Genomic DNA, 72089 nt, shown 5'->3' with positions numbered 1-72089 from the left:
GATTTTAAAAAAAAAGGAGGGAGGTGTAAACTGAGAGTCAGTATTATCCAGTCTGAGCTTCGCAGTCTGGGAGATGGAAGAAGCTGTAGGCACCTGTCCCTTCCCTCCCTAACACAGTAGAGCTGCCTTCCAAACTCACTAACCGGTTGGCGGCATCAGCTTGTAGGAGAGGGAGGGGCTCTGAACCCTGCAGAAGATTTCCTCACTAAGTTGAATCTAAATTTCCTTTCAGAAAGTACCCTCCTCTAGAAATTTCTTCAAGCTGAAATTGCTTTCTTTCCTACTTTTCAGTCCTCCTGTTCTGAGAGAAGAGATGGTGCTTTCTCTTGACGATAAGGCGGTGGTCAGTCACTCTCCTTAGAAAGCTCGCTCGCGCCTTACCCAGCATCCACTTCCTGGGTGTGACTTTGCTCCACAACAAGAACGCACCGTCGTTTGTGAGGAGAGATTTTTCAGATTAGCAAAATACTTCACCCCTTTTGGCCAGAATAAAAAGAAAATGGGTTTATTTAGTACAGTTGAAAGAGAGCAGCAGGCATGGTGACAACTGAAGAACCATTCTGTGCGGTAATGGACCGTGGAGGTCTGCACTTGGAAGGATTTCTCTGCTCGGTTAGGGCCAGCCATTTTCATGGGCAGTTTTCCCTGGCATGAAATTCCTGCCACGGGTATGAATGCGGTCCTCATGGGGCTGGTGGGGCAGTTAGTGGGAGCCACTGTGTGTGGGATTTCCTGTCAGAAGATTCCCTCTGTGGCGTCAGGGATGTGGGTAGTTTTGATTGGTCTGCATTCTGCTCTCTGGCTATTCAGGGATGCTTTCTGGACCAGGCTTATGTGTGGGAACTGTTTCTTTTAGTCTTCAGCCATGGCCTTCCATTCAGACTCTTGACCATTTTGAGGTTTGTTTGTTTGTTTGTTTGTTTGTTTGTTTTCCTAAACCAAAACATAGAGATAGGTATAACCAGTTAATAGCCACCTAAGAAATTTTATATCATCCTAAATCTTTTGCTTAGAATTAGGTTCCAAGAAGCCAGTGCCTCCTAACTTAGAGAACTGACCAAAGGCCCTCTCACATTGTCAAGGTAGCATAGAGGAAAGTCATGGCGTTGTTACATTCCGTTACATTCAGGGTTCTCATTCCGTGTGGTTGAGTCCTTGCTTCCACGCCTCCTGACAACCAGTCAGTGCAGCTTTTTACATTCTGTGTCCTCTAAACTGTATTGAAAGTAGGCTAGCACATTAGGGTTTTCTTTGTATCTGTATGAGCCAGTTGTACGTTGAGGCTTAGGACCCGGAGGCAGGTCCCGTCACAGCTGCTTGGGTCGAGACACCCACACAGCACACTCCCTTTCAGCAGGAATTTCCTTCACAGTATTGAATGACTATCAGACGACAACTTGAGGACGCCACCAGTCATCTGGCTCTCGGGGAGCAATTTAGCCCAGGAAAGATCGGTTCAGACCATGACAGGCTCAGCCTGCCACATCTGGCTGTGGGATTGTGGGTAAATCCATTAAGAAATGGATGCTGAAACCTAGATGAAGGGGATGCTACAAAACTCCTTCCGGCGTCAAACTGGCAAGCTCGGAAATACTTGTACAGTCAGAATTGAGCCGGCAGCAGGAACTGACGGGTTGGATGGAGAAACATTTTAATGATTTAAGATGTTATTCACTTGTAATAAAAAAGTAATTTTGTTTCTCCCAAACCTCCTGATTACTATGGAGATTTTTTTTCTGCTGAGTTTTATTTTAAAAAGGCATCATGAGCATCAAGACTGACATAGCCATAAGGAGCCGTGGAAAGCTTAATATCTGTTGATGGGGATGAGAAACAAAATTTTCCATTTTTAAAATTGTCAGATGACTTTTAAATGGATAGCATTAAATTACTGTCAGAAATGCTCAATATTTTCTCATCTGCATACAATTGTTTCCCAGTGGATGAAAGCTGCAATCTGGTTTATTAGGCTGTCATGGCCATTTTTCTACTTTGTCCTCAGCTTGCTACCAAGCTTTTGCCAAGATAGGAGATGGTATTAAATGATGCTCGGAAAGTAGAATAAACCAGATCAGACAATATCTCTGAGTGTAATATTTTTAAAATAAAATTATTGGCTTGAGAAGTTGGCTCAATCAATAAAGTACCTGGTGGGTTGGCAAAAGGGCCTGAGTTTATATTTCCAGCGCCCACACAGAAAGCCTGGCATGGTGGCTTTTTTGCCTGGGAGCACCTGAGCTCTAGGAGGAGGTGGGGAGGGAGGCAGAGCCCTGAAGCTCATTGACCGGCAGGCAGGCCAGCTAAATCTATGAGCTTCAGTGTCGGGAACAGACACTGTCACAGAGTAAAGACATCACTCTAGTCTTCAAAGCCACATGTGTATACACACCCCACAAGCACTTGTGCACACCCCCACACTAACAAATGCACCTGCTGCACATGTGCAATGTACCACACACACAATTTAAAAAAATAAGAATAAAATTAAATAATAAAAATGACAAAATGACAATTTTTACAAAGAGCCCTTTCCCTCTCTCTCTCTCTCTCTCTCTCTCTCTCTCTCTCTCTCTCTCTCTCTGTGTGTGTGTGTGTGTGTGTGTGTGTGTGTGTGTGTGTCATAAAAAGATGTTTGAAATGAGAAGTGCAAAGGAGCCTTTTTCAGACATAAGGGTTACGCTCGTGTGTTTGCCTATTTTCTTTTTCATCCAAGGGCATCAGAAAGGTGAGAAACACAACATACTGCTTCTTTAGCTCTCTTGGGGCAAATGCGATCTTTGCTCTCTGCATTCAAAAGAAAGAAGACAATTAAGCATGACACAACCTAATGAAAACGTTCTGATGTCTGCTGGGAAGGCAACATTCTGTGTGAAGCCGCAGGGCTTGGGAGGGCTATCACTTCTGAAAGCGCCTCAGAGATCATTTGCCAACAATCCCGCAGCTGTGGTCACTTAGTCCAATGGTTCCTGTGGCCGTCCCTGTCTCTAACAGACTGAGTACCATTCCCAACACTGGTTAGGCTTAAATATTTCTCAATTGAGGGCTTGTTAAAAATAATAGATATCTAATTATAATTAAGGGGAATTAATTTGTCTAAGCAAATAAGTTTTAGTTTTTAATTAATCAAAGTAGTAGAATGGTAATGTTGCAGGAGAGGCAGGAAGCAGGGAGGGAAGGGGGCAAAAGATCTCTCCCTAGTTTGAGAAAACAATAAAGTAGCTTTTGTGTTCCTGGGTTCAGAAGGAAGAACAAAACTTAGAGAAAATAGCATGCAAAGAGTGTCTACCATGCTCCCTACACTTGTGAGGTTCTTCAATATTTTTAGATGACTTTCAGCCCTTTTTAACTCTTCCTGGTGAAGGAATGCTTTAGAAGAAGGTTTAAAAGAGGAAATAAGAAGAACTTGACTCTTCAACGCCAGCACAGGAGGAAGTCATACAGTCAGCCAGCCGAGCCGCATCCTCAACATTTTCATAATTTTCTAAAGAATTTACCACCAATGTTAACTTTAAACAAGAGCCAAATATTCTGCTCTCTGACTGCATCAGGCACACATGTGGTGCACATGCATCATGGAGCCAGTCACACATGTGGTGCACATGTATATGTACAGGCAAACACTCATGCACATGAAGTAAATTTTGTAGAAATTATTTAATCAACCAATGATATAATGTAGTTTTGAAGTTAAAAAACATATTAAGTACACGGTATCATATGCATTTAATATCAGCACTTAGGAGGCAGAAGCAGGCAGATATCTGTGAGTTCAAGACTGGCCTGGTCTACATAGTGAGTTCCAGGACAGTCAGAACTATGTAGAGAGACTATGTGTGTGTGTGTGTGGTGTGTGTGTGTGTTTGGATGTGGGTGTGTATGTATGTGTGTATATGTATGCACATATATATCCATATACTCAGAGAAAATATATAGACTAAAGTATATATTACTATAATATATTACATATCTAATATATACATTATGGTCTATATATTTCCTACGACACATAATCCTTTTCATTTTGACAATTAATCCTTTAAAAGTGAATCTGTACTGGTAATGTTAAAACCAAATTCTTTTAGTAAATTTTGAAAACTATAAAAAGTGAGGAAGAACTAACGACTTCCTCAATCAATCCACCTACAGTTATGGTGTTCTCTCTTTGCCTGGTGGCAAATCAGATAACATATGAGGAGCAAAAGAAGAAGAAAGAAGACAGGGAGCACAGAAGAGTGGGTGTATATTAACATGATGATGATGCTTATTCCTGCTGGTGGGCTACTTGGAATTTAATCATGTGTATTTCATTTACCTATATTTTACAATAATTATATATTGCTTGGGTGAATGAGAAAGAGAAATATAACAAATAAATAGAGAGCTGATGTTGAAAGAAAAATGGCACATTCTTCTCGCATGGACTAATGTCTGGGGGAAAAAAACTGCAATGTTTTCCCAAGACAGAACACACACACACACACACACACACACACACACACACACACACACACACACCAATGCAGAACCAGGAAGAAGAAAAACACAGAAAGATAAGTCTAAGTGCTTATCCTGCCATACCAGCAAATGACACCAGGAGACACACCATGCTTTAGTGTAAGAGGAGAAAACAGAGCCACCGTGTCCCTCACCCCACGCTGCCTCATTAAATGCCCACAGTTGCCTGAAACAAAGACCTCAACAAAGGCCATGCACTCTCTCTGAACTCTCTTAGTGACTCTCTCTTTCCTCACTTTTATGTTCGGTTATGCCTTCTCTCAGTTTGTACAAATGTAGCTCTTTTTCTTTCTGCCATGTGGTATTCACCCATGGCATCCTCTGTGAGACTGTCTTGTCCCCCATAGTCCCCAGTGTTTCTCTATGGAGACCCTTAAGTCAATCTCCAGGACCCAATCAAGATGTTGCCTCCTCAGCTTTGGCCGATAAGACCTTTCCTCGTGTAAAGTAACAGCAGTCATGCCTCTGTGTACCCTCCTTGTCCTTAGCCTCGTTTCCCTGACTCAGACCAACATGGCTGCCTTCACAGTCCTTAGTGCAATTTGTCCTGAGTTTATTTCTTTGCATCATTTTTTTCTTCCTTTCTCATCAGAACATGAGACCTGTGAAGAAAAGAACATATCCGTCCTCACGGTGGTGTCTCCAACTGACCCAAGGATGACACTCAGTACATATTCAAATGAATGTCCCCACGGCTACCTAGTGCAGGACACAGAGAAGGAATTGTGCCCATTTCATGAGTGGGGCAATTCCAGAAGTGACCTTCCCATGATTACACAACCAGAGTGGAACTTGAGTCTTCCCATTTAACCCTGAGATTTGAGTTGGGCTCACTTCCAGTTCCGCCATATTGGCACTCTGGCTGACCTCTTTGCTTGTATTTCTCCATCTGTAAAGCGAAGAATAGAAAAATAATTGCCAAGAGGATCCTGCGTGCTACCGTGTTAAAGTACTTAGCACAGGTCTGCTTCAGCTTGAACATTAGATGCTCCCAAGAACATATGTGCTAAAGGTTGGGTCCTCAGAGCAGAAAAACTGGGAAATGGTGGAAGTTGTAAGAGAGAAAAGGCCTGGCTGGAGGTCTTAGGTAATTAATTGGGAGTGTGTTCTCCAAGGGGATTATGGCATGCTGGTCTCTCTGTGGCTCTCAGTCATAGCATAAATAGTTAGGGTTCACCAAAGAACTGCTACCCAGTGCTGGACCTCACCCACACAGCACAGCAGAGGCTCACCTGGAGACTAACCCCAAGATGGACGGGTCCAAATCAACTTCTCTAAGTTGACTGCCTCAGGCATTTCTTTCCACTGAGTAGCATCGTGCTCACACAGTAAAGGACCATGCAGGTGACGTCTGGCCAGTTTTGTTGCACTCTGCGCATCAACTGAAGGCCACCTCTGTGATTTGGGGTTTGTTGTTTGTTGCTGTTGTTGTTTTGTTTTGTTTTTGGTTTGTTAGATTGGTTCCTTTTCAAAACCATTGGTGTCTCCTACATCCTATATGGCATAGAACTCTAAAATATTTTGAAATGGACTTTTTTTTTAAGTCACCTTAAAGCAATTTGAATTTTAAATTTGTGGTTTCTCTGACTATGTCTACTTCTCAACCTGCAGGCTGAGGAAGCTCCACTATCCCTTACCTTCTCCTCCATGCTCTACTGGACAAAGAAATGTCTTTACCCCAATGGAGAGAATTGCAGAACGTCAAAGCCATAGTCCCCTGAAAAGTAGGGTAATCTGCATATGTTTTCCTCATAGGAGAACTAGCAAAAAACAACCTAAAGAGAAGTACAAATGCTTTGGGTGAGGAAAACATTGTGAAATGGGACTCTGAGGGCTGCTGGGCAAAGTGTTACTGGCTCCTCCTTACCACAGAACAATCCAGAAATGAGTGAGTAGCCGAATTCTGCTAAGCAAACTTCCCTAAACAGTTTTCACTTCTCCTCAAAGTTTGAACTGTAATGGCTTGGATGCCATGTTTGGAGTTCCGGGGATTAGAACGCGATTTTAGTGAGAAATATCTCACACGGACAAGATGTGAGTCTGCTAGTAGATCGCACATCTTGCTGGAAGCTGGAGGCTGTTCTTAATGAGTTTGTGATGAGGAAAGCTCAGAAGAACCAAAAAACTGTATCAAGAATAACCAAAGTAAAGCTGTACCATGAGACATCTGAATGGCTTTTTACCCAGGTTCCTTCTAGGAGCCATGGAAGTTGACCTGTTCCTTCAGTTCTGAAAACACCTTATGAACATTTATGAATGCTATTGCCAAGTTACAGCTGCTACTAAGAAAGGGCTGTTTCTTTTTAACTTTTCTTCATGCGGCAAGGCAAGCTCTGGCCACTAGAGGGAGCTGTTCCATAGGTTTGTGATGAAATGGCTCCAGACCTCCACATTTGTTTATGACTGACTTACAGAGTGTGATTTTGCACCATTTCTTTTAGAAGCATACATCGATCGTTAACCCAATAATCTTGCCGTCGTAGCCTACTATGTATTTGTCTTTGGAGCTGTGAAGTTGGAAACAGTTCTGTGAGCCAAAGTGTGCATTCAGAGACCTGATTTTGCAACAATTGTAGCTACCTGGCTACACAGATTGCCTCTAGCAGTGGAAAACTGAATCCTCACAGGTAGTTCCCTCAGCAAGCAGGTCAAAAACAGGACTCTGTTCTTTCCTCCAAAGGCAGGGATGGGGGTACATTTCCAAAAATTTCATTGGGTGCTAGTTTACGTAAAACAGGAGTCCAGTAATTTAAAACTTTGTGCCAGCTAAGATTCAGATCTCAGTTATGTCTCAAGCTAGACAAAACGTGTCAAACCAGCACCCACAATAAGTTAGGAAGAGAAAAAACATGAAGAAAAAAATTTTTAATAAACGAAATATTTCCAACTGCTTCTGGAAGCACTTGATGTTTCAAGAAAGCATGCTTTCTTCAGTCATTTAAAGTGCCCTGAACACATGTACAAAAACAAAGCAGGGGAAAGGGGAGATGTCTAAAAGTCTATAGATCATGAGAGAGGTAGAATACTTCTCTCCACTGCGACTGTTAAGATAACGAATCCTTAATAAATATCAAATAAATATTTCCATGTTTAGAATTCTTGTTCACCCAGAAAAATTAAATGTCTTGAGTAGAGCTCTGTACCTTCCCCCTGGAGGAGGCACGCCAGCCCTAGGAAGAGCCAGTTAGAGCCTGCCAAGCCTTTCTCCTGACTCCCTGGGGACACAGCCAACAGAGCTGGATAACATCCCCTCTGGAGGAAGCCTGCTGGCCCCAGGATCACCCAGGCCTGCAGGTCCCCAGGAACAGCCAGATTAGAGACCATCTACCCTCTCTTCTGCCCATCTGGGACACAGTCAGCAGAGGAACACCCAAGCCTTCAGGTCCCCAGGAACACTCACACAGCAGAAGTGAGCAGTCTGCTGTTCCCTGAGCTCCACTATCAGGCCCGATGCTCTGCCTGCCTACCCAAGTAGTTCTGTCAGCATCAGGAACATCCAGCCAACACCAGGGACAACCAGATGGCTAAAGGCCAGCACAAGAACACAATCAACAAGAGCCGGGGCAATATGGCATCACCGGAGTCCACCTATCCTACTACAGCAAGCCCTGGACACACTGACACAGCTGAAACAAAAGAAGGCAAGCTTAAATACAACCTTATAAAGATAACAGAGGCCTTAAGAGAGGATATGAATAAATTCCTTAAGTAAGTACAAGAAAGTTCAATCAAACGGGTGAAGGAATTGAATAAATCCTGTAATGAAATATAGGAAAATACAGTTAAACAAATCAAGGAAATGAACAAAACTGTCCAAGACCTGAAAATAGAAATAGAAGCAATAAAGAAGACACAAACTGAGGTAATCCTGGAGAAGGAAAAACTACAGACACAAGCATCCCCAACAGAATGGAAGAGAGAATGTCAAGTGTAGAAATACAATTATAGAAATTGATACATCAAAGACACATGTTAAATCTAGAATGTTTCTGACACAAAACATCCAAGGAATCTGGGACACTATGAAAAGACCAAACCTAAAAATAATAGGAATAGAAGAAGAAGACTCCAAGGTCCAAGGCTCAGAAAATACTTTCAACAAATCAAAGAAGAAAATTTCCCAAACCTAATAAAAAAAATGCCTATAAATATACAAGAAGCTTATAGAATGCCAAATAGATTGGACCAGAAAAGAAAATCCTCCTGCCACATAACAATCAAAACACTAAATGTACAGAACAAAGAAAAAATATTAAAATGTGCAAGAGTAAAAGGCAAGTCACATATAAAAGAATTATACATGACTTCTCAACAGAGACTCTAAAAGCCAGAAGGGCCTGCATAGATATCTTACAGAAACTAAGAGACCACAAATTTCACCCCTGACTACTATGCCCAGCAAAACTTTTAATCACTATAGATGGAGAAAACAAGATATTCTATGACAAAAACAAATTTAAACAACATCTATACACAAATTCAGTCACACAGAAGATGCTAGAAGGAAAACTCCAACCCAAGGATGTTAGCTACAACTAGGAAAACACAGGAAATAAATAACCCCACATGAGCAAAACCAAGAGAAGGGAAGCAATAACACACCACACACATTTACTATACCACCAGCAACATCACTGTAACAGGAATTAACAATTACTGGTCTCTCAACATCGATGGACTCAGTTCCACAATAAAAAGACACAGGCTAACACAATGGATGTGAAACCAGAATCTATCATTCTGCTGCATATAAGAAACACACCTCAACAAACAGAAAAACATTATCTCAGAGTAAAGCTCTGGAAAAAGTATTTCCATGCAAACAGACCCAAGAAGCAAGCTAAAGTAGCCATTCTAGTATCTAATAAAATAGACTTTCAACAAAAATTAACCAAAAGAGATGAAGAAGGACACTCCATACTCATCAAAGAAAAACTCAATCATGATGGCATCACAATTCTGAAGATCTATGGCACAAATAAAAGGGCATACACATTAGTCAAAGAAACATTACTAAAGCTTAAATCACATATCTAACCCCACACATTAATAGTCAGAGACTTCAACAGCCCATTCTTACCAGTGAACAGATAATTGAGACAGAAACTAAATGGAAAAATAATGAAACTAACATAATACATTATTAATCAAATGAACCTTACAGCTATCTGTAGAACATTTCACCCAAACACAAAAGAATAATCATTCTTCTCAGCACCTCATGGGACCTTCTCCAAAATAGTCCATATAGTCAGCTAAAAAGGAAGCCTCAACAGATACAAGATAAGCAAACTAATATTGTGTGTCTTATCAGACTACCACAGATTAAAGCTGGACTTCCACAGCAACAGAAACAACAGAAACTACAAACTCATGGAAACTGAACAACTCTCTACACATTGATAACTGGGTCATGGAAGAAAAAGTAAAGATTTTCTAGAATTCAATGAAAATGAAGGCACACAACATATCCAAACTTATGGGACACAATAAACGCAATGCTAAGGGGAATGATCATAGAACTAAATGGCTTCATAAAGAAATTAAAGAGTTCTCATACTAGTAACTTAAAAGCACACCTAAAAGCTCTAGAACAAAAAGAAGCAAACACACCCAAGAGGAATAGATGGGAGGAAATAATTAAACTCAGGGCTGAAATCAATAATGTAGAAACAAGGAGAACAATACAAAGAACCAATGAAAACAAGATCTGGTTCTTTGAGAGAATCAACAAGATAGACAAACTTTTACCCAAACTAACTAACCTAAAAAGCAGAGAGACAGCATCCAAATTAGCAAAATCAGAAATGAAAATGAGGACATAACAAGATGCACTGAGTAAATAAGAAAGAAAGAAAGAAAGAAAGAAAGAAAGAAAGAAAGAAAGAAAGAAAAGGAACAAAGACAGACAGAAAGAAAGAAAGAAAAAAGGAAAGAAAAATCAGTAGGTCTTACTTCAAAATCCTGTATTCCACAAAATTGGGAAATCCAAAGGAAATGGATGATTTTCTTGGTAGATTTCACTTACCAGAGTTAAATCAAGATTAGGTAAACAATTTAAACAGTCTTATAACCCCTAAGGAAATAGAAGCCATCATCCAAAGTCTCCCAAAAAAAATTTTAGAGCCAGAACCAGAAGGTTTTAGCAAGGATTTTACCAAACTTTCAAAGAAGAGCTGATACCAATATTCCTCAAACTATTCCACAAAATAAAAACAGAAGAAACATTGCCAAACTTATTCTATGAACCCACAGTCACCCGGATACCTAAATCACACAAAGACTCAACAAAGAAAGAGAGCTATAGACTAATTTCCCTTATGAACATTGACTCAAAAAAATGCTCAATAAAATATTCACAAACTGAATCCAAGAACACCTCAAAAACATCATCCACCATGGTCAAGTAGGCTTCATCCCAGAGATGCAGGAGTGGTTCAATAAAGGAAAATCCGTCAATATAATCCACCATATAAACAAACTGAAGGAAAAAAAACACATGATCATCTCATTAGACGATGAAAAAGCCTTTAGAAATCCAATACCCCATCATATTAAAAGTCTTGGAGAGATCAGAGATACAAGGGACATACCCAAACACACTAAAGGCAAAGCCTCTAGCCAACATAAAATTAGATGGAGAGAAACTTAAAGTAATTTCTCTAAAATGAGGGACAAGACAAGGTTGCCCACTTTCTCCACATCTCTTCAATATTGTACTTGAAATTCTAGCTAAAGCAGTACGACAACTAAAGGAGATCAAGGGAGATACAAATTAGAAAGGAAGAAGTTAAAGTCTCCCTATTCACAGATGATATGATAGTATACATAAGTGACTGCCAAAAGTCTTCCAGAGAACTCTTACAGCTGATAAACACCTTCAGCAAAGTGGCTAGATACAAAATTAACTCAAAAAAATCAGTATCCCTCGGTATACAAACAACAAACAAGCCAAGAAAAAAAATCAAGGAAACCACATCCTTCACAATAGCCACAAATAATATAAAGTATTTTGGTGTGATTCTAACTAAGCAAGTCAAAGACCTATATGACAAGAACAAGTCTCTGAAAAAAGAAGTTGAAGAAGATATCAAAAGATGGAAAGATCTCCCATGCTCACGAATCAGAAAGAATAACATAGTAAAAATGGCCATCTTACCAAATTCAAAGCAGTTCCCATCAAAATATCAACACAATTATTTACTGGCCTTCAAAGAACAATTCTCAACCTCATATGGAAACAGACAAGCAAACAAACAAAAAAAGAATAGCTAAACCAATCCCATACAATGAAAGAACTTCTGGAGGTATCTCCATCCCTGACTTCAAGCTGTACTACAGAGCAATAGTAATAAAAGAAACGGCATGATATTAACATAGAAACAGACTGGTTTGTCAATGGAATTGAATCAAAGACCCAGAAATGAACCCACACACCAACAGACATTTGATTTTTTACAAAGAAGGCAAAACCATACAATGGAAAACAGAAAGTATCTTCAACAAATGGTGCTGGTCTAACTGGATGTCTGCATATAGAAAAACGCAAATAGATCCATATTTATCACCCTGCACAAAACTCAAGTCCAAGTGGATCAAAGACCTCAACATAAAACAAGAAACAATAAATCTATTAAAAGAGAAAGTGGGAATCAGCCTTGAACTCACTGGCATAGGCAACAACCACCTGAACAAAATGCCAACAGCTCAGGCTCTAAAATCAACAATTAATAAATGAGACCTCTTGGAACTGAAAAGCTTCTGTAAGGCCAAGGACACTGTCAATAGGACAAAAATGGCAGCCTACAGATTGGGAAAAGATTTTCGCCAACCTTACATCTGACAAAGGCCTAATATCCAAAATATATAAAGAACTCAAGAAACTAAACACCAACAAAACCAAGTAATCCAATTTAAAAAAAAAAAAACAAAAAAACAGGGTACAGAGACTTCTCAATTTTGAGTGGAAGATTTTATGGGTGGGCTGATGTTCCCTTCCCTCCATTAGGAGTCCTGTCTGGTTAGAGTGTGGCCTCTTCGGTCTCCATGACCTCTGCTACTAGGGATCTCAGCTAGAGTCACTCTCATATCCTCTCGGAAGTCTCCAGCCTGTCTCAGAGATGCCTCCTCCCCGTTTCACTTCTCTCTGCAAGCCCTCTCCCTCCCTCCTCCCACCTCCCATCCCTTACCATCCTCAAACCCACCCCTGATGTCTCCACCTCTGATCCCCATCCTCATTTCCCTCTCTTCAGTCACTTCCATTATCTATTACTCTATTTGCCCTTCTGAGATTCAACATCCTTCCTTGGGCCTTCCTTGTTACTTAGCTTTATTTTGGGTCTGTGACTTACAGTAGGTTTATCCTGTATTATATGGCTAATGTCCACTTATAACTGAGTACATACCATGTGTGTCTTTCTGATTGTGGGTTACATCACACAGGATGACCTTTTCTAGTTCCATCTATTTGTCTGAATTTTTTCATGATTTCCTTGTTTTTAATAGCTGAATAGTATCCCATTGTGTAAGTGTACCACAGTTTCTTTATCCATTCTTCAGTTGAGGGGCATCTAGGCTGTTTCCAGTTTCTCATTATTAGAATAAAGTTGATAAGAACATAGTTGAGCAAATGTCCTTTGTCTGGTGGATCGTCTTTTGGGTATATGCTCAGGCCTGGGTGTTTCCCAGTTTTCTGAGAAAGCACCAGATTTATTTCCAAAGTGGTTGTACAGGTTTGCGCTCCCCCAGCAATGGAGAAGTGTTCCCCTTTCTCCACATCCTCACTAGCATGTGCTGTCACTTGAGTTTTTTTATCTTAGCTATTTGGACAAGGGTAAGATGGAACCTCAGAGTTGTTTTGATTTTCATTTCCCCAATGACTGATGATGTTGAGCATTTCTTTAGGTGCTTCTCTGCCATTCAAGCTTCCTCTGTTGGTCTTTCACTGATGTCAAGCATTCTGCTCACTTTCTTTAATTTTCAGCCATTGCCTGTGATGTGTCTTGAAATAGATTTCTTTGCATTTACTCGTTCAGGGTCTTCCCAGCTTTTTTAATCTGTACTGTTACATCTTTTGCCAAGTAAAGCTCCCAGCTGTTATTTCTTCTCGTACTTTCTACTTGTGGTAGAGCTGTTGGTTGTTGCTCAATGAGCATCAGAGTTCTGCCTCACCAGAATCTACTGTGGATGTCACTGTGTCAGGGAGTGACAGGTATGTCTCCTTTTTACAGCTACAGAGACTTCACATTACTGAGAGGTAGAAACCAGGGCCAGGGCCCCTCTGTGGGATCCGCTGATGACAGTAAGTGGTAAGAGCGTGTGCCGATGACCAAGCCTTAGCTGTCTCAATTTATTTATGGCACTGAGCTCAGCAGAGGTATTTTAAAGCTCCTCCCTCTCACCTGCCTTCCACTCAGCTTAAAGAGTCCAAGTTTTGTTACTGGGCTGTTTATTTTTACCTTGTTTCTCCCATGCTGGCATGGCCTGCCAGGATGCAGGCTCCTCCAGCTTCAAGCTGGGGATACAGGCAAAAGGGAAATGTTAACACAAAGAAAACACCAGCATTTTTGTTTGGTTGTTTGGTTGGTTGGTTGGGTTTTGTTTGTTTGTTTGTTTGTTTGTTTTTTGGTTTTTGTTTTTTGTTTGTTTGTTTGTTTAGTTCTAGGGTCAATCTTTTTGCTCCTGTCTACTTTTCAGCATATTCTTTTATCTGTTTCATATATCATTGCAGGGATCTTTAGTTGGCTTTAGTGGGAGAAATAAGGAAAATGTGTCTTTCCACCTTCCCAGAAGCAGAAACAAGTGAGCATTTTGAAACATTTTGGCACAGCAATCAAAGCTGGTTTTATTCTTGTTAATTTTGCCTCCCATTGTCCCTCCCCATCGTGGAAGCATTAAGGAAAGCCAGGGATTTTCTCTCTAATTTGCTGGTGCCATACTTGCTTTAAAAGAACAAAACACTTTTACGACTTCTAAGAGTTTTAAGTATAGAATGCTTACTAGAGGACATAGGAAGATCACGTGATATGATAGAGATGGGTTTTCCCAACAAACAACGGAGAGCATTCTTCCTAGACACCAGGCAGGCAGAAACAACGTGAGAGACAGCGAGCATCTTCTCTCTCTAGCTTGAGACCCTTTGGATGCTGTGTGTGCTGTGTAAGCCTTCGGGTAGACCTGAGGATATGAGGACAGAAGAGGACATTTTACACGGAAAGGTCAGGAAAAACAACAACACCAGCAACAAATGAGTTCTCTGTGTGCTCTGAGCCAGCCCAGCACATTCACAGAGGTAGTAAGGACAGCAAAGCAGACCTATTTCAAGGGTGCCTTCGAAAGCGCCATCATCCCCGGCTCCTCCTCGCTGTCCTTTCCTATCAGAAGTCCCTACTTGCTGCTTAGGGAATAGAAATCTACAAAGAAATGGAGAAAGGAAGAAAGAAACTGCGTACAGAGTACATGAACCTAAATGTCAGATGGCATGGTGAAAGGCAGTAGCAGACACATGGCAGAAAGATGTGATGGACAGGCAATTCAGGCATGGGGTGAGGTGGAGGCCTCTCTAGGTCAGGCCCGTCATCTCTCCTTCCATGCCAAGCTTCCTCATGCTCTCAGAAGTTACTGTGAGGGCTAAGTGACGGTATCCAGGAGAGTCACAGCAAAGGAGTATGGCGGACTCCTGGGAGGAAAGGCAGTGCTGGCAAATGGCTTGAAGTTTTAGCCAGCTAGACTTAAATGCTAGAAAATCTCACTAGAAGATGAAATTCAGAACCACAAGAAAGTAAGTAGCAAGATTTAAATTGTTTAGTTTAACTTACGAGGTATCCCCCCCCCACACACACACACACTGCTGTCATTGAAATTTATATAGGGCTTATTTTTTTATGTTGAAATTTGCTATATAGCTAATAATTTTCTTTTAAAAAGATTTTTTTTCCTTTTAATGTAGGCTCGCAGAGGTCTCTGGCTGTCCTGGGATGGGGCTTCCTGGTAGTGGAGCTGCCGAGTCACTCATACTCCTGTAAGTGCACTCATACTCCTGTAAGTGCAGCACACTTAACACTGCTTCACCAAACTAAGCTTGGGCAGAGTCATCTCTTCAGTCTGTCACCGGTGGCCTATGCAGAGTGAATACATATTGCCTCAATAGAAGGAAATAGGCACAGGCATCAGAATTGATGGAAGAAGTCACTGGGTACAGTAATGTTCAGTTCTCTCTCTCTCTCTCTCTCTCTCTCTCTCTCTCTCTCTCTCTCTCTCTCTCTCTCTCTCTCTCTCCACCAATGATCTCTTATAACCAACAAGCAGCAATTAGTGACAGTACAACTGTTCCCTTAGCTCTTCTCCCTCTCCCTCTCCCTCTCCCTCTCCCTCTCCCTCTCCCTCTCCCTCTCCCTCTCCCTCTCTCTCACTGTGGTAATTCACTTTGCTGTGACATTCAATTTCTGCAGTGCCAGCCAGTCGTGACTGGTTGAGGCATCTCTAACAAAACACATTTGGATTCTGTTGTAAAGTCTCAGGGTTGCGTGGCAGACCTAAAAATAGAGCTATATTGTATCATCTGATATTTTCAAGTGGTTGGTGACACTATTCCTCTCCTCTCTGGAAATAACAGAGGTGGGTTGTAAAAAATCTGGCATATAAGCAGTCCGAGACTCAGGCTCACTCGTTTCCCAAGCAGACTCAGTTTCAACCCTATGTACTCAGTTCATTGCTCCCAAAGCATCGCCTTTTTACTTGTCTGTAACAATATTCCTTTGCTCTTGGTTCTCTGCTTACTTTTACATTTCATTCCATTTAATTATAGGTGTGTGTTCTTGTGTGTGCAAGTGCATATGCGAGAACAGGTGCGTGTGCGTATGTATACGCATGGTGCAGAGGCCAAAAGGCAGCTGCAGGTGTTGTTCTTCAGGTGATAGCTGGGATAAGAGAGAAACTAAGAGAAACAAACACAGCTATATAAAAATAACCTTAACAAGGTCAGAACCAAAAGAATCTTGTGAAATGAAAGTGAGATTCAGCTACAATGAATTTTCTTTTGAGCTTATTTTCATTGTGTGTGAGTGTGTGTGTGTGTGTGTATGAGAGAGAGAGAGAGAGTGTGTGTGTGTGTATGTGAGTGAGTATGTGTGTGTTAGTGTGTGTAAGTGTGCATTGAGTTAGTGTGTGTGAGAGTGAGTGAGTGTGTATATGAGTGAGTTAGTGTGTTGTGTGAGTGTATGTATATGTGTTTCTGTGTGTGTGTATGTGTGTGTGTGTGAGAGAGAGAGAGAGAGAGTGTGTGTGTGTGTATGTGAGTGAGTATGTGTGTGTTAGTGTGTGTAAGTGTGCATTGAGTTAGTGTGTGTGAGAGTGAGTGTGTATATGAGTGAGTTAGTGTGTTGTGTGAGTGTACATATGTGTGTGTGTGTGTGTGTGTGTGAGAGAGAGAGAGAGAGAGAAATTAAAGAAAAAGATATGAACTGAGAGGGGGATATTGTGAAGGTAGGAGGAGGTAGATGGAGGGGAGGTAGGAGTGAAAAATACTATAAATACAGTATACTCATGTATGAAATCGTAAAATAAATGGTTCATATATTGTTAAAATCACCATCACCATCCACCACCAATCTAAAACCAGATGTGAGACAAGCTGGGATAGCTGCTTGCTTTTGGCAAACTCCAACTTGAATGGATCACATCCACAATTTAGGGGCTGGCTTGGATAGCGTTTGTACAAGATAAATAGTATTCTCTTAGAATAGGAGAGAAACCAACAATTTCTCTTTTGTGATTCTCCACACTGAAATGACAAGCTCTGTTGCATTTCAAGATTTCGACTGCTCTGTGTTTTCTTTTTACCTTTCTAAAACAGTCCGTCTTCTTTGGCTTTTTATAATCAAGGAACTAGGTTAATATCTTGGCCAGGGGAGCGGGAGAAGGATCGCAAGCATTATACTGTACTTTGTTGAGTGGGTTTAGAATAGTTTCTAACACATTACCATAAAGCAGATTGACATCAATAGCATCATTGCTGCATGCATGAATAACCTCAGAACAAGTGAGACTTTCCACTTCCACGGCCTCCTCATTGTAAACAATCGTTGTGCTCCCACCACATAGAACAAATGCCCCTCGGGACTTACAAAGAAGAAGAAAAGAAAAAACAAGTCTCAGCTTTCTGTAGTTTATATTTATTGGCATCAACATGAGATAGCTCAAGGACAGAAGACGCTGGCTATTGGGCAGATAGGGATAATATTGGGCACAGCCAGGGGTTGCTGTTGCAGTAAGCCTGTGGAAAAAGTTGTGCATGCAACAACACATCAGTAATGGAAATCCCCGTTACCATGACAATATCTAGCACCCAGATTTTAGTCCTCTGTCTTTTAACGTCATTTTAATGTAAAGAGCATCTTAGCACTATTTAAAGCCCCGTGATGGTAGCAGATGAAAGGAATACTACTGACTCACTTTTACATGTGAGAAGCAGAGTCAGAGAGATTAAGAAAATGACCCAGACCCGGGTTTTTTTTTTTAAGTATTCATAAGCCACAATATGTCAATGGTAAAATGCAAAATAGACCCAGGCTCCCAGCTGCAGCTGTGCTTGGCGCCTCCTGATGGAGCAGAAGCCTCGTAATTAGAGGCTCTGTTTGTGCAGATGTTTTCTTCGCTTTTCTGCCACGCACTCCGTCCACACTAATTAATTCAGTATTAATTTCCAATTAATGATTGAAAAAATAGAAAGCGTTTTCAGCTCCTTTAGGCCAGAAACCAATTCTTCCTTTGTCTATCTCCTCAACATTTTTCTTGGTCATTTCCATGCAATGTGCAAGGAAAGCACATGAGGTCCCGGATTGGACGGCGTGAGAGGCTCTTTTATCCCAAGGGTTCTGAGTGTCTGGCGTTTGGGAGACTTTGCTCTAAGAGGGAAATAGGACTTTCAGGTTTATGTGGCTCCAAAACAAACTCTCTGTTTCAAGTGTGTGGTGGAGAGGATACTGTCTAACCCCTGCCATTTTATGTGGCACAGGGAGCTTAAGACAGCAGAAAAATTATGATTGCTCATTGGTGATCTTGGATTATTTGGGTGAGCCCTCTGTGATTTACAAAGGCACTGAAAATTGGAATCGGGAGGGAGGCAGAGAGGAAAAGCTAGTTTCATAATGACTTGGGGTGATAAGCTCTGGAACATTGCTGGCCTGGGAGAAGGCAAGAGGCAACGGAGTATAGGCACCCCCAGAGTGGGGGGGAAAGGAAGAAAACAAAGTCATCCTGACGGCCCTCAGAAGGTAGGCAGCCCCACGGAGACACTAGTTCAGACTTTTCACCTCCAGAGATATTGTAGCAAGACACAGAGAACGGTGATTTGTTCCGGCAGCCACAGATGCTAATCCAGTGGGGGCACCCTTTCATATTTGATGGGCCTCTCCCACAATTACTGCTCTTTTTAATACCTTTTTAGGAGCTTTGCTGTTCTACCTTAATGAAGAGCCCATATTAGACCTCCAGCCAGTACCCACCACAGACCAGATAATGCTGCCCGTTACGTAAGCTTGGGATGTGCTTGCCAGGCCAGCAAGTGTGTTTGACTCTCAGTTTCACTGTCTGCCCATCCTAACATCTCTTATGCGAATGGTTTCTACCATCCATTCTGAATCATGAAGAAACGTATGGCTGCTTCTATATGGTGGCATGGTAGCACTGGTGTGAACATGTAAAATGAGTTCTCCATTCTTGTTTTGTTTATATATGTGTGTGTGTGTGTGTGTGTGTGTGTGTGTGTGTGTGTGTGTGTGTAGTGCATGTGCAATTGTGTGTATGCATGTGTGTGTGTGTGTGTGTATACATGTCTGTGAGTCTGTGAGTCTGTGGGTGTATGTGTGTTCCCTACGACAATCTAAAAGGAGGCTTTTTCATGAGACTTAATACCCGTGCATATCTATGAGCTACAGTATGGTGGCCCAATGCATGTGCACAGTGTGTCACAATTCACTTAAATGAAATCAGAGAAACAAGCATTTTCATTTCTGCAAACATGAATCATTTTATGCATCCAGAAGTTTGTACTCTTGCCTTCTTGTCATTTTGAAATCTATTTCTCAGCCAGTTATTACCCTGCCACTGTAAGGAAAAGGCACACTTGGTCCTGCATCTCTCGGTGGGTACTGGGGCTCCCCACTGAAGTTTCTTTCACCCCTCCTTCACCCTGTTGTAAGTGTTCCCACTTACTACATGCACATTCAAGCTATGGGAGTGGAACAGAAACAAGGTGCCCACATCCTCACAGTAATAGGAAGAATGAGATGTTCACAGTAGTCATGGAACTGGAAAGTCCTGGAAAGTAAATGTTGCCAGGCTTCCCAGCCTTGGGGAAGGAATGTGCTTGGATTTAACTTCATTACTGTTCTCTGTGTGTAGATCCCCAAATCTTATTGCATTGTCTCCCTATGGCTGTTGACATCACTCATTGGGAACTTCCACCTTTAATCCCAGTACTGAGGAGGAAGAGGCAGGTGGATTGCTGTGAGTTTGAGGCCAGCCTGGTCTACAAAGCAAGTCCAGGACAGCCAAGGCTATACAGAGAAACCCTGTCTCCATAACCCAAACCAAACCAAACCAAACTAAAACCAAATCCTCTCTTGACTACTTCTCAGGGTGGCACACGTAGTGCAGCCCACTTGCTGCCCAAGCATCCTGCTCTATGTTTTCTGAGAAAGGTGGGACCTGGAGATTTTTTTAACATTTCATATACATATACCATGTATAATGGTTATATCTGTTTCCCCATCTTGATCCCTTGTACTGTTGTTGCTGCTGGCCTCTGTTTGCCATCCCTCATCTCCCCGAAGGAGATGCATCTCTCAGTAGGAATGCTGAGCTACAGATGCACGCCACTGCATCCAGCGTCTTACATGGGTTCTTGGGATCAGACTCAGGTCATTTGGTGTGTATGGCAAGTGATTTACCTGCTGACCTGTCTCCTCAGGCTCAGCGTTTTGTTTTTAAGGGTCATATCCCCAAAACACAAGCGGTGAAAGTAAAGATAAATAAATGGATTGAGAAAATTAATTTTCGGCACATCAAACAGAATAATCAAAAGAATTAAAAGTCAGCTAAGTGATGGGGAGATATTTTCAAGTTATTCATCTTATAAGATATCAGTATCCAGAGCACATAAGGAACCAACAAAGAAGTCTGAACAGTAAAAAAATAATCTAATCACAAAATTAAGCACATAATCTGAACCAGCATTGCTAAAAGGAGAACTAGGGATGGCTAACAAAAAAACTTCAGTCTTGCCAATCACCAAAAACCACAAATCAAAACACGAATTACCATTTCTCTCAAATTAGATAGAGTGCCACCAAAGACACACACACACACACACACACAGAGAGAGAGAGAGAGAGAGAGAGAGAGAGAGAGAGAGAGAGAGAGAGAGAGAGAGAGAGAGAACCAACAAATGCCTATGAGGATGTAGAGAAAAGGGAACTCTTTGAGATCATTTGTTAATTTTGATGTCATTACAGTCATGAGGAAAAACAATATGGCGATTTCTCGGGTAACTGATATAACTGCCACATGACCAGTAATTATGCTAGTACATAATAAAAGGGGATGTTTATGCTGATAAAAGATGTGACTTCCATGTTCAGTCACAAAAGGTAACACAAGCAATGCCCTTCGATGCACTTCAATGGTTGAATGGATAGAGGAAAGAGGTTATAAATGTATGATAAACATTCCAGCCACCACTAAAAAGGATTCCTGTCATTTACGGTAATGTGGGTGGAACTGGAAGGCTTATGTCAAATGAAACATGCCAGATGCAGAAAGCCACTCTCCCTTATGGTGACTAACAAGCCCATCTTCTAGAAGAAGAGGAATCGCATCTGGAGTTGTCATAGATCCCAAGGCATTCTTGTCTAGTCAGGGAAGCAGATGTTTGAGGATCTTGGGGTAGATGTGAGTGTGAGAGAGGGATGTGCTAGGATGTGAAGGATGGATTCCAGACTGGAACATTAAATTGTTGTTTCTGTTTCCATATCCCTATGCATTGGAGCAATACTCAACCCAGTCTTATCAATGTTTAATAGTAAGGGGAAGGGACATCACCACACCAAGCTTTAGGCTGGCCCATGTCACTGGCTTTGATCAATACAATTGTAGACCCTGGAAGATACTTACAACGTTTTGTGGGGTTACACTTGCCCTCTAATGTGCCAGAAGTGGAGCTTACCCATGATGACAAATGTTCTCTCAACATAAGCTGCAAAGGGAATACAGCCCTCAACTTAAGATGATTCAAATCTAGAATGGTTTTTACTCTGGATGGTGTAAAAGCAATGTAGAAACTGTGCTTCGAATTTTGACCTTTTCCTGGGTTGGCAATATGCCGTGAGGTACTTTCTCAAGTGGTTAAGTTGTAGCAACAAGCTGTAACTGGCTCCCAGTCACTCAACCATGATGGAAAACATCACTACTCCATAGTGTACTGGCAATATGCTACCATGTTGGGTATATTAAATGCATTTTTCAGCTTACAGTGGGTTTATTAGGACATGGCTCATTTTCAGTTAAGGAGCATCTGTCTATACAGTACAGTATGTCTGAGCCCAGATCTGCAGCCAAGGGCAGCTTACCTGAAGCCAAAATCATAGCTACACACACACAGTACCATGCAAGCATTTGGGAAAGAAGTAAACATGGCTTGCATTTTAATGTATGCCACCCTGATTCCATGTTTCCTCCAAGTCTCTGATCCATCACATTCTCCAAATTGTACACCCTGCTAATTCATTTCTATGCTGAGTCCTCCCACCCGACAATGCATGTCAAAATTATGAATCCCTGCATGTTATATCAAATTTTAAAAGATTTTGATTTTTTTATTAATTTATTCTTGTTACATCTCAATGGTTATCCCATCCCTTGCATCCTCCCATTCTTCCCTCCCTCCCATTTTCCCCTTATTCCCCTCCCCTATGACTGTTCCTGAGGGGGATTACCTCCCCCTGTATATGCTCATAGGGTATCAAGTCTCTTCTTGGTAACCAAATGTCATGTGTATGTTTAAAAGATGATACCTAGCACTATCTATATGTCCACATTCTACTTACATATTTACATATAATATACATCTATAATCTGTTTATTCTATTTCTGTTATCCAAACCTGATTTTTTTTTTTGCAATACTGAGTTAGTTATTTTTATATTGTGCCATTGAAAGAGCACAAGCCTACAAGCCTCATAAGCAATTTCATGCGTCTCCAGATTCCCCTGCCTCTGCCCACAAACCTTCCAATGCAACCCCGAATCCTCTCGCCCACATCAGTAACGACAACCAAAGGTTATGCTTGTAGTCACTACTGTCTAAAAGCTGTCTCCACTCCAAAATGTCAAGATATTTACTCATAATTCTTGAGGTTTTTGTAGTCTAGACTGAGGGTGAGGTAGGTATGGGTTACTTTAGCCTGTAAAGTGCAACTTTTTTTTATTGACTTATTCTTGTTACATCTCAATGGTTATCCCATCCCTTGTATCCTTCCATTCTTCCCTCCCTCCCATTTTCCCCTTACTCCCCTCCCCTAAGACTGTGACTGATGGGGACCTCCTCCCCCTGTATATGTTCATAGGGTATCAAGTCTCTTCTTGGTAGCCTGCTATCCTTCCTCTGAGTGCCACCAGGTCTCCCCCTCCAGGGGACGTGATCAAATATGAGGCACCAGAGTTCATGTGAAAGTCATACCCGACTCTCCACTCAACTGTGGAGAATGTTCTGTCCGTTGGCTAGATCTGCAACTTAAAGTGACAATGGTAAAAAAAAAATAAACTCATACGATTGATGACAATAATAAATGTTTTCAAGAAGAAGCAGTCTGAGGATGAAACAGGGAAGGAATGCTTATGTGTTAAAAAGGGGTAACATGTGACTTGGAGACGCAGCCTCGGTATTTAGATTCTTGGTGCTACCCTGGTCTGAATTCATGATTTAGAATGAATTCACCTTAGGGAACTGTACATGCCACTTCTTTAATGTCAAGCTGGGGCTCTGCTCCTGGGTCCACTTCCCACTACTCCCAAGGTGCCTAGGGAAGTGGGGACAATTTGAGGTGCGGGATCACAAGGGCACTGGTCCTCTTCAGGACTCACTGGCCGATGTTTGCCCTGCAACTAGTCTGCTGTCTGTGCGATGCACCACACTGCCTTTGGACCTGTTAACAGTTTAGCCCTTGGCTGTCCATACCAGTGAAGGTGAAAAGCTCCTCTCCACAGGAGACAGAACACAGATGGAGGAGAAAGTCCCTTCCTGCTAATACTCAGTGAGACACACAATAGCCGAATTGGACAGACTTTGAATCACTGTGTTTTCAAAACATGAGTTATTCTGACAACAGAGTTCCATGAAAACCAGCTTTTATCCATTGCATAAGAGTCAAACAGAGATTTCCCAAAATACATTCTGATACCAGGGAGTAAATAACTATTGCCTTGTTTTATACCTATTAGACATTTCTGTGAATATGCCTAAATATTTTGATTAATTTGAAAGTAGATGAACCAATGTGTAGGTATTTACCATATCAAAGTGTTCTTCTGATTGAATCAGTTTTTTAAAAAATGCAACATGAAAGGCAGGATATTCATCTCAAGTAGCAATGTGGAAGTGGTGCTTCAGCATTAGGAGGCTTTCAGGCTCGGATTTAAATACCAGAGGGATCAATGTGGTAGGTGCAAGGGAGGGGCCTCACTCTGGTTTTAATAGTCACACAGAGAGTAAAGGCACTGGCTCTACTTCATGGGTGCATGGTAACAACAGATAAGGCCAGTGCGTATCTGAATGGCAGCCCTTGCTCTTTGGCCCATACCATCTTATTTTATCTTCAAAGCATACGTCTGGGGGGGGAGAGATATCATTAGTGTTAATTACTGCTGTCGCCGAGGACATGATTTCCTTCGCAGTTGCTGGTAAAGGCCTAAGAATAACTCATCCTTTTTGAACTCAGCCATATCCTTTTGGGACAGAATTTCTGCAAATTGGCACTAGAGCTATTTTTAGGTGTGGCTCCAAAAAGCAGCTGTAATTCAAGTGCCACCGGGTATGTCAGCTGACAGATCTGGTTCATGTCCTTCGTCTCCAGACTATAGCAGTGGCACAGAGGTATCCGTGACATCGCCGTGTCCTGAATCTCAAGTGCGACCCAAAGATCCGTGAAGTAAAGGTCTGTCTAGTTCCCAATAAGGTCCACTGAGAGACAGTACACCCTTTAAGAGGTTGGATTTAGTGAGAAGTCTTTAGGTCATTGTCCATTAGGATAGTGGAGCCCTAGACTCGTCTCTTCTTTCTCTTTCACTCTTTAGCCATGAGGTAATCTTACATTGCCTGCTGGCATGCTGTTACCATGACGTGACTCATCATCATGGCCAAAAAAGAAAAGGGGCCAACCAGTCATGGACTGAAGGCTCTGAAACCGTGAGCCAAAAATAACCTTTCCTCTTTAAAAGTTGATTGTCTCTGGTGAGATTTGCTTATAATACCGGAACGTGGACTACTATAGCCCTGCTATGCTGGGTATTTTGCACATATTAGAACTGCCCAGTATGATTGCACATCCCTTGAATCTTATCATATTTGAAACCTTAGTGCAAATCTTTAAACAAGCACTATCAACAGAATTTCATTAATAGTGAGCTTCTGTGGAATTTCAGAGGCATCTGTGGTGCATTGTAATTCTGACCTAAAGATAGGAGAGGGGATCCCTAAGGGAGCATAGTCCTGTTTATCCACTAACATAAAAGAAGTTGGAGGTGAGGAACAGGTAGGCCCAGTCTGACAGAGAAGTGAAAATCCACCCTAAGTGGCTAAAGGTTGCAAAAACCAAGGGACCAGTCAGTACGTGTCATATAATAGTTTTCAGTTTAGGTGACTATTGTTTCTTGAGAATCTCTCCAAGTACCCTGAAAGCCAGATCAGAGCCCTTCCCCCTTGGTGCCTGACCAGTTACTACTATTTTCCTGGAAAGAGCCCACCTGGCTTCTCCTATCTTTCTAGCACAGACTTGCTCTTGCCCAGCAGTGTCAGAATTATGGAAACTTTAACTAGAAGAGAACCTTTAGAGTACATTTCCAAGCTCATACCTAGTTTTTAAATGCTGTTGCCAAAGAAGATAGAACTAAACGTGTTGTGGTCGGGTGGCTACTTGGACACATTTTCTCCTGGTCTTTCCCCACTTACAGGTACAATAGGCAAGCCTTAGCTCATTGCCTCACCAAGGGAATACAGCTGGTCAGAAAGCAGAAATTGTCAGCAACCACTTTTTGTGTCTGTGTTTTAAAATGGGGAACTTAGGGCTGGGAGATGACATAAAGACCAAATGTGTGGGAGGTACATGGGTTAAAAGTATTCATTTCTTCTACTCCTTGCCAAGAATAGAATTCTCTAGGTCATAGAGAAAGAGTGGGAAGAGGAGGCAACAACTCACACAACCCTGGGCCCAAGAATCCCAGTTCTCTTCTTTCTTTCTGGAAGGTTCCCAAAGAAGAGATGGCTTCATTACAAATCCAGACACACCTTCTAAAGAGTCAACTACCTTCTAAAGATTACTATCTGGAAAGGGGGCCAGAAAATACGTTGAGCTTGTACTCATGAAGGGCCCAAAGTGTTCTGGGGTAGCTAAGGCAAAACGGAATACTCAAAGACCAGAAGGTTTCCCACTCCAGGGCCTCTGTCTCAACCCAAGGGAAGGAAGGTGCAGAAGTGACCTGAGACTGCTAAACTTGGCCCATTGGCACCAGTTAAACATTCAGTTGAGTTAAAGGAAATATGACAGCTAAGTTCCTAGCACAGGATAGCCTATGGACTTGAGAGTTGCAGATCTACTATGTATATGAAGCTTCTAAAACTTATTCATGAGAAGTGCTCAAAAGACCACCTTTATTATTGTCGGTGGTGAAAACATTAGTAAATTTAAAGTCAACTTGAAAACCGGAAAGTTATTTCTCACCACGTAAATGTCAGTTCACTTACATGTAGTTGTCTTATATCCAGAGGGAAAATAATTAAGGTCATTCTTCCTTAACAACTTTATTAAGTATTCTCACTAAAATATCATGATCAGCTAAGGGGGAAGAGAAAAGAAGAAATTAGAGATATGTAGACGTCCATCCATCTCATACGAATAAACTGTCCACAGTCTCACTTAGGCCTTGGACAATTTCTTAGCAAAACAGAGAAAAATATATGCAACCCTGTAGACGTTCTAATCTGACTAGATCCTACCATCTATTCCAACTCAGTTACGCTGCTTCTGAGTCTCAGCGGACACAGCTAATCTTTTAGTTGCACACCCAACATCACATGATCTTCAACTCATGAGTTTACTTTCCTTTTTTAAAGATTTTATTTATTTTATGTATGAGTGTTCTACCTGCATATACACCTGTATCCCTGAAGAGAGCATCAGATCCTAGTATAGATGGTTATGAGCAACCATGTGGTTTCTGGGGATTGAGCTCAGGACCCCTGGAAGAGCAGACAGTACTCTTAACCTCAGAGCCATCTCTCCAGCCCAAGTTTACTTTCTTAACAACATCTGTCGTTTTTCTTTCTTTCTTATTCTTCTATCTTTCTATCTCTGCAAACTTCTTATTTTTAGACCATTCTGTCTGTCTGTCTGTCTGTCTGTCTGTCTGTTATTCTTATACATCCTGGTAGCTAATGACTGCTGGAGAAAAGAAAACAAAAATCATACATCATTCAACATACCCTCCTGTGAAATCTCCGTCACTGAGGGAACTTTCACAGCCATGAAAGCTGATTGCTGGATCTGTTTCTGGTCCAGAGCCTCCAAAGCTACATCCATAGACATCTTCACAGACATCATTAACACGGTTGAATCAGAAATCTCTAAAATACTGACTTGAGTTCTTTCACTCCATCTAACAACTCTTGGGCTTTCAATTTTAGTGAAAACTGTTACTGCTTCTTGACTCTTGCTTGCCCACTCTCAGCCTCATTCTCACTAAGATGCTTGCTTCTAACCTACATTCAACAGTGAGTGATCACATTGCTGTGTCTCTGACAAAATAAAAAAGAAAGAAAGAAAGAAGACAAGTAATATGCTTTCACCTAATCCCTCTTAAGCAGAACACTCATGCATATATATCTGCTGACTGAGTGACTCATTTCCATGACCTCTGGGCTTAATAATGCTCATCAGAAAGGAAAATGAACACGCTGAAAATGTTCACATTAAATAACTAACGCCTACCTCTTACGTTCAGCCCTTTCCCTTCTTCGTGCTGTTAACAACCTATTTAATAGTCCACTTAGGGTAAATGTAAAATTCATGAAAATAAGTAGATTCTCTTCATTGTATTAGAAATCAGAATAAGCATGAAGCTCTGTGTCGCTGGGACACTAGTTCACACTGTGTGCCTCCTCCTAGACTCTGATTTGTGACTGTGAGGCCACACCTGCCCTTCCTCCCCTCTGCAGCCTTTGTTTATTTTATACCAACATGGCTGGTACACTAAGTTAGAGACCTCCCCTCTCCTGGTTGGCTGCTTCTTAGATTCCTCTAGATATGTCTCTTATCCTTCTGTAACTGAAAACATTATACTGGTCCAACAATTTACGGTTATTCCTTCTTTTTTTTTTTTTTTCTTAACATTTCTTGATTTCCTTAAGCACTAGAGAGTCCTGGCTTTTTTTTCCCTGACAATGACTTTGAGGAAACATTTTTGCTGTTCTTTGTATTGTCTGGAAACCTCTGCTCTGAGTTTTGCCCTCTCTCACTCAGCATTTCCAGGTTCCTAACTGTCTCTAGATTTCTTCCCTGTTCGACATATGGTTGCTTCATTTCAAAACCTACTGTCAGATGTGAGTGGCCACACTGAGAGATCACAGTGGCTAAGCAGTCAGTGGGTGCTCCCCGCGTTTCATTTGTTGTTGCTATTCCACAGCGACCCACCGGAGCAGATGGCAGTGAGATCCCTTTCCCTGTCACAGAGCTACTAAACTCCAGATGAAGGGCTAAACCCAAGCCTGGATACCTTAAGCCCAATGTGCCAATACCCAATTTTAACCTTCTTTCCTATGAAAATCACCATGGAACTGAGTAACAGACTGAGAAGTCTCCACAGACATAAGGAATGCATAGGCATGGGTTCTTTGCTTGCACAAGGATACAGACATTTATTCTGCACTGTTTGTTTGTTTGTTTTAGCTTTTGCTTTCAGAGGAGACTTACAGGGAACCATCTCTCTAAGTAATAATAATGTGAGATTGGTAATGAGTGGCAGTGGTGCCCAGAGTGGGCAGTGGAGAAGTGCCAAGATGAACTGGACACAGAAAGCACAGTGAGAACCTAACTGCTCCTCAGGTGTAGATGCCTAAACAGCAGCAGTAGCAGCAGCAGCCCTTGGGAGACTTGAAAACATGAGCTGAAGAAGCATACCAGATCACGTGACTGGAAACTTTGGGACAGGGCCCAGGAATCTGTAGCCTGATGGACCAAGCCTGGAGGTGTCCTGGTGCACACTCAAGATTCAGACACTCTTGCTCTCTCCTGAAGCCAGTCCCTGCCACTCAGCTCTAGCTAAGTGTCACCAAGTGGAGCAATGAACCTCAGGTTCTCAGAGTCTCCCACACTTAGAGGCAAGCGGAAGTCTCAAGTGTTTTCATTCTTCTAACGTTTAAATATAACCTCAAATAATTTTATTACTGAATGAGCAAAACAAAAACATGCACAGTCCAGTTCTGGCCCCCAGGGCGCTTGTTAATGACCTCTCTATAGAACCTAATTTTATTAGATGTTACTATTATCTTATTATCAACTACTTATTAAAATGGCAATTGGAACAGAGTCTTTCATTGTTGGCCTGCATTATAGCATTTAACGTTATAACATATATAACATTATAACATAACATGTGATGGAGTTTAAATGTTTTGGTCAAATATATTCTTTATGCTGCTAACAATTACCAAGATATGATTCTTGTTTTTGCTGTAATTTGAACTACACTTTTACAAAGCATTGGTTTTATAGAGGAAATAGCAGCCTACAGACTAACATTCTTCATTGAATATATTTCTGTTTCAGTAATGTTGAGAGAAAGAGAGAGGAGAGTGAAAGATCTTCAAGTCAAATAAATCTTGTTCTGTGTTTGGGTCTTCCTTTTAGAAGCTGTTCTCTGTGTGGTTCTGAGCTTTAATCACAGGCATGGCAGGCCTGGAGTAGGTAAAGAGATTAAGGAGTGGACAGAAAGGAGAGAAAGGCAGAAGAGTTCACACAGGAAGGTAATGCATTAAGAACAACTAGCAGAGTAAGAATGGAGGTAACCCAGACCTGATGCTGCAGATTGTAAGTCTACTATTTGGGAAGCTGGGGCAGCCTGGAATATATAATTAGACTCTGTCTCAAAAGAAGAAAAAGAAGGAGGAGGAGGAGGAGGAGGAGGAGGCAGAGGAGGAGGAGAGAAAAAGAGAGTTCTGTAGACCTTTGTGGTGGTTTATGCTTTGACTCATTCCCAGACTCATTGACTTGTTGTGGCTTCCTTTGGCAAGTAAGGCTCACATGCATGGGGTAGATGAAATGGAGGTGCCATGAAGGCAGATTTACTTCAAGTAAGCCAGTCCAATCTACACTTCTAAGGTGTGTCCTGAAGCTTCCCTTATTATCCCAAAGAACTGGGACCATAGAAAAGGAGGAAGCCTAGACACTCAAGAAACATAGACAAAGAGAGCAGAAGCCGACCTGTCCTTTCAGGCAAGATGTTTGCTAATGGCACTGCAGAAGTAGTGTTTTGTGTCATAGACGCTTGCCCAACACACGCAGGATCATGGTTATTTAGGTAACAGAGGATGCCTTCTAATTATCACAAGAGACTTTATATACATGCCTGTAATTCCAGAACTTGGAAGGCTGAGGCAGGAGGATGGTGAGTTCAGGGACATCCTTGGGTACAATCAAGTTTCAGGATATCCTTGGAATTCACAAGGATACTCTGTTTCAAAGCAAGAATGGGAAAGCCCACCCCTTCTTTGCTCGCAGGACATCATTTCTTATAGACCTGGGTGGGGCTGCCCGGTCTTAGCAGGGTTGGAAGTGAAGTGGAAGACAATGGCTGTCTTCAACCATTCCCAGGCCCAAAACAAGTGGCCTTGAGTTGTATCACTTCTGTAGTTTCTAGGGCTGTTCAAACAAACAGACTTAGTATTGAGAATTGACATTAGGCCAGTGTTTTCTTTATGCTAGGCACAGGTGTTGATCTTCCCATCAGTGTAACCAAATACTTGACAGAGCAACCTAAAGGAGAAAGGATTTACTTCGGCTCCTTACTCTAAAATTCCATTCTCTATCATGATGGGACAGTTGTGGCAATAGGAGCATGAAGTGGAGGGTCTTCAAGACATTGGTGGCAAGAAGTCAGGCCAGAACCAGGGATAGATATAAACTTCAAAGGTTGGGCTCTAATGATCTAGTTCCTAAAGATGTGGCCCCGCCTACAAGAGGCACTGCAGTCTTTAGAATAGCATTACAATCTGGGGCCAAGTATTCCAAACATGGGCTTATGCAGAACATTTCCCATTAGACCACAGCATCCTTCCTTTGTGTACTAAAGGGTCGTGGCCATTATACATTATACATTATACCTGCGGAGATGCATTTTGTCCATCTTCTCCATCACTTAGTACTAGTGTGTGGTACCATAGTGTAAGCTCTAATGGGCTCAGCCAGTCTTACCTCTACAGGCCTGCTGCCCGAGGCACACAAGGGCTTTCTCTTAGGCTTGCTCCACTCAGTAGCTGCCACTCTCCTCTCAAGACATTCCTGACTCCTGGCTTCTTCACTATCCTAGAGTCTCCACTGCAAGTCAGGCCTCACTTTGGCAGTGTGGTGTGTCGGTCCCCCACAGCAACCTTCAAGGAATCATAACCCTAACCGCACTTTGCCCAGGTGCACAGGCCTTTCTCGGAAGCCTTGCTACAGCTGTGTGTCTCGCGAAAAGCACCAGTGAGGTGATGATGCCCTTTGGCTCATAAAGTAGCTGGGTTCCCTCTCGCATGTGCTGCAGCTGCCTCTGCCTGCCTATGAGGCTGAACCCAGAGAACATTTCCTGTTAGTGCTTGTATGGATGGGCCCTCTTCACTCAGGCTTTCTCCTTTCAGATGAATTTCTGATTTGATACCCTGGAACCTTCTGGGGGTGGTTCCCTTGAAGTGCTTTTTCTACTGGTTCAATGTAGCATATATGGTTTCTCTTTAATGGTGTTAGTCATTTTAACAATAATAACAGCCGCTTTGCCTGTAACTTTTGAACACTAAAATGACCTTATTCTAATTAATGCGCAAATAAGAGTGTCACATGATTGGTTTAAGGAAAATCCACAGACACATGTACAGTCCCAAACTCTGTGCATCTCGGCCAATGTCCACACGTTAGAACACATTCATTCGAACCGCCATTCTGAAGCAACGGGGCTTCACTCGGGGTCTTACACTTGTTCTGTCAATTGCATTTTGATTCACCTAGCCACTGTGAAAATAGAAAAAACTAGGAGGTAGTTGAAACTGGGCAGCTGGGGAGGAGGGAGTCTATATCCTCTTTCTTAAGCCCATTCTCTTTTGCCTACATTAACCTTTCCACATCACCTACTTTTACCTTCTCTTGGTCTCCTTTCTACATATATAAGTACATATATAATTACATATGTATTACATATATTGTGTGTATATGTATATATTACATATATACACATGTATGTATGTACATATATTTGTGTGTATATTACATACATATATACATATATATTACATATATAATTTATATATATTATTATAGGCTAGAATTGGCCTATGTGAGAGAATATGCAGGGGCTTTTTTTTTTCTTTCTGAGTTTGTGTCACTTAATATTACTTTCCAAGCCCATCTATTTTCCTGAAATATTCATGATTTAATTTTTTTCTTTACAGCTGAATAATATCCTAGTTTGTATATGCATCATACTTTCATTATCTGTTGATGGATACCTTGTTGGCTGTAATTGTCAATGCAATCACGATCCCTTTGATGAACTACATACATCTGTCTGCTCTGGGCTTTGTTCACTCTTGCTGTAAGGACATCGAAAAGCAGTGGACGATGACCACATCAAGCCCTGAGTGTTACTCTGTCTTAAAATGTCCTCTCTCAAATAAACTAATCCATTTACCTTCAAATTCAGAGTCACAGAACTCTTCAGAACACAGGTAAGCGTTGCCCGATCCCTCAGCTAAATGCAATGTGAGTGGCTGCTGGCCCGACTCTCTACTCTTCATCTCCAAACCAGTTCCAACCAGTTCCACCCCCCAACCATTTCCAACGGCCAAGAAACGTGCGGTTTTGCTTGTCATATCATAGCAACAGCCACACTTCTCTGCACCTTGAGACAGGAAGAAGCGACTTCATCTTCCATTCTTCTGGGTTTCAGCCCATCTTAGCAGGGAGCATGGTGGTGGACCACCCCTGTCTGTAGCAGTGGGAACATGCGGTAGCCGGGCCAGACCAGGTATAAAGTTAGCATCTAAGGAAAACAGCCTGGAACTGAGAGTGTAGAAAACCCTGAAGGTCTGCTCTAAGCCACATCTTGTGCAAGCCAGGCACCTTCTAACGACCCCACCTCCAAAAGAGGGTCACAAGCTGGTGACCAGTCATTCCACACTTGAGCCTAGGGGTGGGTTTCAGAATCAAAGTATAGCAATATGGAAACTACATAATAATGAGGAAACTGGGGACAGAATCATCACCTCTGTGTATACAGTTCTTTAAATAAACCATCTTGGGTTAATACTTACATTATGATCAGTAACCATAGCAGCATATGGATTTGAATATATGCTGCTAGATTCCATCTAACTGTCAAAATGTGAAGTCGAATTAACGTTGCTTTGTGTTATTTCTATTTCTCAGCAGGGGCAAGTTGGTATGAAGTTGGACTGCTCTCTAAAACAGAACTGGAAATTTTTTTTCTTTTGTAAAAGTGTAAAAGAAAAAGAAAAGAAAAGAAAAAGGAAACTAAACAAAGAAGTTGAATTTTAGATTTGTAAGAGTTGGCTTTAACATGTAGCAAATGCTGCAAAGAAATTTTACCTTGACAAAAACATGTCATTCTTGCTAAACCCCCAGAATCATAGGTACTGGTGCTATTGCTCTGTAAATAAATTAAAGATTGGAAATTTAAGCAGATAGCCAAAAGTTATACTGATGCTGGCAAGTGAAGCAACAGATCACAAGTGCTGGTACCTACATTTCACACGGATATTTCAGAGTCCAAATTCGGATGCCTCCCTAGCACATATTAGTTACCATCTGGGCTATTTTCAAGATAAGAGAACCAGTGATCAGCTTCCTCTTATCGCGTGAGAAAATAATCAGCTTGGAGTAATGAAGTGTCATCCACGTCACAGAGTTATTTAATGTCACCAATCTGAAACCAAGAATTTCTAAATTATTTTGCAAAGTATTCCCACCTCTCATGTGCCTGATAAATCATACATATATTTTGTTAGCTGTTTAGTGTAGGTGACATCTGTGGTCACTCCTTCTGTTTGGTTGGTTGGCTTTTTGGTTTTTGCTTTGTTTTGTTTGGTTTTTTGAGACAAGGTTTCTCTGTGTAGCTTAGGCTGTCCTGGACTTGCTTTGTAGATCAAGCTGGCCTCAAACTCACAGCGATCCACCTGCCTCTGCCTCCTGAGTGCTGGGATTACAGGTGTGCGCCACCACACCCTGCTCACTGTACTTCTTAAAATCCAGGTCAAGACTGATTCTCACTCCCAACCCACTTGGTGCTGAAAATCCCATTTCCTCTCCCAAATGGTTATGTGTTTCCCCAGGGTCTGTGTTCTCCTCACCCCTCTTCCTTCAGCTGATTTCTGACTCCACTTGACGTCTTGCAATTATTTTTATATTGCCGATATGATCTTAACTGGTATTCAATCACCTCACTCAGTTTTAAACACGATCCACAAAGTCACTCACACACACAAAAAATCGATTTTGCGGAAGTTAGAGAAATTATGAACCAGATGGGGTTTTACCCTATTGACCTATAAATACCATACTAGTGAATAATGGCCACCTGCTTTATGAATTCTTTTGCCAGGTCTCTTACACTGCTCATTTATTCTTCTTCCTTTCTTTTTTCTCCCCCAATAATCAATGGTGTTTTAAATGCAGAGTCCTTCTACCTTTCATTTGTTCTACCCTAAGGTTCCCAAATCCTTTGATGGATTTTTGTTGTTGTTGTTCCCAAGTGCCTCTTCAAGATCTTTTTTTCTTCAAGACCATGTATTCCCAAAGTTAATTTTACTAACAACTATCAAAAATGGAGATTCATTTTTTTTCTTTATTTTTCTTTTTTGTTGTTTCCAAGTGCCTCTTCAAGATCTTTTTTTCTTCAAGACCATGTATTCCCAAAGTTAATTTTACTAACAACTATCAAAAATGGAGATTCACTTTTTTTTTTTTTTTTTGCCATACAGCATATAGTTCACATGCTGTAAGGGCTGCCACCCAAAGAAGAGCTGACCTAATAAGGAAATGAATACGTATAACTCCAGTTTCTCCTGAGCTCTCTGGCCTGTGGCATAGTGGACAGCATGGAATTCACCAGGGCTGTCTCTTCAACTCACCCACCTACCTTGGGACCCTCAGGCTCATATCTTTACAGATTTGAGGAAGACCAGCCTGACAGATACTCAACCAACACAACTGTGAAACATCATCTAATCTACAGGGGCAGAGGCAAACTTTTATGAAGGCAGATGAAAGCAGAATTGCCAGGTAACCACAGGCCAAAAATGACCACAAGGTTTCAGTCAGCTATTTAGGTTTCTGGTCTTGAGTCACGAGCATTTAAAGGTAATAGGTTGTAAGTGTCTGGTTATCTATTTTGGTTTACAAAAACAGAAAGGAAAAAAAAATCTAGGGTTTTCTGGGGTTTCCATTTCTGACCAAATGGAAAGTATTAACATTCAGAAAGCAGCTGGCAGTGGAAATCCGCTTGACTTCTCGCTGTTCTGTGATTGAAGTTTGTGTTAGGCTTGCTATGCAGGGCAAATTTTAAATTCTATTGCTATCATGTCTGCCACCCTTTGTCCACAACCCCCATATCAATGGCCTTGGAGATTTTAGAGTTCTTGATGCATGCGGTTTCTAGGAATATCATTTAGTTTCAAAATCTGAAGAAAATAGGCATGCAACTAACTGGGGGCTTTATTCACCTTGCTTCTAGCGGTAGTCCTGTGTTTCCCGTAGAAACATAAACACATTTGATGACACCGTACACTTCCAAATAAAGGAAGCTGAAAAGACCATGAATGCCAAGTCTACCCTTCTAAGACCTAAGACACCTTGAAGCTGCAGAACACATCTGGATGCCAGGGTCTCAGAGGAAAGCTTATAACTCTGAAGCAGCACGTGCTGGGAGCAAGGTGAGGGACACGGAGGAAATATGAATGGCTCCCAGAGGCCTATTTTTAGAAACACCAACTAGACCACGTCATCTGTCACAGAACAGAACACTAACACTAGGCATGTGTTGTAGACTCACAGTGGCCATGGAGAAGTGATGGCAAAACAATATACTGAGGAAATGGCCAAATTCTGAAACTTAAGACTTGCCTGTGAGGGGCCTGCTGCCCACCCGTCCTTCAACCCGGAAGAGCAGAACAACCAGGCCAAAACAGTCAGATCACAAGCACTTCAGTCAAAGTTTCCCAACCTCTTTTGGCTTAAAAATTAAAATAAATAAATAAATAAATAAAATCTAATGACTTAAGGCCTAGGGTTATAGCTCAGTCATAAAGTGTATGCCTTACAAACACAGGGTCCCAAGTGGGATCGCCCAGAACCGAACCTACATTTTTTTAAAAAGCCTTCTATCTTGACACACACACTTTGTAGTCCCGATGCTGGGAAGGGAGAGACAGGCAGATCCCTCAGGGCTTGCTAGCTGGTCAGCCATGACTCCTCAATGAGTGTCAGCCCAGTGAGAGATCCCGGCTCAAAAACAAAAGTGGATGCTGCCTAAGTAGCATCCCCTGAGGCGGACCTCTCTCCTCTACCACAGCTGTGCTCCCTACACACACAAAAAGCCACTGATTTGAGTTCTTTAATTTTTCAGTGTTGATTTAATTTTAAGGGAAAAGAGGATTACTTTTTAAAGATAGATGGAGTATAAATATGGTTTTATAAAATGTTCCCCAGGGCCTGGAAGAATGGGTCAACGTGATGAGCGCTGACTGCTCTTCCAGAGGATCCAGGTTTGATTCCCAGCACCTGGATGTTAGCACACAGGCCAGGGACTCCAACACTGGTACTGCATGCAAATAGCATGTAGTCATACATGCAGGCAAAAAACCAATACACATACAATAAAATAAAAACATTTTTTAAAAATTCCCAAACTTGGCTGCACAGCCAAAGCATTCCCGATCTTTGTTTCCACTTCACCCCCATCGAATACAGAATTCCTGATTAGTCGCCCAGGCATATGGAGGTTTTAAAGAAACCTGGTTAAAGATGACATGTAAACAGGGTTCATAACTCAGGGATCGTGACCTTCTTACATTGTTTTAATAGATGGGAAGGAAAGATCTTTCTCCACCCTACGTAAGGAATGAAAGTGCCTACGAGTCAGAGAAGCCCAGTCTGTCTAATTGTCCTTTGCTTAAATCGCATGTGCGAGCCACACAGTGAAGTTTCCTCTCTCCTGGAGCTCTCTGCTTCCCTCTGATGCTCCTGTTGCCAGCACAGATGCATAAAATCGTTTGTGGGGACAGCAGAGTCTCCATGCTTTGCGTCAGGCATCAAGGGTAAGCGACCTGTGTATTTTACATCCGGGAGGAAAAGCAGCTTCTAGAAGAATGTTCTTTGATGTGTAGAATGGGATTTAGCAGAACCGAGTCTTGAGAAGGAAGTCAACGTCTTTGTTCTTTCTTCTGTAAACTATTTATGCAATAACGTCCACGTTCCTTGTCAGTATGATTGTGCAGTTTTGTTCTGGCTCCTTGGACTCCGAGCCACGTCGATATGAAGAAACGCTTGGTAAATCAGTCTCTTACCTCTAAAACATGGCTCCACAGCTGCTTTCTGTTGGGTGTGACCATCGTGTTTAGCCACAGTACCTGACTGGTTAGCTTGTCAGTAGCTAATGATTCCACAACAGTATCTGCTCGTCAAGGGAAACCGTCTGGCAAGCAGGACCCATGCTCTTCCTGTGTTGTCCACTCAAGCATGCTTTCCAAACCTCATTCTTTTTCTTTCTCTGTTTGGACTCTTTTTTTTTTTTTCCATTTACCTTTACTCAAATCTCCTTCTTCAACAGATTGCTTTGATTCTCAGTTTTAACCTCATTCTCTGTAAGTTTCCCACAACACCATACATTTCTTTCTCACACTCAGCAAGTGTTTTATTATCTCTGAGCTTATGTATTTTAAAGTCTATTTTTCGACTAGGTGGTATTCAAGGTCAGGAACCAAGACTGGCTTTTCTTGTTGTTTAGTTTGACTGAATTTTCAGATTCAAATTTTTTGCTTATTTTGGCTTTTTCTTTGTTTTGGTTTGGTTTGGATTGTGTTTTGTGGGTTATCTTTTTCTTTTTGTTGTTGTGATGTTATTTCTATGAACCCAGTCAGCGCCTCATGCTGATACATAGAGAATGATCAAGAAATGTTTGTTATTCCAATACATTAAATATTCCAAAACTCCACTATGTTGAAGCCTGGGATTTTTAATTGAGTTGTTTTGGAACTTTCTGAAAACTGTCAGGGAAAGCAGAAATGGCTATAAAGCAGGTGGTGGAAGCAGGCAAAGGGCTGGGTCCCAGAACATGGAGATTTAGGGCACATACCTGTCAGAGTCGGGTTTGGAATAATCATGATAAAAAGCAAAATGTCCCAGAATGCAAGATGCTGATGAGTGACTCCGACAGGTCACCAACACCTGCCATCTGTGCAGAACTCTTCCTCAGGACGGACAAGATGACCACACTTGGTTTGCTGTGGCCAATGCTTAATTACAACTTGTGGTGTTGAGATTTATTTAAATGCCAGTTAAACTCTCTCCTGTTGATATTGCATTTTGAAATTCATCATTCAGAAAGCCTTCTTTAATCAGCTTTTCTTAAGTATCTCAAATTGTTGACAGACCCATTTGTTCCCTCCATGATGGTCTGAGAGTTGGTTTCAGGTGACGTGTTGACTGCGTTCTCTAGAAGCATACTCTTCTTGCAAACATTTGTCTACATTAATCTGACTTATCACACAGTGAAGCCCAAGCCACAGTAAACACAGAATAATGAGTAGCATCTGTCACCCTTAATGGCAAAAGATGTCAAGAATTCTCAAGCCCCTGTGCATTTTTTGTGACAAGTAGAGTAAATTGATCCACACACTCAGCGAGTCAGTCATCGCTTGTGCGAATGCCAACCAGAATGAATTGATCCACACACTCAGCGAGTCAGTTACCACTTGCGTGAGTGCCAGCCATGAGTTACATCTGGCAATAAAATGACATATAACACACGCTGTGCTCACTTTCATGGAGTTTATAGTCCAGGCAGAGGAACAAGCATGAAAGCAAATAGAAGCCATAAGGAATTATGATCTCTAAGACAGCAGCAGCGTACGTAATTGACCAAGGAGAACTTTAGAGTTTGGGAGTAGGGGACTCAGAATGGTTTCCTAACTATATGCTTAAGCCTGAGCAAATAAGGATGCCGGAGGTAGGGGGAATACCAGGGCGGCAAAGCAACACAGGTGTGAGGGTGAAAGTTGATTGAAGGCTATGTTAGTCATCTCCATTACTGTAACGAAAGACTTATAAAGAGCAAAGGTTTATCTTGGCACAAACGATGGTTTTAGTTTACGCTGTAGGGCCTATGGTGAAGTTCTACATCGTGGTGGGTAGCATACAGAACAAAGCTTAACCATGTGATCAGCACACAAGAGAGCAGAGAGGGAAGACACCATGGCCTCACTGTCTCCTTTAAAGGTCATGCCCATGATGACCTAAAACGTTCTACTGAGCCACATCTCTTAAAGTCTCTATCACTTCTTTGTAGCTCCAAGCTGCTTTTTGAGCCTTTAACATGTGAGCCTTTGGGGATATGGGCAGATAGCTCAGTTGGTAAAGCGGCTGTCACCTAATAACAGGACCTGCATTAGAAGCCTAGGACCCACACAGTAGGAGTGTTTAATCCCAGCATGGAGAAGAAGTGGAGACAGGCAGATTTCTAAGTCTGACTGGCAGCCAGCCTCGGTATCTGGTGAGTTCCGGGCCAATCAAAGCCATAACACTGGCTCAGAGGCAGGAAACATCAGGTGCCTTAGACGGTTGATCATTAGACACGTGCAGGTCATTAGGCTTGGAAGGGAGAGCCGGAAGTGAGGCTTGAGAGACAAGCATGGGTCAAACGGTGGAGGATTGTGTGCTGCGCTAAGCAATTTCCATTATATTCTCTTTCTACGTAGGCTCTAGAAGTTTCCTTAAATGCACAGTGATTTGATGAGATGCTGCTCAGATCTTGGGTGATAAACTTTGGGACCTGATCCTCCAGGGTACACATGAGGGCTTCCACTTTAGAGTCTTTATGCGGTTCACGGGTGTGGGGAGCAATGTGTCTCGGATTCTTGTGCTTTCTCTTGGGGTCTTTTCCTTCTGGTGGTTTGTCTTGTCTGACTTTGATGTAACAGTTCTTGTTTTACCTTATTATATTTTATTTTGTTATATAAATTTTAGATGAATGGTTGAACAAATGAATGAATGAAAACCTAGTCACTAGGGTAAAGGGTAACCACAGAACTGTCACTCACACCTTCTGGAAGAGGGAAAAATCAGTCTTCTCCAGTGGAGAGACACTGGGTATATCAACTTCTCCAGGGCAGGCCTCATGTTCAGGAATAGTTGACCAACATATAATGGACTCTGTCTTTTTTAAATGTGCTTTTATTTGATTACAGTTTGGTGGGTTGGTTTTTTGTTTGTTTTTTTGTTTTGTTTTCTATTTGGGTGTTGTTTTGTTGGTTTTGCTGTTGTATTAGGTTTTTTGTTTTGTTTTGTTTTTAAGAACTTGGATGGGTGGGAAGGCAGGGAGGATATGGAAGGACTTGAGGAAGGAGAAGAATATAAGAATATGATCAAAATCTATTTCAGTTTAAAACTGTTTTAAATAATAAAAAATATAATAATAATTTTTAAAAAAACTTCAGGACCTAGAAGCATGTTACTCATCTGTCATAGTATTTAAAAGTGCCCTGTGAATACTTAATGCTCTTTTAAGCTCCGACAATACAGCAGTGAACCCCAGGCGTAAGTCTACTCTCAAGGTACATTTTATGAGGGCCCAATGGACATTAGCCAGACAAGTGAGGAGATAAAAAAGAAAAAAAAAATCAGATACAAATACCAAGTATCATGGAAAACATCCCATGAGCTGGTAGAGAATGCATTCAGTGGACTTCGAACTGCATGCTTAGGAAGATATCTCTGTAAAATCTGGAGCTCTGTGACTGAAGGGAAAAGAATCCAGGCAAAGAGCCATGGTGAAAAATCCCCGAGAGTAAACACACATAACTGACATTCCACGGAGGGATCAGAGGTGGAGATAAGCATTTGGAGATTACCACTGTGGATGTCTAAGGTCCTGCGGCAGAGTGAGGCATTAGGAAGAAGGCAACACTGAAAAAGAGAAGGGTGACCAAGAATGTGCTTCTACACGCTGAACAAATGCAAATGCATTCTTTTAAAAAGATAGCGTGGCACCATAAAATTCAAGAAAGGGGTGAATGACTTCAGAGTGTGACTAAGTTATTCCTGGAGCTAAGAGTGGTGCCGGGAGCATGACGATGGGCTAGCAAAAGTAATACTGCAAGGAGGTCAAAATCTGGTAGTAGATGACGGAAGAGTAGCCAGAAGGACCCAGAAAATTTGGTTTTATCACAAAGAGATGAGCAAAAACAAAGCAAGTGTGGAGTATTCCTTCTGGGAAAGAGAAATGTTGGAAAGGATCAAGAGCATTAGAAAGGTATGTGTGAGAGAAAGAGCCAGTGAAATAAGGAGATTTTTTTTTTAATCGCCTGACTGTTGGTAGTACCGTGAAATTGTAGTCACGATGTGAGACATCATGTGACTCCTCAAAACTTCATCACATAAGGACTGCATGACCTACCCATCTCATCTCTGTGCATAGAGGCAAAAGAGTCAAAAGCCGTGTTTTGAGAGATGCCTGCATGCCAATATTAATCATCTCATTCACAGAAGCCAATACGTAGAAGTAACCAGAAGTCCATCAATTGATGAATGGAGGAACAAAATGTACTACATACATGTGGACACATGGCACAGCATGGACATACATGAAGACAGGCCATTCATAGAAAGATAAGCACTTGGAGTCTCCTGGTCTGATATACTAAGACCAACCCAGCCATACAGAATGGTGCTGGGGCGGGACGGACAGGGGGACAGGGAGACATTGTTTAATAGGTGCAAGGTCCCTGTCTGCAGGAGTCTGGAGACTGATTTCCCAATCATGTGCCTGGTCACCCTGAACAGTTTTGTTTTGAACATTTTGGAAAGAGTAATTCTTTTCATGCAGGCAAACAGCAAAAGGCTAAACAGTAGAATACACATCTCTTCTTGGAGCGAATGCTGATGAGGGTGAGTTTTCAAATACCTGAGCAGAAAACTGATGGCAACATGTCCGTGAACCTGTGACCTCCTTGTTATAAGTTAAGAATACAGGGGTGGAGGGGAGGCAGGTGAGAGTCTCCCCCCCCCCTTCCCAGTTTTCCACTAGAGATCACTTCCACGGTGTAAGCAAATCTCATGTTTACCCTCCCACCTCCTGCTGGCCGTTTTCCCTTCATGTCCACTGTATTATTACAGCCCACTGACATGAACAATCCATCTCACTTCACAAAGAAATACAGAATTTTATGTTTGAGACTATTCAGACATGAAATTCAGCATGCAACTCAACTTCTTTTGTTCCCATTTTATAGTATCTGTAAAGTCGTGAGAGTCTGCCTTAAAAGCGACTCACTTGTTGACATCTCACATTGTAATCTCGGCCTAGTTTTAAGAAGCATGACGAAAGAACAGTGCAAATGTGTGTGTGTATACATATACATATATATATACATATATATATAATTTATTCATATTACATCTCAACTGTTATCCCATCCCTCGTATCCTCCCATTCCTCCCTCCCTCCCGCTTTCCCCCTACTCTCCTCCCCTATGACTCTGACTGAGGAGGACCTCCTCCCCCTGTATATGCTCATAGGGTATCAAGTCTCTTCTTGGTAGCCTGCTATCCTTCCTCTGAGTGCTGCTAGGCCTCCCCATCAAGGGGACGTGGTCAAATATGGGGCACCAGAGTTCTTATGAAAGTCAGTCCCCACTCTCCACTCAACTGTGGAGAATACCCTGTCCATTGGCTAGATCTGGGTAGGGGTTCGAAGTTTACTGCATGTAATTGTCCTTGGCTGGTGCCATAGTTGGAGCAGGACCCCTGGGCCCAGATCTGCCCATCATAATGTTCTTCTTGTAGGTTTCTAGGACCCTCTGGATCCTTCTGTTTCCCCATTCTCCCATGCTTCTCTCACCTAGAGTCCCAATAGGATGTCCTCACATCTATCCCACTTTCCCGGTAAGTGGCAAATGTATTTTTAATCTTCATAGATGAGTATTATAGTAGATTTATGCAATCTCAGCACTTAGAAGACAGAGGCAGGAGGATACAAACTTGAGGCCAAGTCAGCCAGTGTGGCACACACACTCTGTCATTCAACTGGTTCTTTGCATCACTGAGAACAGAAATGGCCTTGCCTGCTGTTCACTTTATCCCAGTGCACATGTGTGGCAATGCTGAGTTTGCTTGTGAAATCTAATGTGCATCCATACACACAGGTGTTTGTTTTCACAGGTGTTTGAGGCACAAGTATGACTCCTCCTCTGAGAAGGACTTTGGATGGAGGCAGAAAACATCATGGCGGCAAGCTGTAGCACTACAGTGTTGAGTAGCGGCAATCGGACAGGCCTGGTGAGGTGAGGGCGTGACTGGATCACCACTCCTCTCAGCCACAGCTAAACCTGGGGGTGCTACCTCCAGCTACATTTTTTTTTGGCACCAGGCACATAATGCATGCTAGTTAGGGTGTCAAAGCTACAAAATTATAAATTAGATCCATACAAAGAATAAATCAGAAATCCAATGCATAAGAGCCCAGTGCTGAAAATAGTTTTCATTGTTCAATATTCTTTCCCTCATTAGATCTCAGGTAACTGGACTCTGGGCTGATTATGCCAAATTTGCATATTTCAATTTATGTCTGCTGGGACTCTGTCTTGGAATGTTACAGGCAATACTGCAATATGTCTGTGTTCTAATAAGTAAAGATATAAAAGAATTAAGCCTTGTAGCTATTAGTGTTTAATGAGCTCCCCCTTGATAATCTCTTTAAATTAAAAATGGTACATCAGGGTCCCGATCCTAAGTGAAATAAGTAGCTGGGGTATTGTTCCGTCAGTGATGTTATAATATTTGAAATAAGTTAATCAATAAGTTGACCGTCAAAAATAGAAAATGAGTAAACATCACAAGTCTGGGAAAGCAAGTGACTATTGAGAGGGACAGGTGTGAGCTTCCAGAGGCTTAAACAAAAGACAGAAAGCCTGGCCTCTCCTCATGAAATGCCAGGGCTCAAGGGACAAGGCAAGTGCATACAGGCCTGTGCGAGGCTGCTGATGTCTGTGGATAATGGAAGCAAACATCCTCTAGCTCCTAAGATTTAGCAGTGTCTCTCTCCTAGCCTAACTCTTCCTGTTAGAGAGCATCCTTGGGGGACTTTTTGTGGCATTACAGCATGAAGTGGGTTTGCATTGATATGAATGTAAGACCAAAAATGGAAGTCCCTCTTCAAGACGGCTGGTAAGGATTCTTACAAAGCCTGGCATTAGTGTCTGGGGAGATGGCTCAGTAGGTAAGCTTTCACCCTTGTAAAAAGGAAGGCATGGTCATGCCTGTATAGAGGCAGGAGGGTTTCTGGGGCTTATTAAACTCCAGGTTCAGTAAGAGACCCTGTCTCAAGGGGGTAAGGTAGAGAGCGACAGAGGAATAAGCCCAACCACACACTGAGTACACACACATGTATACAACACATACAATTCAACACATATATACAGATGTGCGCTTGCATACACACACACACACACACACACACACACACACACACACACGGGGGTGGGGGTGGGAGAGTAATGATGCCCAAGTTGACCACAAAGGCAACAACAACAACAAAAAAAAAGTAAGCAGAAGAGTGATGAATTAGTCCATCTCTGCTGCCTAGGCTGATTCATACTTGCAGTTATTAAACAGGCCAGAAGTGACTCCAGGAATGTTCACTCCTTTCTCCCATGTCTTCTGGCATCTATTGGTGGATGGAGTCTTCCTGGCAATACATAATATGCCCCTGCATGCATATTTCGCACAAAACCTCTTGAAAGTTTTCACTATTCACTGTCTCCAATCTCATCCCAATTTTTTGTTACCACAATCTAATCAGGTTTTTACCACCACTCCTGAGTACTGTCTTTTAAGCCCATCAATAATATCCATATGACAGAATTCCCCACTGCTCAGTCCTCATCTACCCAATCAATGTATTGGCAGCTTTTGATAAACTTGGTCCTGTTTTCTGCAAACATTCTTTTCATCTGGCATTCATGATAGCACACTGACTACTGTGTTTTCTTCTTCTTCAAGCCCAGGGCTTTCCCCCTGAAACACCTCACTTCTATATACTCTTCTGAGACCTGAGGATTTGACATACATTGTAAAAAAAAAAAAAAGTGGCCCTGCCAGGTTTATATGTCTTGAAATCTTGGCTTATGTCATCTACTAAGCAGCACTGAAGAGATGTCCAACGGGTGTCTCAAAGGTAGTGTAGTCCGCACTGAGCTCCTGACCCTCTGGCCACTCTCAGCATCAAACCTTCCACACATCCATCCTTCAACAGGCTCAAGCCAAGAATCCCAGGCATGGTGTTTAACATCCTCCAAGTTGGAGGGATTTTTTTCCCTCCTGTATAAACGGATCCTAGCCACAGGTCACAGACCTCATGCCGTGGAGTACTATGAATATTCTTCCTCCTACTTTTCCCTAAACAGAATGCAGCCCCTGACCAGGGTGTCTACTCTACAGAAATGGAAATACCCAAAACTTTTCTGAAATTCCTGAAGACTAGGTTTAAACTGACACATGTTCCTGAGAACCCAAAACATCACTGTGGCCTAAGAGGCCACGTGGGGATTTATGGAAGTCAGAGGATAATAGCAGTGTGGTCTGAAGCTCATAGTGTGTCCTTAAACCTACCATGTGATGTGTCTTCATAGCTATTTTAGACCTCTATTGAATCAGCATTCTTAACAACTAACATGAAAGTCCGTGTAATAAAATATAATAAGACGCTAACTTAAAAGAACAAACTTGCCTAGCCGTAGATGTAACATCACTGTGTGACTTTGGGAAGACAGATCTAGTTTTCCTGAGCTTCCTTTTCCTAATCTGTACGATGAGCTAATAATCCCCTTATGGGTGGCACAAGGATTAATGGTGTTTTTCAAGTGTGAAGAATAGCAACTGTTCTAGGTAAGTGCCACATGGATGTTAAAGCACTTAAACCTCTGCCTTATCTTCAGGTGTCTCTCAATACATTAGGAAACTCTTTCTGGAAGGCTTTGCCTTCAAAATACCTTACTTTCCACCACTCCCTCTACTGTAGTGTAGCAACCACCACTATGTCTTGTCTGGTTACCACAGTAACCCCTTAGCTGGGCAGGTCTTCATGTTCTTCTGACATCATCTTGGAGTACCCCCATTCACGTCCACTCAGTCCCTGCTATAACGGTTTGAATGCGAATTGCCCTTCCCCCATCATCTCAGGCACTTAAACCCTTAGTCCCCAGTTGGTGGAGCTGCCTGTGGAGGTTTTAGAGGTGTGATCTTGCTGGAGGAAGTATGTCTGCAGCTGGGCTTTGAGAGTTTAGAAAGTTATGCCATGTTCAGTTGTTGGCTCTGTTTTGTACTTATGATAAAATACATAATAATAATAATTCTCTCTCACTTTCTCTCTCTCTCTCTCTCTCTCTCTCTCTCTCTCTCTCTCTCTCTCACTTACTCTCTCACTCTCTCTCTTCAGCTCCTGGGACTGCTGGATGCCATGATGGTGGTGGGCTCTTATCCATCTGAACTATACGCCCAAATAAGCCCTTCCTTCAGTGAGAAACCTTAGTCATGTTGTTTTATCACAGCAACAGAAAAGTAACTAATAAACCAGCCATAGCTGCCACTGGCTACTGCTTAGACACTCTACGTGTCCTTTCACGGCAGTGTCTTCTCCTAGAGTGATCCTGCTTTCAATATCTTCATCTTTCAACTCTCCTTAATGCTACACACACACACACACACACACACACACACACACACACACACAAATATCTCCTTTTTGATGAAACTATTCTGACAAACTCTATTTAAACCTTACCCATGACCCCATAAGTCACCCCAGTACCTCTCAATTCTGTTCCACTTTGATAATGCTTTTCACCTTCAAAAATGTTTGATCTATCTCACTTACTAGACCAGAGGATCATGAAAATGTCCCCAAAGATTATTGATCCCCTTGAGAAAATCCATGGAACAGAGGTATCCCAGAGGAGCCCTTGGATTAGCAATTTGGGCAGTGTGTGTCCCAGGAGCAAGGACTGGTCATTAGTACTGAAAACACAGACTTGCTTCAGCCTGGTTTCACAGCCACCCAGGTGCATCCCTGTCTACTTGGCTTGTATCTCAAAGACTGTGAACAGGGTGGGCCCTGCACAGGGAGATGAAAGTAACAGCAGCACCCAGAGACCTGGTAACCAGGTAAAAGGAATATGACTAAGCAGAAGATGGACCCAGACAGGCAGCTGCTCCTGAACCGAGGCTGCTAACGATGACAAGAGAAAGCTTGGTGTCTGAGTGAGATAGCTAACAACAGAGAGGCTCTCAGGGAAGTGCAGCCCCAAGATGGTAACAGCAGGCTCTGGATTTCAAAGAGACTTGGGGATTTTTGTTTGTATGATTTTTTTTTTTTAACATCACAGATTCCACAGAGACGTCAAAAGGTCCTGTCAGTGCCTGTTGAGTACTTGAAGGACCAGGCCAAAAGCACCTAGCACAGAAAGAAAGGCACAATGGGATGGAAAAGATGAGGGAATGTTTTTGACATGCAGGGACCAAGACTGTGAAGAATGGGATTTCCCAAGAAGGAAAGGAGAAGATACAGTGATGCCTTCATCAGAGAAATAATCGAAATTTTCCCTGGCTTAAAGAGCTCAGTTCTGCAACTTTAAAGTGCTCTTTTAGTTTCAGGCAGTGTTTATGGAGGTGGGGGATTTATTTTTTTTTATTACTTGGGCATAGCCTGGCAGAGTTCCTATATTCAAATAGGAAAATATTTTCAAGCTGTCCAACACAAAAACTATGCTATATACAAAGAAAGAACCGTCACAAATTAGGCTGATAGACAAGCTAGAAAAATGAACACTCTTCCAAACTTTCAGGAGTCCAACCACAAGCCTCCTACAAACAGAACCACAGAGCACTTGTTGGCATGGAAGACAGGAGTCCAAACATGAAAGGAATCCGAGACGACATCACCTACATATTTCGTCCAAGGACATACTTCAGGAAGTGATACGCCACAAGACATGACTCAAAGGAGGCCCCAAAGGCCACAAGGTAGTGAGAAAACAACCACGAAGAGAGGCTGTATTTATGTACTTATATTTATGTGTAATTTTCCACTTAGACCATTGAATGTATGGGTATATATACACATACACAAATTTAAATCTAAATTTAAAATAATAGTGTGGTTATAAACATATAAGTACTAGCTGACGTTTATACAAACAAGACTCTCTTACAAAGAGGTTCTAAAAATATCTACAAATATCATTTCATAAAGCCTGAGGGAGGTGGGAATTCCTTAAGGTTCTAAACAAGCATAAGGAAGTGAACACATCATTAATGTGGAAGGGGCCAGTGAGGAGGACAGGACCTTGGTAGAAGGAAGGATGTAGCAGCTATCTCGATTTGATAGTAAAGAGTAGGAACAGAAATAAGTGGTCTCACAGGAGTGAACAGGATGGGTGGTAGTTAGAAGAATGGGGGAGCATCTCCATTTACTAAAGCAAACACAGACAGCAATACCTCAGTGAGTATAAAAATAAAAGAGAGAAGATGAAAGGAGAAGCGTCGAAGTCAGATGCTCAGATACAAACGGATTGGGTTCATCTTTTAAAAACAAAGCTTTTTCTTTTTTTAGAAGTTTTTTTGTTTCTGGTGGAGATGTTCATACATTGGTAATGTATTTGATCAGATCCACCCCTTACTCCCTCCCCTACAATTCCTTCTCAGCCCCCACCACCACCTTCCCCTCCCAATTTCATGTGCCCACTTAGAGCTGGCTGTGTGCACATGGATGCAAGGCCATCGACTGAAGCATGGATAGGCTCTCAGGGGCCACGTCCCTAGAGAAAACCTGACAACCTACCCCGCAGCAACCGTCACTTGTCAATCACTCTTCCTCCTCTTCCTCCTCCTCCTCCTCAGCCTCCTTCCTGAACCCCACCCCCACTCCCTCCCCCATACACACCGTGATCCTTGCTGGGGTTTCCTTGATCTTCTGAAGTCACAGCGGCTATGATTTAATGTGTGCAGCAGGCCAGCCACATCTCACCAATACTGTTTCCTTGCAGATACTCACTACACCAATCTTTAAAGCTTTCTGCCCTCTCTTCCATGATGACTCTGAGCCTTGGGTAGAGGGGTGTGATACACACATCCCGTTTTGAGTAGAGAGCATCACAGTCTCTTATTCTCCGCATGTTGACTTACTCTCTGAACACTGGCAAACTGGGAGTCTCTACATTAACCACCACTCACTGTAAAAAGACGCTTCTCTGAAAGAGACTGAAAGCTGGTCTAATCTAAAGGTACAGAGACAAGAACCTCTAAGAGAGCAGTTTATTATATGTCCTTTTATCCTGCTGCCTGCTTTTATTGTTTGTTCGTTTTTGAGACAGGTTTTCTCTGTGTAACAGACCTCCTATCACACCGTAGCAAAGCATGCATGAATAACACCTTCCAGCTCTATGAATGCTAACCAGTAGGGACGGAGTTCCGGGTTATTACCGGCTTGACTCTTCCACGTTCTGTGGCTCATGTGTGTGATATCTTCAGCGGTAGGGTCTTACTGCATTCCTGTGTGTGTGTGTGTGTAACGAAGCTGCTACAGTAGTAGTTTCCACGGGTCATTGTCTCCCCATGTACCCTCCCCTCCCCCCTACCATCCCACTAATGTTCAGATTAGACTTTAAAATCAGGTAGGTCTTGTTTTTCAAAACACCATTTAAAGAGCTTCTCTCGATGTTGAAAAAAAAAAAAGACAAATAGGTAGCAGGAAAATCCAGAAGAAGAAGAAGAAGAAGAAGAAGAAGAAGAAGAAGAAGGAGAAGGAGAAGGAGGAGGAGGAGGAGGAGGAGGAGGAGGAGGAGGAGGAGGAGGAGAAGGAGAAGGAGAAGGAGAAGGAGAAGGAGAAGGAGAAGGAGAAGGAGAAGAACCGTACAGGAAAGAAGGGTCAGAGTTTCCATAATTAGTCAGCACAGCACTGAAGACTGGGTGTATTAAAGAAGGCAAACAGAAGGTTAATAAAACATAAAGACATGGCGTGAGTGAGATATAACAGTTGTGAGTTCGCTGCACCAAACGCTTAAAAGCTAAGCACAAAAATCAAAACCCCATCAGAGACCTTTTCAGAAGTTAACCCAAAAGCCTTGGTTGTATAGTGAGCTATTTGAATAATCACTTGCATAGTATTTCACGGTTTGATTTACAGCTGGATTCAGTACAGTTTGTCAGGTTTTTACTGTGATGTAGGCCTCGAGGACATCTGTCCTTTTGTCTAAAGCTACACAGCAAGAAGATAAGAGCTTCTGGTTTCTGGAGGAAGACCTAGGCAAACTCCATGTCCTCCAATGGCACGCCCTAGAATTAGCGTGTGTATACCCATCTCTACAATGTTCTGAGGTTTTGAGAAATATCTACATGCTCTGCTTTAGATGACTGCTTTTCCAAGATTTCCCTTAGGTCAGAGAGTGAACCAAGGTACTAGGTTGGCCCCAGAGTGCTACAGATCCAGGCATGTCCGCCAAGATTGTATAGGCTGACCCAAAGCAGAGTCCCATCCAGCTGAGAGAAAAACTAGAGATACATGCAGTAGAGTGAGTTTTTAAAGGTTATTTTTCATTCATGTTATCTCCTCTCACTTGGTAGCTTTAAAATATATCTTTTGGTCATAAGGGTAAATTAGCTATATTTTTAATTTTTTATTATTACTATATCGTTAATTATTGTTATTATACCTATATTTGTTTGTGTGCCTGTGGGTATGCGCATGTGAATGCTGGTGCCTGTGAAGACCAGAAGATACCCTGGAGTTAGGGCTACAGGCATTTGTGAGCCATCAAGTATTGGGAACTAAACTCTCTCTCTCTCTCTCTCTTTCTCTCTCTCTCTCTCTCTCTCTCTCTCTCTCTCTCTCCCCCCGCCCCTTTTAAGTAGTGTGCCCTATTAACTACTAAGCCATCGCTCTAGCCCCAAGTTTTTATTTTTTAAATATTCTTCCTGAGAAAATTAAGCCCTCATAACCCTATAACTCCCAAATAAGGCAATGTATATAAAAATCTGTGAACGTAGATTTTTCTTTCTCAAGTTCTAAAGACTACCTAAATTAACAGGATGCAATGCCATCTCTGCCACACCTCTTTCCCTTTACAAATGGACTCTGGCCAGCAATACCAGTCAGTGGTCAAGTCATCCAAGGAGCCAGATGTACTGTGGAGGGAGGGTCAGGGCTGCACTGCACATCCTACAGTAGGACACTGGACAGACACTATCTGGCCAAGTATTACTAGGCCTGATGCTTCCTAACCCTGTCCAGACACCTGTGAACTCTATGCCCATGCCGCCAACTGGTCACACGTGCCTGAGTTCTTGGTCCTCCAAGGTTTATAGTGAGAAACCTTTTAATCCAATGTCATTTTAAAAGTAAGATTCTCAGATATATGCTTAACAGCCATCACAAAGGTAACAACGGGACTGGAATATGTCTTCAAAAGTAAGATTAAAAACAGAAGAGAGAAAAAAAGAAAAAAAGAAAGAAGAAAGAAGGAAAATTGGAGGTTATAATTTTACCAGTATCAGATCGTAGGAAAACAGGGTCCATCTTTGGGTACATCATGCCTTGAGCCTCCAAAATTTACAATGATTTCTGACATTATCTCTATCGTCTAAGGAATGTTAGTGAGTCTGTTGTAAACCAAACTGGCTTGGGTAAGACCTGCAGTCTATTGCTTCCACTTGAACATGGGGCAGGAAACCTGGGTCTGTCTGGCGAGGATCATCCGAACTAGAACACCGTTTCAAGCTGTGCTCTTTGCAGCAGCCTTTCCACACCTCTAAGCCTCAGATTCACTTCTTGTAAAATAGACTTTGTAAGAACAAGCACTGTCTGTTAAAACGTGTCAGGTATAACGTTCTAAAAAGTCCTAATCTTGTTTTTGTAATTTTTTTTTCAGGAATCTAAGCAGAGGATGTAGCTCAGTTAGCCGAGTGCTTGTGTGACATGCACAGTGTTCCTTTGTAGCTCTTGGTCTCTCAAGGAGGATCAGGAGTCCGAGGTCATCCTCAGCAGCATAAAGAGTTTGACCTCACAGGACTAAGTGAGACTTTGCCTCAAGACCAAAAAAAAAAAAAAAAAAAAAAAGTCTCAAGCACACACTAAATTTTAATTTTAAATAAACTTACTGTTGGTGGGTGTTTTTTTTTTCTTTCTTTCTTTCTGCTTTTAACACTGAGAAAAACAACTGGGGCCGGGGGCGCCTGCTCTTCAAATTTTTTAAGGAGTGGGCTGTTCCAGAGGAAACCCAGGATGTCAAACAAGAACCCAGGTGGTCTCGGCTTAAATTCCGCACTATTGTTGCTTTTACCCAGCAGTCCCCCCGAGCCTGTGCTCCAGAGCTGACTCACTGCTGACTCAGGTTTATAAATACCACTTCTTGAATCACTTGGCGTTTTCTTTAGTGGTTCCCTATCTCCATCTCAGCGTTTCAATTAAGCCTGACCCTGCGAAGGAACTGATATCTGACAAATCCACTTCCCACATTAGTGAGACTGCTACGGCTCTATGACGTGCACAATGCGCTTATAAGAAAGAACATTCTAAAAATAGGTTTAATGTATTCTTGTTCGAGTCACTAAATAACTGATGTAAAAGACAGCGGGGATACACGCATCAGTTTTCTCTAACAGAATACTAAATGTCGGAAGAAACGGAAATATTCCAAATAAAGGTAGCATTCCGACTCCTTACAGGGTAAATTAGAATGCATAGTTTTATTGGGGGCATGGAGGGGAGGGGGGCTACTTTCTAGGGCTGGTGAATTGGCTCAGCAGCGAAGAGTGCTGACTACTCTTGCTGAGTTCCTAGGTCCAGTTCCCAGGTGGCATCTCACATCCGACTGTAACTCTAGCTCCCAGGGGATCAGATGCCCTCTTCTGCCCTCCACAGGCACCTCATGTACATGGTACATACAAACTCACACAAGCACACACATACACATTAAAGCAATGAACAACATCACCTGCTTTCAAAAGATGACGCAAGTCGACAATGTTCAGGATCTGAACCTTTCTTGGTGGGATGATTTGGGGCTGATACTCAGGAAGGCAGCTGAGGTGCCATGTTGAAAGCAACTGAAATGTAACCCCCCCCCCATATGTGCATGAGATGATTTTAGTGAGAGCCCTACGGAGTAGCGTTTAAGGAATTACAGATGTTGTGCACCAGGAGTCAACAGTGTTGGGGCCATCACCCTCCCTAAGAATGACAGCAGCAAGAGTCTCCCAAGAGTCCTTAACCTTTGCCTTTGTATTCACAATAGGTTTCCTTTTCCAATGATACTGGACATCTATTTGCTTCTAGTGGCTACTTATCACATGACAGATGGAGAGAAATACCAAATAATACCCTCAAGGACACAGAAAAGCCATAGAGAGAAAACTTTCTGACAATCTGCAGGAGAAATTGAGTCTTTAAGAGAGTAAAGGCAAGCGGTGTGGCCGGAGGCCTGCGATCAAGGCCAGGGCACAGGCACATGTTCTGCCCATTGCAGTGGCTCACTTCTCCTTCAGGTTTGTCACCCTCCACGAAGAGCTGCTGTGGCTAGAACAGCAGGACAGGTGGGTTTACAAAAGGAAAACCTTTATCTTGGGAGGGGGAGCCAAGGCATGGCTGTGTAAATCCGGAGCGAGCTTAACAAGCTGAACCATATGTACAGTGAAGTAGAAGGGGATTGGCAAAGGAAGTTTTTCAAGGGTCCACTGTGTTTCTGAGTCTTAAAACAGAAATGCAAAATTTATAATTTATGCCAAATTCTCTATCACTTTTAGAAATTTAAAGAAATGATGGGTCTGTTTAAAATCCTTCTCAAGTAGGCGAAATAAGAAAAGTAAAACACTGTAGCAAATTCTCAGTACTGAATATAGGCCACTTTCAACACCCTTCCTATTGGGAAAAGGATCTGACCCAGGAAGTAAAGGAAGGACAAGTTCAAAGGATCTCACAGAGAGATGCCCCAGTTTTATTATCCTGAAAATGGTGCAATACTACTGGACACTGGGCAGGTCTGAACAAAGTTCATCAGCCATCTGTAGGTTTTTCCTCCTGGCCCCAAGCTCCTAGAATGACTCATGAGATTCAAAATATATATTTACAAATACATATAGCTAGGCTCTTTTCTGACTAGCTCATAACATAAAATAACCTATTTATTCTAATCTACATTCTTCCATATGGCTGGTTACCTCTGCTCAGGTACCATGTATCAGTCCTCCTCAGATCTTGCTGGATGACCCTTCTGTGCTTGGCTCTATCCCATAATTCTTTCTGCCAACCAGATGTCCCACCTTCTATTTCCTGCTTCAGCTACAGGCCATAGATTTTTTTTTAATGGACATGCAATGCAATCATACAGACACAAGAGATTCTGTTAGCAGCTGAAGATAAGGTATTAAGTTGTGCAACAGGCAGGTCAGCAGATCCAGAAGCTTCGGTGCAGGGCAGGAAAAGCAGTTCCCTAGTGCATCAGAAACTTTGTAGGAGCTGAGTAGGTTGCCTGCCCATGTTGGCTGTAGCAGGGTAGAGTCATGCTGACTGTGGATGGGAGTTGGGGATGAGGTTTGATGGTGGTGATTAGTTTCCTATAATGGGGGAGAAGGGAGATGTTTCTCCTCCTCTGAAAAGAAGGACCACAAATAAGGAGGCTAACCTCAATAGAAACATGTTGCTATTGAAAGTAATGGCAGTACACATTGGAAATGAGTCACTGTGAAACTCCGGGCTCCAAGAGTTTCCTCTACCCAGACTCTGATCAACCTGGCCATTATTACATTACAATAGACTCGCAAACTAGAGGGATTGCCTGTTATAATTCCAAGATATTTTGGTTTTGGCAAGTAAGAATCAAAGAGAAGATTATAGAGAAAACTTCATCCTTTCTGTATCCTTGGAGTAGTTGCTGGACTGAACAGATTTTAAAAGTCTAGCCTCTGGTACAATAATTTTAGCAAAACACAATTTCTGTGACAAATTTTTAGATTTGTTCCCTTCTTTCCTGACTTCCTTGTATGTAATCTTGTCTCCCACCTACATATTCAGACTACTGAACAGTCAAATTGATATTATCCAACAATATCCAGACTCAGGTTCATATGCGCGCACGCACGCGCGTGAGTGCGCGCGCGCACACACACACACACACACCTGGGCTGCACATCTTCTCTGTAACATTAAATGCTAAAAGATAATAAAATCACTTTACTTTTAAGGGGAAATTGTCACGGTGCTATCGTTCAGCAAAAGGTCCTTTCCATAAACACTAGGAAGGGATGTAGGCTTTGAAACCTCAATTCCGTCAGTGACTTACCTCCTGGCCTCCCCAAACAGCACCACCAACTGGAAATCAACTGTTCAAGTACATGAGTCTATGAGAGACAGTCATATTCAAATCACCAGTTATAAAAGGAACTATAAAGAGAATAGTCTCATGTATTTAAAGAAAGAATTGAAGCTGGGCATAGTGGCATACACCTTTAGTCCCAGCACTTGGGAGGCAGAGACAGGCAGATCTCTGTGAGTTCAAGGCCAGCCTGGTCTACAAAGGGAGTCCAGGACAGCCAAGGCTACACAGAGAAACCTTGTCTCAAATATATATATATAAAGAAAAAGAAAAAGAAAAAGAATGAATCAAGGAACCAAGATGGTGGTGCATCATTATGCACAGTATCAGATCAGAAGAACAGCAGTGATTGTAGAACGAGCAACAGGCCATGGCTGTGGACCCCAAAACTCCAGAATCTGTGTTTCCCAGATGAGAGAAAAGCTCCCAGAGATAAAAAACAGCAGGCGGCCCAACCTCAGATCACCAGATAATCCTGGGAAAAGTCCCTGAATTCCACCAGAGCACACTCTAAAGCTCCCACCACCTGCATATTCCTGCCTATGGTGGGTGTGGATACTGCAGCTCCCAACCTCAGCCCCTCTTGGCAATTCCCTAAGAACCACCTATCAGTAAGAGATCATATCCACCAATTCAAGGAGGGTTCCTGCAGAGGCATCCAGCTTCTTGCCCAGGACTTTGCCTAGTGAGCACAGAGTCAGAGCACACTGTCTGGGCAGCTGGAGCTCATTTGCCGTAGAGAAAGAAGGCCAGTAGCAGGACATCTGACTCCTGGACTTCCCCTGTCAAGAGGAGGGCCCCCAGGCACATACCTAAACATAGCAAAGGCAATGTACAGCACGCCTATAGACAACATCAAGCTAAATGGAGAGAAACAAAGTAATTCCACTGAAGTCAGGGACAAGACAGGACTGCCTACTCCCTCCATATCTCTTCAATATAGTAGTTGAAGTCCTAGCTAGAACAGTAAGACACCTAAAAGAGATCAAGGGATACAAATTGGAAAGGCAGAAGTCAAAGTATCACTATTCAAGGATGATATGATAGTATACATAAAGTGACCTCCCAAAATTCTACCAGGGAAATCCTGTGGCTGGTAAACATCTTCAGCAAAGTGGCTGGAAACAAAATTAACTCAGTAGCCCTCTTGTACAAGACAATGGCCGAGGAAGAAATTAGGGAAACTATACAACCTGGATGTTTACATGTAGAAAAATACAAACAGATCCATATTTATCACTCTGCATAAAACTGCAGTCCAAGTGGATCAAAGACCTCAACATAAAACAAGAAACATCAAATCTATTAGAAGAGAGACTGGGGAAGAGCCTTGAACTCATTGGCACAGGAGGCAGTTTCCCGAGCAGAACACCAGCAGCTCAGGCTCTAAGATCAACAATTAATAAATGGGACCTACTGAAACTGAACCGCTTCTGTAAAGCAAAGGACTGTCATTGAAACAAAATGACACCTACTGACTGGGAAAAGATCTTCACGAACTCTACATCCGACAGAGGGTTGATAGCCAATATATATAAAGAAGCCAAGAAATTAAACACTACCAAACTAAATAATCCAATTAAAAAATGGGCTACAGAGATAAACAGAGAATTCTCAACAGAAGAGTGTTGAATGGCCAACAAGCACTTTAAAAATATTCGACATCTTTAGTCATCAGGGAAATACAAATCAAAACAATGCTGAGATTTTAGTTTACACCTATCAGAAAAGCTAAGATCAAAAAATCAAGTGACAGCACATGCTGGCAGGGATGGCAATGGGTACACTACTCCATTGGTGGTGGGAATTCAAACTTATATACCACTTTGGAAATCAATCTGGTGCTTTCTCAGAAAATTGGGAACAGCTCTACCTCAAGAGCCAGATATACCACTCCTGGGTATATACCCAAAAGATGTTCCACCATACAACAAGGACATTTGCTCAGCTATGTTCATAACAGCACTGCTATTCATTTTTTTTGTAAAGATTCTTTTTAATTTCTGACAAATGTCTGAGAATTAGACAACACCAGGAATGATTTATGAAAAACAAACATTTGTGTAAAATTCAGTGTATATTTAAAAACCTAGAAGTATCCCGCAATGTAAGATTTGTATCAAAAATTAATATAAATGGAATTGATCACATCGTAGTTCACAAAGAAAGCCTCAACAGATACAAGAGGATTGAAATAATACCTTGTATCCTATCAGATCATCATGGGCTTAGGCTGCAATTCAACAACAACAGAAATAACAAAAAGCCTACACGTATGTGGAAACTAAACAACTCTCTGCTAAATGACACCTGGGTCAGGGAAGAAATAAAGAAAGAAATCAAGGAGTTTCTGAAATTCAATTAAAATGAAGGAACAGCACTGCTATTCATAATAGCCATAAACTAGATGTCCCTCAACCAAAGAATGGATCAAGACACTGTGGTACATCTACACAGTGGAATACTCTTCAGTTATCTAAACCAAGGACACCATGAAATTTGCAGGCAAATGGATGGAGCTAGAAAAGATCATCCTGGATGAAGTAACACAGACCCAGAAGAACAGGCATGGTATAAACTCACTTATAAGCAAATATTAGCCATATAATACAGGATAACCATACTGCAATCCACAGACCTAAAGAAGCTAATTATCAAGGAAGACTTTATGGAGGATGCTTAATTCTCATTCAGAAAAGCAAATAGAATAGAATAGACACTGGAAGCTGTTGAAGAGCAGGAATGAGATGGGAGCCTACCACAGAGATCCTCTGAAAGACTCCACTCAGCAGCGGACCGAAGCAGAAGCTAAGTCCTAGAGCCAGACTTTTGGCAGAGAGCAGGGAGTCTTATGGAAGAGTTGGGGGATAGAAGGACTTGGAGCGTACAGGAGCTCCACAAGGAGAGCAACAGAGCCAACAAATCTAGGCCCAGAGGAGCCTGCAGAAACTAATGCATCAAATAATGACCATGCATTGAGAGAACCTAGGCCCCTGCTCAGATACAAGCCAATAGGCATCTCAGTCTCCATAGGGGTCCCCTAGTAAGAAGAGCAGGGGCTGTCCTTGTCATAAATTCTGTTGCCTGCTCTTTGATTCCTTCCCCCAGCAGGATGCCTTGCCAGGCCACAGAGGAAGAGGATGCAGAAAGTCCTGATGAGACTTGGTAAGCTGGGGTTAGTTGGTAGGGGAGAAGGGCTCTTGCTCTGAGGACTAGGGAAGGGACATGGGGGGAAGAGGGAAGGAGGGTGGGGCTGGAAGGGGATGAGGGAGAGGGCTATGATTGGGATGTAAAGTGAATACATTTTATAAACAAATTTTAATTTTTTTTTAAAAATTTAAGCCAGCCTAGTCTACAAAGTGAGTCCAGAACAGACAAGGCTACACAGAGAAACCCTGTCTCAACCCCCCGCCCTAAAAGAAGTTTCATTGATTCTGAAGCAAAGTCCAACTATATACTATCAATAAGAGACATATTTTCCTAACCAGATAACTCTGCATAGCTAAGTAGTAAAGCAAAAGTATGATAAGCCAATATTAATTTCATAAAAAGAAAGAAAATAAACTCATAGGCTATAATACGAACAACAAATCTAGGGAGAAAGCAGTAATGCAAATTAAATGTACAGCTACTTTTATTTAAAAAGGTAATTTTCAATAAACATTTTCTATTGTAGACACATACCAAAGAATAACAAAAATATATCTTGAATTCTAGAAACTATGGTAATATGAAAATATTAACATCATAATCTCATTCCTAGAAAATGAAATATAAAAACAAGAAAATAAAATCATCCCAATCACTTTAGAAGGCCAAACTTACATAAAGTCCTTTGAAGTTGATCTAAGCCTGCATGCTTTATTTATGAAAACTACTTAAATGTTAGGTAACAACATAAATCTCAACCGCTTCAAAAGTTTAAAATGTTAGAGACCAGCTCTTCCCACACTGTAAGAAAAACTAGAAAATATCATAAGGAATAAACAAGACCACAAATAATTTCTCCAGTTTCATACTAGGAAATGAAATGGAAGAAGGGAGGGAGAGAAAGAAGGATGAAGAGAAGAGAGGGCAGAGGAGGGCGGGAAGGGATGAGGGCGAGGCTTAAGTCAAAGCAAAGATGTGACTGGACAGCAGCCATTGCAGAACTTCACCCAGGCAAGCACTCAGTGTGCGAGTCTTATTCTGCAGAGAGAGGCCATCTCTTCTTTTGCTTTTGCATACTTAACAGATGGCTTTCCTTCATTTACCACTCATGACGGTCTTGATCTCTAGTCTGTTTTGAATATGGGAGAGAGAGAAAAACAAAGGGAAACTGTAGCCAAAGAAGTTCCAGAAAGAGCATGTACCACAGTTAAAACAGATCTGGTTAATCAATTCAAAAGGGCTCTTAATGGGCATGCAGACCAGGGAAATGAGAGGAAGGCTTGCAGTTCAAACACTGAAACCAAATCTCTCTCTCCCCCTCTCCCTATCCCTTCGCCTCTCTCTCTCCCTCTCCCCTCCCCCTCCCCCTCCCCCTCCCCCTCTCCCTCTCCCCTCCCCCTCCCCCTCCCCCTCCCCCTCTCCCTCTCCCCTCCCCCTCCCCCTCCCCCTCCCCCTCTCCCTCTCCCCTCCCCCTCCCCCTCTCCCTCTCCCCTCTCCCTGCCTTCTCCTTCCTCTCCTCTCCCCTCCCCCTTTCCCTCTCCCTCTCTCTTTCTCTCCCCCTCTGAGGGAACAGGTTGGAATAGCATGCTAACTCTTAGGGTACACTCCCTTACACACTTTTCATGGATTAATTTCTTTGAGCCTCACAGCATATGAGAGTGCTACCGCCAGCTGTTGACATCTTTTCAGAGTGTTGAATTAAGTTTACCGCCTCAAGTTTTTAATCCTCTGACTCTACCACTTACAATTTAGAAAAACAAGTGGCCCTTTCCTGTTTTGTTTGTTTTATCTGTAACAATCTCACACCCTTCTTTTTTATTCGTTAAATTTGCTCTTTGACAATTTCACACGTAAATACATTCTGATTACTCTCTCCCCGCCCTCTCTTATCTCCCTCCTACTCCTGTCACTTTTGGGTCTAATAACCAAATAGTCGCTCAGAGAAGCATGCCAGGGAAGCTAAAGGCCCCTTTTTTGTCTCAATCTTTGCATCCTCTGTCTTCCCAACATCTCACCATGTGTCCCTCAGACGCCCATCCCAACTCTGCTCTCAGCTCCTGGCGTCTAACATACTTAGGAAAACCAAGCTTATTGAAAATATTTCCATTGGACTTGACAAAAGCCAGCATCTCCTTTCCCGCTGATGACATTTTTTTCCTGGCTGTGATAACAGAGAATGAACCAGCACGCTGAACATACGTCCAAATATTAGCATGCCTTCTTTTAACTCTGAATTTTCAGAAGCAAACCAAACCAATAGAGCCAATCCCTGTGGAGAGCATCGCCCGGCTCCATCGCCCGGCTCACGCACAAGGTCGCAGCTAGCCAAGGGGCAGCTGCAGGGATGTCCTGAAATGAATCACGTCTTAATATTCTACAGGCAATTGTTTAAATTAAAAAAAAATAGATGAGTATAGCTTAGCAATCAAAAATCTTCCCATGAAGCTGCTGCCGATTCAGCCTGAGAGGTCGCTGAAAACTCTCCCAGCTCTCCAAAGATAATTAGTTTCTTTGAATAATGCTTAAAGGAAAATAGTCTCGTGGCTTTATGAGTCAGTTAATCTTCGGGGACCTTTTTCTTCAAGGAAGAAATTTTTCTGAAACAACATGCTTCAGACTTACAGTGGCGGGGGGGGGTAGGGGGTTAGACAGAGGCAAATGAACAAATAATAACGACTCAAAATGTATTGGTTCATTGAAACTTATCATCCCTTATGCCTAGAAGGGGTTATTATACTTTGATTTGGCGTGTGTGTGTGTGTGTGTGTGTGTGTGTGTGTGTGTGTGTGTGTGTGTACATGCTCGTGCAGACCCCTGACAAGCCTGACACACATGGGGAGGTCCACAGGCAACTTCAGGTGTCAGTCCTTGGGTAAGCAGCACCTTCCATCTTTGCTTTGAGATGGAGCCTCTCACTGACCTGGAGCTTCACCAAGCAGGCAAAGCTAGAGGGCCCACAGCCTTCCTGAGTTTGACCTGTCTCTGCCTCCCACCTCAGGATCACAGGTACACACTGCTGGCATTTTATGTGGTTCCGAGGACTCCAAACTTGGGTCGTTTTGCTCACAAGGCAAGTTCTTTATAGACACAGCCATCTCCCAAGCCTAATTCTTTAATTTTTTTAAAAACCATCTAGAAATGGGGAAGCATCCTAATAGAATTTGTAAATGTTCTATTAGCTTCTTGTCAGAAATTGAAGTGGGTCAAATAAGAGGCACTGTCCTAAAGTAGGAAAGGGACACTCGGAGACAGGAAGAAATCATGCCTACAGTAAGGGGATTTTATCACTTTTCATTGGCCTTTGGTAACGCTTTGTTTTACATCCATCTGAAATATTTCTTTTATTATTATTTCCATTTATTATGCCTCATACTAGTAAAGCACTTGTCATGTTTTATCGCTGGATAATATGTGTTAAGACTATTATTAGGGAGTGAGTAGTTTTCACCTTTCTCAGAAGAACTAGCAAAACTAGAAACTATCTCTGGATGTTTCTGCCAAGATTGTCTTCTCCCTAGAATAAGAAAAATGGGGAATTGCTGCTGACAGGGCTGGTGACAAGGACAAACAAATAAAATCCAGTTCAGTTAAACTAAAAGACACAAGATCTTTGCCTTGAGAAGAGATAGTGCAGATTCTATAGACCATAAAGACCTTCCATTAACTTAAGAGTCTGCCCCACTTCGTCTCTGAATCCTGTGCTAGAAACAGAGCCAAGAGCACAGGTACATAAGCTGACCACAGGATGTTCATTGTCATCAATGAATTGTGTCTGCTTGGTCTTCTACATCAAAAACTGTGTCTGTCTTCGTTCGAGTTTCTATTGATGTGAAGAGACATTATGACCATGGAAATTCTTATAAAGGAAGCCATTTAATCAGGGCTGGTTTACAGTCGATTATCGTCATAGTGGAAGCACGGCAGCATGCAGGCCAACATGGGGCTGGAGAGGTGGCTGAGAACTCGACATCAGATTGGCAGGAAGCAGGAAGACAGGAAGATATTGGGCTTGGCTTAGGCCCTTGAAACCAAAAAGCCCACCCCAGTGCCACACGACCTCCAACAAGGCCACATCAAGGACACTCTTGCTGACAATGCCACTCCCTGATGACTAAGTATTCAAACATAGCAGCCTATGGGGGCCCTTCTTACTCAAACCATGACAGTGGCTCACATGGAAGGGAGATTAGCAGCTTCAGGAAAGGCATTCACAAAGGACAGAGGTAGCTGATTATGGTGACACACTCCTGTCATCCCCGACTCAACCAGCCAAGTCAGGAAGATATTGAGTTTGAGGTCAGTTTGGGCTATATAGCCAGATTCTGTCTCAAACAAACAAACAGAAACCAGGAAAGATTAAAAGAGGGAGGGGGAGAGGAGATTAGAAGAAAGAAAATAATAATATAGTTAGATTATTGTAAGTATTTTAACATGCACTATGTTCAGGGATCTAAAGAACAAGAGGTGAGTCACGGAATATACTAAAGAACCCAGTGGAAGAATTAAAATATGAATACCCAAAATGAGCCTTATAGATCAGAGGAATATCAAATTAAACATTCAGAGAGAAGCATCAGTGAGCTTGACCGCACAATGGAAATGTATCAAAGCAAAACAGAGGGAAAGAAAGCTGAAAAAAAGACAAAAAATAAGCAGACAAACAAACAAACCCTAAGGAATGATTAAATGAAGAAAAATACCAGTCTATCGCGTATATTTGAAGAAAAGGACAGAACTTATAGATTTCTTGAAAACTAAAATTCCATGAATTTTATTTCTCAATTTGAAATACAAAAAAAAAATAAATAAATAAACAGTCTTTTAAGCAAAAGTAATGTTTGGGTTTATAATATATTTAGATATTAAATATAGAAAAACAAAAACAATGAGAATAAAAATAGAAATATATTATTGTCTAATTAAAAATGTGTTTATTGTTTGAGAATTTCATATATACGTGTAGTGTGCACTGCCACAAAGACTTGCATAGTGATTTTACCCATGTGATGGCTGACCTTGACTGGCAGCATGTGTTGACTGAGTGTGTCTGTGGCATTTCCAGGAGCAGTTAGATTTAATTAGAGCAAATCGGTGTCTGAATGCTGAGATGGGCTCATATCTCAATGACACTCTGAGGAACTGATGAAAGGCAGGAAGCAGGGGCATAGTTGGAGGAAACACACCTCTGGAGTGTTTGACAGTGAGCACTTTGTTTTGCCTCGGCTCCTTCCTGTATTGCCTATTCCCCGTTTCCTGCTGCTCCCCATACCCCCCATGCATACTCCCCATGATGTCCAACTTAACCCTCTGAATTTACAAGCAACATAGGCCTTTCCTTTCTTGGTTACCCTCTCGGGTACTTTGATGAGAGCAACACAAAGCTGACTGATGCATTCTATTCAGTGAAAGTGTCAATAATCCATGCATCCACCACCAAATACAGGAATGTTTGGCATCTCTATGTGATGGCATTCTGGAAAGCAAAACAAAGATGGGCTCCTAAAATACTGCACACCAACTGACATGGTTCTGGAAGACAGAGCATGCATTGCAGTGTATCTGCTAAGCAGGCCAAGGCATTCTCATAATGGGGTCTGCTTTTCTTTATGATATGTGCTAGCTTACATTTCCATGGATATTACATTACTATACAATGAGTCCCTGTGATAGTTACCACTCCTATTACTGTGATAAACTATCCTGACTAAAACAACTTAAAGAAGGAAGGTTTTATTTTGGCTTACAGTTCCAGGGGTACAGTCCATTGTGGTGGGGGAGGCATAGCAGTAGGAGCATGAGGCAGCTGGTCATGCTTGGGCCCACAGTCATGAAACAGAAAGTAACAAATGCTAGTGCTCAACTCACTTTCTACTGTTTATTAAGTCTGGGGACTCAGCCTGTGAAATGCTAGCACCCATACAAAGGTGGGTCTACCTAGACCCCATCACTCTAATCTGGATAATCTCTCATAGATAAACCCATAAGACTGTCTCCTCAGTAATTTTCAATTTCTGTCAAGTTAACAATATTAACTGTCATGTCCCCAGGACACTCAAAATGCCTTTTTCTTGCCACAGACTAGTCCTAAGCCTAGGGGTAATGCTGGGTCAAATAGAAGGTACCCAAGAGTATTGACTGACTGAAAGAATTAATTCATATAATATTATTGTGGCACTAACATACAGTTCTCACTTGACATCTGATGAGTTTGGGAAGTTTAAATTTGAGACAGAATTCTTTTCCTTTTTATAATTCGTTTTATTTCTAAAATAAGAAATAGCAATGTCAGCTTATGAATAGATCCATTTTGTTGGTGACAGTGACAGAGATGACAAAGGAGACAGCTGATGAATAAGGGCACAATTTTCACTACTAGAGTACAAAAGATGACCAGGTGAACCTAAAAGACCCCCGAAGGGAGACCCTCACTCAAGCCTCGGGATGGCGCACACCCAAAGATACACAAATGACCGTCTTGCTGTAAACGCACAAGGTAGTTAATTGGCGGAGCTCCGGGTCAACACGTATTATTGATTATTGTCACTGGTTTATACAAAATACTTTCAGTCATTTTCCATCTACTTTACTTCTTGTTGTAAGCAAGATTATAGGGCAGTCCATCTCGCATTGTTTAGTCATGAGTACACAAATGGCTTAGTAACGAGGAGAGGGAAAAAAGGAATAGATAAAATAAATATTGCTTTTAGCTCACCCCCTCTGGGATGTCGGCTATTACCCTTTCTCAGAATTGATGTTGAAATGATCATTGAGAAACACACACACACACACACAAAGGCCCAGACAAATCAAGGGCTGTCCTGTCCAATGCCACATAATGCATTTATGAAAGAGCCAGGGTTAGAACCCTATGTCCAACTCCCCACTCAGCGGTATTAAATAATGCTAAACTGATTCCAAATCTTTCCTTCTCTCTTTGAAGGAATCTCTATCTCTTTCTTTCATCCATTCATTCATTCTTTCTTTCTTTCATTTTTTTCTTCCTCTTGGTGTGTGTTTGCTTGAATGCTTTGTGGCACCTCAGCTTTTCACATACCAAGTGCCTGCTCTACCACACCTCTGTTCCCTGGCCCATCTTCCTTTAAAAACATGAGCATTCCTAAGACTTTCCTCCAAGTCAAAACAGCTTGATATGAAAAGCAGATGCTTTATCCTGCCGCTTGAATTTTGTCATATATTCCACCCATGTAGCAAAGACAAAGCACAGAAACACAGGCAGTATCCAAGTGCACTTGACAAAACACTTAAAAGGAGATTAGTAGCCAGGAATCCGAGTAATGACAGACTTACGACATGTAGACTGTGGTGATGTACATGGAAAGCTGGCTTAGGATGATCCGGAGTTCAAAGCCAGACACACTGCATACCAAGTTTGAGGCTAGCCTGGGCTAGATTTGCCCCATAAATAAATAGATAAAATAGTAAATGTGATGAAGTAATAAAAGTGGTATTTCTAAATACCAATCTCGTATCATCTAGAGATTCACCCACTTGCTCGCTAGAGGTTATTTCTGTTACCTTGAGAGGTGATTTGGAAACTTGTCCTAGGGGTCTTAGGAAGCAACTGGCAATGGATCCAAGGGCTCACTAACAGTCCAGATGGACTCAGGCATAACTGAAAAGCCAGAGTAAGGGCCGGCAACGTGGCTCAGTGAGGAAAGGAGTTTGCGCCACAAACCTGGCAATTCGATCTTGATCACTGGAACTCAGAGAAGGGAGGAAGGAGGGAGACAGCTCTACAAAGTTTTCCTCAGACCCCCACAGACGCACCATAAAATTCGGGGGACTGGCCAAAGTAAGAAATGCTGAAGCACAATTAAGGGTTCCCCTCCGCAGCAGATTAGAAGACTCCCCAGTCCCAGAGTGAGCAGCGCCTTCTTCTCAGACATGGATTCTCCAAAAGGTCCTCACAGTGGGGCAGTGGGAAAGGATGGATGCCTCTGAAAGAGGAGAGTTAAAGTAGGAGGCAGGGAACATGTGCTGAAGGTAACAGACTCTGGAGATAGGTCCAGCTCTGTTTCTTACAGACTTCTTTCCTTGGCCAAGTTATCAGCTTCACTGTACATCAGTTACCACAGCGGTAAAAAATAAGGTGTTCTTGGAAGACAGAGGTAAAGTTTTACAAGTTCAAGGTCAAAGGTCAATCTTGACCACATAGAGATCTTGCCCTCCCAAATGACTGCATTGACACAATCTACACTAAGCACATAGACAACACAAATGCTGTAAGAGTTAAATTAGCAGATATTTATAAAACATTTAGAGTAGTACCTGGGACCCTACATATTTGGTAAATAAATAAAACTATTTCTCTCTGGAGACCTTTAGAAGCCTTCTTTAAAAAATAAAAAAATAAAAAAGCTATTTCTTCACAGCTCCTTAAAATGCTGCATGTGGGCCTGTCAGCTCACATTTGTGTGAAGTGACATGTGTTCCCTTGTTCCACCTCAACGCATCAGTAAATGGAAGGCTGACATTTGGAGCTGAGAGGCTGCACTTTGCAGCAGTGTCGGGAGCCTGCACTAAGGTGGGAAGGACCGTACAACATAGAAACAGCAAAGTTTTCCCAGAGCACAAACTCCGAGAAGTAGCTCAAAGCCCTGCCCCTGGGCTGGTTACCAGGGGCGTTAATCCGGGGCTCCAGTCTCTCAGGCTTACCTCCCATAAAGGGCAAGCTGTAACATTGCTTGACAGATGCTCTAGCAAAGGAGACTGATGCAGAATTGACATTCGATAGATCAATAATGATGATGCATATATTTATGGCATGCTTAGCCTGTGTGGAGCATTCTTCTGCCTGTAGTGCACTAACCTGAGGTTATCTCCAGTTTATGAGGCACATGAGGCACAGCAAGGTTTAAGAAGTTGTCTAAGGTCACACAGAGGGCAAGTGCAGGAAGTAGGATCCCCATGAGGACCTTCTACGCAGGCATGGTGCTTCGTACTGTTATCTCAGCACTCGGGAAGCTGCGGCAGGCACAATGGTGAACCAGCCTGGGCTACATAAAGTCACAATCTGCATATGTTTTTTTAAAAAATCACCTGGGCCATTTGGTACCAGATTGTACGTTTAAGGCTTATATCACGAAGGAGTTTAGAACACAGCTTAAGATGAAATGGAAGCCATGGGCATATAGTGCCTAGAAACCCTCAAGCAGGTCGGTGACTGAAGCCTCCACTCTCTGTGCTGTAAGCCCACAGATTTCGGACTGAGACTAACGCTTTGCCGGCAGTCTCCACCAGTGGCTGCATGCTGTGGATGCTACAGTCTGGCCATTCCTGTCCAGAGCTTCCTCTAGCAGCCAAGTGTTGCTCTGGAGCCCTTTGTTGGCTTGTCAGAGACCAGCAGGCTGGCCCCATGGCCTAAGGCTCACTACTAGCCAGCCTTGCTTCCCCTCTCCTTTTGTATTTATGGTGGTTAGCCTTCCTCACTAACTGTTCTCAGACCCACTTCTCATGTGAAACATCTCATAGTCCTGGCTATCCGGATAGCAGCTCACCGGTGAGGAAAGCGTGTTAAAACTTCAATGACAAAACCCTTAACTGCCAGAAAGGAGGCCAGATCCAACACAGCAGAGAAAAGGTCTGTGTCAAGGACAAGCAGGACACCAACTCCATTAAGGCAGCTTCACGAGCTGGTTAATAAAGCATTCATCTTTACCCAGGCGCTCCCTTCTGCCTCGCATGTAGGCGCCTGCTCTCCCTTTGTCATTTTTCAACACTGGTTAGAAGATGCAATCTAACATCATTATAAAAAAAAAAAAAAAAAGACTGACATTTTGGCAGATGCAAATGCTTCTTCCTCCCCCAGCTTTGCCTGGAAAAGAACAGGAAGCCTGGAGCAATTCAATTCTGCAGCCTAACTGACTTCTTCGAATTTAAAATATAGACATGAGAGGAAGGTGGTAGGGCAGAAAAGGCCATATAAAAACATAATATTCTATAAGCTTTATATATATGGAGAGAGAGAGGTGAGATAAGGGCGGGGCAACATGGAGTTCCCCTATGCGCAGATGTTATGCTCTGTCTAGAAGCCCTAAGTATCAGACAAGGATGCAGGTGGAGGATACCTCCCCTCAGCCCTTCATGTTGTTGGTCGTGGGTGTCGTAGAAGTCACCAAAACCATGTAGGCTGCTGTCCTAGCTCTGGTTTTGTCCACTAGAAGGTGTTTTTTTTTAAAGTCCTATTGTTGAAGACACCATGTATTTTGGTCATACAGCATGGGGAAAGCGAGCTGGTCCCAACCTGGATATTTACTTCTCGCTGACTAGCTTTCATGGGGCCAGACGCAGGCTGCTGGGTAGACCAAGTCATAGATATTCTTACCCATATTTTGATCTAAAATAATGATAACCCTGTCAAGACACGCCCACAGGAGCAGTCAGGGGGTAATGGTTATGGGAACAGCCAATTGCCTTCTGATTGGATTTAAGTCCCATTCCACAGGAGGAAACTCAGCCCTGGTTCTGTAAAATCCGCCCTTAACTCCATGGCTCATGAACTCACAGGCTCTAGGGGAGAGCCTGTTATTATTATGTTGATCAATTGGCATAATAGAAAACTGCCTTCTAAATAGCTATCTCTATAGCCATAAGTTACACCAGCTCTTGGTGTCAGTCAGAGAAGCTCCTTTTTTGCAGTAGATGGTGGTTATTAGAAAGAATCACAATTTATCAAAGTGCAGAGAAGAAATGTCTGTGGAGCGTTAAACCTAAGAATCTGTAGGATCTTTTTCATGCCCCTTGACCCCAGGACTCAGAGAACCCTGGGGAGGAAGGAAAGTGAGATCCTAAGAACCAGGAGTCAGAGAGGACTGGAGTGAGATGGCAGAGTCTGGGCACAATGAAGTTGGTTGCACACATGAGCTCACAGCAGCTGTGCTCACCTGGACAGGACTTGCACAAGTTAAGCCAATCAACATCCAGAATGGATGTAGGAGGGGCTCACGGGACCTCCTGCCCCAGCTTAGGGAGCTGTTGGCAATTGATGGCTTGCGGGGCAAGGAAAGACAATTTCCTTCAGGGTTGTGGCCCCAGGTAGATCGGCCATCCTCAAGTGGACGGCTTGACTCCCGTGCACATTTGATAGTGCTAAGTTTAGACTAAATAAATAAGGACACTCATTTGATGTTGAGTCAAAAGTTACACTACACTTTATTAAGCATTTCCGTGAAGAGCGTACAAGTGTGTAATGGGAAGACAGGTAAGACAAGAACAAGTCCACATTTTCCTTCCATGGAGTAAACATCCTGGAATAAAGACACATCAGGGACAAATTAAAAGTCAAGTTACTTACAACTTCTAAACCTGCATAAATATTATTAAAACCAGTAAGGAGGTGACGCAGCAGATGGCGCAACAGTGGGGATTCCATGGTATAGGTAATATATACCAGCACTGACTAATGCAAGCAAAGCTAAAGGAATGCACTAGAAGAAAAAGAAAGGCTGTGTTAAGAGGGTGTGAACTTCTCGTGAGCACTGGAGATAGGAAGCAGGACCACAGGAATGTCTTACAACCAGATGAAGGAGTCTCACTAGAAGGAAAATCCAATTGTCTGCAGCATCATTGCTGCAGGAAGGAAACATCAGGTTGGCTTAATGTGCATGGGCACCATTATCAGCCCTTGGGGAGCAGTTCACAGCACAATGATCACAGTCCCAGCAGTCACTCTCCAGTAAGAAGAAGAGAATCACTAAACAAAAAGGGAAAGGGAGGGGAGGGGAGGGGATGCTGATATAAGTTTAGCTGCTTAATAGGTTAGGTTGGGTTTCCCTGTTTTGACTAACGTACAAATTCAAGAAGATAGAGCTGACTTAACCTGCCCTCCTCTCTTCTGCCTCTCGAGCTAACCAGACTTCAGTGGGATGTGTAAAATAAGCCCTATCAACCACCTGAAGACACTTGTATACACAGTGACTACCTGGCTACGGTGTGTGAGTTCAAAGCCAGCACATTGATCAGAGAGGGAGCCTTTTAATCAACTCTTTCCATTGAGAACATCTCAGTCCCTCGCTCACAGAATCAGCCCAATGCCTTCAGGAGCATGAGCAACCAACCTAGAGCAAAGAGTCAAGCCAGGCAGATGCTTTTAAAAGTTACTCAAGAACAGAACTCAACAGATGGAGAAGACAAACTAGTTCTAACCAGTTTGCCACTGCATTAAATATGCTCGGAATCTCACTCTTCCTATTTTTGAGGAGAATAACACGCTTACTGTATTTTTATCAGTGGGCTGATGAAAAAAAAATTGCTACATTGACTAAATTATTCTAAGAATTCCAATCTGTAACTAATATTAAAGTTCACCTACTCCACTCTCCTTTATTTTACAGCTAAAAAAGGAAATAAAGAAGTTCCAATGACAAGGAATGACTTGCCCAGGTAACATAGCTTTAGGGAAGGGCTCAACCCTTTTGCCCCGGTTGACTACATCTTCTAAAATGCCAAGGTTGAGCAGTAATGGAAAGAGGTGCCTACAGGTGGCACACTCCAGTGTAGCACTCCCTGGCTCTGTGACCTCCTTAAGTTTTTGATGACCACAAGCATTTTCATCTTATTATTAGGATTCTTCCAAGGCTTCAGAGAGGAAACACTTGCAAACAGTTCAGACAGTGCTTTGCCTCTGCAGGGTTGGTATGAAATACACTCACTCTTTACTTTGTAACACTTTTTGTTTGGGTGTTTTCCAAATTCTCCTCCTGATGGGGTTGGCGGTGATTTTAGGATCAGGAACAGGCTTTCTTGTCCACTCTTTAAAAGGATGCACAAACGGGTGGAGGGGACACAGCAAAACATGCGGTGGAAGAAAATGGGCAAGGAGGACCTGAAAGTTATGTTGTACTTAATTATTCATGTTTTGTCTTTATTCATGAAACTACCTGAAATAATTTTTTTTTTCATGGAAGACAAGCATTGGTTTTCTTGGAGCCCTCTTGCGTAGCAACCCGACTGGGGTCTCTCTAAGGCGCATGCACTGTAAACTGAGGGATAGTAAGTGTCCTTTGCCCCCTCCTGAGCTAGGGGAACTTAGGCTAGTGATTCCTCTTTCATTTCTGCATGCATCACACAAAGAGGAAGTACACCCAGGCTCGGGTCACCTGCTGGAACTGAAGTTTAAGTGACAACACAGCCCCTGAATGTTCAACCACTGCCTGAGAGAGCGTCATATGATAAATGGGAAAACTCCCAGGGAAAGTAACTGTGAGGGTTCTTATTGTGAGCTGCCCTTCTCTCACTCT

This window comes from Acomys minous, assembly GCF_964271855.1.
Source record: "Acomys minous genome assembly, chromosome: 5".
NCBI lineage: Eukaryota > Metazoa > Chordata > Mammalia > Rodentia > Muridae > Acomys > Acomys minous.
This window is presented reverse-complemented; position numbering follows the sequence as displayed.